Source organism: Python bivittatus, unplaced genomic scaffold (assembly GCF_059951505.1).
Source record: "Python bivittatus isolate LINGU-HERP-01145 unplaced genomic scaffold, Pbiv_v1 ctg000000_np1212, whole genome shotgun sequence".
NCBI classification, from domain to species: domain Eukaryota; kingdom Metazoa; phylum Chordata; class Lepidosauria; order Squamata; family Pythonidae; genus Python; species Python bivittatus.
Genome location: NW_028277028.1, coordinates 3,584,716 through 3,645,663, shown reverse-complemented (window position 1 = coordinate 3,645,663; position 60,948 = coordinate 3,584,716). Strand labels below are relative to the sequence as shown.

Sequence of the window (60,948 nt, the reverse complement as noted above, 5' to 3'; positions counted from 1 at the left end):
GCCTCAGTTTAAGAATTGGCTATTTTGAACTGAGCTGGCTTGTTCCTAAGTGTGGAAAGGAAACACATTTGGTTCTTAGCTTCTGCCTCAGGAATGTGTGAGGTGTTGCAGGTAGAAAACATTGCTACCGTGCAGAATATATTATTCTTACTCCTCACACATTCCTTCATCAAACACCCAAGAATGACAAAAGAGGTCATCAAACATGCTGAGATAAAGGCATCAACTGTCCTCTTCAGTTTTGCACTAATATTACTTTTATGCTGACCAGGGGAGTAGCTAGTATGATTTCCTGAGCAGAGGAGGGAAAAAATAACAAAATCCTTTGAACATTTTTTCTTCTGAAGTATGTATTTTAAAAAATCTGGTGGTATGGTGCTATTTAAAGATATGGAGAAACATTTTGCATAAATATATTCATTTTAAATTTTTAATATAAATTGATATTTATATATTTAAATATTTGTGCATGTCCCTTTTAGGAGCCCTCTGTTAATCTGTTGCAATTATAATCAGCTTTTCTTTTGTGGAATTTAAAGTAGTCACTTTAGCATAGTTTAGATAGGCTACGTTGTTTGTTAAGACTTGTATCCCAGCGTGGTGGCATATGGACTGCTCTGTCCAGTTTTTCCATACCGCAACAAACCCTAGGAGGTAGATTTGGCTAAACCAGGTTTTCTCAACTTTGGCAATTTTAAGATATGTGGACTTCAATTCCCAGAATTCCCAACATGAACATGTACCATCAAGTCGTTGTCGACTCTTAGCAACCAAATAGATTTTCTCCATGATGAGAAGCATTGGGTTAGGCTAACGTGACTAGGCTATAATGAGCTTCCGCGGCTGAAGACGGACTCGATCCTGCGGTTCTCCGCCCCCCCCCCCCTTCACGTCCTAGCCGAGCCCTTTGATCGCTATTCAGCTGCTATTTTCAGCCTTTCTCCGGCTCCAACGATGTTTTTCCAGGGTTACGTTTCATAGTCAAGCCGCTGCAAAGACTTCGCGAAGGCGCTCGGAAGGGCGCCAGTCGGCCAGCTTCCTCACGGATTCATAGACTGACTAAATCGTCAATCCACGACAGTGTTTCTCAAGCTTGGCAACTTTAAGCTGAGTGGAGTTCAGCTCCCAGAATTCCCCAGCCAGCCATGATGGGAGTTGAAGTCCACTCACCTTAAAGATGCTAAGGTTTGACTATGAAATGTAACACTGATCTAGGAGGAGCAGCTCAGCTTCAGTGATCCAGCTTCCTCCTCAATACCTTCTTCCCTTCCTCCAGGGGCGGACGGCGGCACACAGGGAGCACTGAGAGGGAAAAACTGGTGCATATTTTTAGAAAGCGAGGACAGAAGCAGGATCTTCGACTTTTTCAATGCCTAATGTCTAGCCCTGTTTGCAAGCAGGGCTTGGTCGCTGAGCAAGCACTCAACAAATGACAAGTCCAGGATTTGAGCGACAGAAATAGATCTTACTTTCCATGACATACGTTTGTTAGGCGCCCTGAAAATACCTTTTATTTCTCCGCAAGTTGCGGAAGCTAGCAGCGATCTCTCAAGATTTATTCCAAGCCTACGTATCAAGCAGGGGCTTTCTGTTCAAGTAGCTTTCTCAGGCGTTCGTTTTGTCTGAGATGTAGAGCTCTGTTGGACGCCGAAACTTGGCCCTACCCGCTAAGTTCCCAGTATGTACGCGAAACCTGTCGCTTCACAATGTTTAGCATTACAATGTCAGTTATTGAAAACTAAAACATAAAAAATTCTGTCATCTTTTGCTGGAAGGGGAAAGAACTCATCAACCTTAGCAACTCTACGATGTCTCTCTCATCTTTTAAAGTCATGGCAATTTCTGCCGCTAGGTGATCAAAATATTTCTCAAATGTATACTCGCAAATTGATCTTCTCTGTATGAATCCGATGAATATTGCGCCATAGATCTATATAAAAACTGCTTAATTTCCCGTTCTTCATCCGCCCCAATCCTTTTGTGACGTACGGAACGTCTGACCAATGAACTATCTCCACCATAATGCGCTTGCGTCGCGGGATACGTTGACGTTTTCAAACGAGAGGGTCGGGATAATAATTGAGGCTTCGGCGCGCTTTTGGTTGAGGCCTCGGGCTTGAAGAAGGTCGTTATGGATTCACTGGTAGGCGTAATGGGGAAGGGCCGCTTCGGTAACTCCCCCCCTCGAGGTTTTTGTGACACGATTTTATTTGCTTGGGGAATCGGGCTTAAGAGTTTCTAGCTGCCTCTTCCTCACCTCGCCTTTAGCTCTGAAATAAGGCGTATATCGTAATCAGAGCACGGAGCTCTTAAATGATTAAATGCTGGCTGTGGATAATGGAAGTTGTATTTTATTACGTCTAGAGGGCGCTGGACTGGGAAAGACTAGCTTAAAGCTGTAGGAATCTCTTAAGCTAGTTCTAGTCTTCCACTAATAATTTATCATTGCAGCTACTAGATTGGAAGGAAAAAAAAGCTTGTGGCAGCTCAAAGGCTTAACATCTATATTAATACTTAATCTTTCATGAATCACAGTCTGTCTCATCAATTGCAGATAAGAGCAGAGTTTTACACGACATCTTACACAATATGCAATATTTTACACAATACACAATATTGTTGGAGTGGGAGAAAAGAGAAGAGGGGAATGGTGAAAGACAGGTTACTTATAGGTAGTGACTATCAGCAGAGCAGATGTGACACAGGTATTTTTACATTAAACAATTGCTTAACATGTGTAATTTTATTCTCTGCTTAATACATGAGAAAGTGTGTAAAAGTTCCTAAATAGAAGAGAATATTTGTAGCTCAGGGTTGAACTGTGGAGTCCTTGGGGTTCTCTGAGCTTATTTACTGCTTGATCTTCCAACAAAATGGATATCCATGCAACTTCTTCAAAAAGTACCTGACCACTCAACCTACTACAACACAACCAACACATGCTATAAAAAGGATGACACTGCCATACATCGGAAACATCTCAGAAACTACCAACAGACTATTATAACCACATGGCATCTCTGTAGCACACAAACCAACTCAAGCTCTCCAAAACATCTTAAACAAACCAGAAGACCCAGTAGCCCAAGAAGAAAAAACAGGAGTCATCTATAACATACAGTGTAAGGACTGTAACAACCACTAAGTAGGACAGACAGGCAGAAGGCTTGCAGAGCACATCCATGAACACCAACTAGCAGTCAGAAGGCATGATGAAAACTCCTTAATCTCACAACACATGGACAGACATAACCATAGTTTCAACTGGGAAACTGTCAGCATTTTAGGCCAAGCTAAATCCAAAAATGCTAGGGAATTCCTGGAAGCTTGGTATTCAGACAAGGCAGCCATCAACAGGCACATAGAGATAAACAACATCTACACACTATTCAAAAGAGACAATAAACAGGAAAACAAAAGACCAGAACATCTCACCAGCAATCATCACCCAGCTAAGCAGAGATTAACACCAAGATTATCACCAGATATACAATCAAGCAGTAAACAATACCCTAATCAAGGAACTACCAGAGGGAAAAAATAAAATCCCCACCAACACTGGCAGGGCATGCCAGAGTATATAAACAGAGAGCAAACCCCATTCCATTCTAGCACTGAAGATGTTACCTAACCGGGCAATGAAACATTTGCAAGAAAATGACCAAGCTCAGAGAACCCCAAAGACTCCACAGGTTCCTAAATGCACGTAGAATAATTTCATCTCAGTTCTCAAGGATGAGTACTCTGTGATTAATAGCCAAGTATTTTACCATGTGTTTTTGTTAATTGCCATTTCTGATGTCAGCTTGTGGCCGTTATTTATTCTTCTGCATAGATATTGGTCAGCTTGTCTAATGTAGAAAGTAGTGGGATGTTGTTGACAGAAGATGATATATACCATACTGATGGGATTTATACCATATCGATGGGATGAGCAAGTGTATGGTTTTGTAGTCTTAAGATGGCATAGGACTGTTCACTGTTTTTGCCACAAAAGACTCATAGAGCACTCCTGATTTGAAAATTCATCATAACCAACCCACCATTCTTATTCTGAAAATATCTCATCTCAATTATATTCAGTAACATTTGTTGGTGATTAGATAATTATAACCCTAATTGGCAAGGAAGCTGATGCATTATTTTATAAATGATATTTGAAAATATAGGTTTTAAGAAGAGTAAGTGTCACGTTACCTGTAGAAAATGAATGCTCCTTCCTGAGTTCCCCAGCAATTGGTGTTAAAGTAATATGTGGTCATCCAGATTTGTAGCACTGATAAGTCTTAATCTTGTCCTTCAAGTATTTGTCAAATTCCCTTTTAAAGCCATTCAAATTACCCTTGAAAAGTGAGAGAAAGTTTCTCACAATGACTTTTCCCTTCTGATGCTGAATCCCTCGAATCAAAGTGGATGAAATCAAAATAATCCTATTGTGGTATAATGAAGTTTCAATTTATTTTTCTTTTCAAAAAGCAATATATTTTATGTTTTAACAGAATCATTTAAAAACCACGTATAGACCAAGATTCTTCAACAGAGAAGGGTAATTAATGTTTATTTCTTAAACTTTATATAGAAATAGATAAAACTGAGGTGTAGTAGTACAATGTATCTTATATTGCAGTATTTCATACTGGTAAAATTGAAAAGCTATGCAGATGCTTCTAAACTTCCAGAAGGTTTGATAAATTTGGGCTTGTTTTTCTTAAATGTAATTTCCATCACAGTAAATAGTAGACTATTTTTGAAATAAAGCCAATTCTTGTAAATATTTTGTATATGACATATAGGTATCAGTTGTTAAAAAAGTAAAAGTAAAATTATTCTTATTGTGCACATCACTTTGCTGTTTTAATCTTGTTCATTATGTCTATCTTTTATGTCTTGTCCTGTCAGAAATTCTTATTTTTGTTCAAACTTCTTTTATATATAGTTTCATTTAAAGTTGTTTCAGATGGTAAAATTAGTTTTGCTCCAAACTTGTGATTTACTAAGGATTCTTCAGTGCGTGCATAGAAAAGCTCTCTCATTGCAAGAATTTCCATGTATATTTTCACGCAAAGATCAGATCTGTTTTTTCCTTTTGTAGAAATGGAACTACTCCATTAGTATTAACAAATTAGTAACTCCCTGTAGATACAGGATACCTGTACGTATTACAATGTACCCAAGGTTACAATTTTTGTGTGTGTTTTGGTCTGATGTGGCTTATATTTCTATTTCTATTTCTAAATGTATATTTAGCAATTCTAATAATTATTATGCTTTTAGAATAGCACTTAGGTAATCCAATACCTTCTAATTAGTTTTATGAGGTGTGCTGGGAAAGATTGTTGAGATGGGATTGTTGATACATAGAACATAGATTCTGGAATTATGAAATAGCCATATTTAGCTTATATCATCAGACTGAGTATAATGAAATGAAAAGTTATACTGAGTAGACTATACAGTAGTAACAAAGGCAGTGCAATAGCCACAAATAGGTAAATGAGAGATTACATCTTACAGATGTTCTAATGCTCTAATATATTTTTGTATGAAAATCAGTAGCTATCTTTGCATTTAAATAATTTATCAGCACTTATTCAGCAATTATTACATATGCTGCAATGAGGTGCTTTTTACTAATAAAGAAAAAAATCATTTTGCAACCTGATCTGTGCAATGTTTTCTCAAAGAAGGTTTGTCTGGCATCATCCTTGGTTTTTCAGTGTTCAGCAGATTTAACCAGGTTAACCTTGATATCTCGCCAGCTGGGCTCTGCTCTAGGAAGGAGGCTCTGGCAAACCACTTCCAAAACACTTGCCTTGAAAACTGCAAGGACTCGTCCAAGCAGTCACTGCAGAGTCGGTAACGACTGAGCGCAGATTAAAAAAAAAATAAAAATCACCAGTATGTAAATAGCCAGTAGGACACAAATGAGACAGTTCATTAGAATTTGTAACAATAGGTTTTATCAAAAACTTCTGGTGTGGGTACAGCCCAAGTCTGAGAGCCAATTCTGTTTCTATAATATCTAGTAGCAAGCGCTATTAAGTGGAATGCTGTTTTGGACTGGATACATTGGTTTTAGGACTACTGTATGCCATTTGTATGAATCTGAACCACATGCCTATAAAGGTCAGTTATTTGCATTAATCACTGTGAAACTGGGAAAGTAAAGCTTGATTTGCTGCAATACTGTACTATAGTTTGACATAATTTTGCCAATAAGGCAGAGTTTGCAGATTAGGAGCACTTTTGAAATGGCTAATTTCTTATAACTTTTTCTTCTATGCTAGTAAAAACAAAGCTATTGATAAACAAGGAGAATTGTTGGAATGCATACAAGACTGTTTTGAAAGTAAGTTGAATGGATGAATATAAAGTATTTTAATAAAATGAAGAGAAATGTATTGCTGGTCTTGGTAACCTTATGTGAAGTATGGTCCTTATCACAACATTATAATCGATACTAGTTTAATTAGAATAATGGGCCAAATTTTTGTTTGCAGTAGCAAACACATGTTGTATTACATTTGAGTTTTAAATACCATATGTATATTTGCTATTAAACAACATTTTCTTTACATGTATGTTGCTACATTACAGAGGTGAGGGAAAAATTGTACAAGGTTTTCCAAGAACAAGGAGTTGTGAGGTGCTTTTAACAATTGTTTCATCTTTTACAATTCTATTTTTAATTGGTTAGAATTCACTTGGTCAAATACAGCTTTTCAAGGCAAAGAGAAAATTGCATTTCAAATGAAAGACATATTTTACAGTATTCCTGGTTAAATGCAATGTTTTCAATTAGTGAAAGCAATGTTCTGTAGTCAAGGCTGTGGGAGTAAAGGTGTTCAAAATCTTTTAAGCTTGGAATGGCTGTTTGCAGTTCAGATGGTTTGTAATGGGTTGTTCCAGCTTGGAACACTTCCAGTAAAGTCTGAATGGCCTGCTTAAAGTGCAGTTTTGAATTTTAAATGTTTTGGACACCCCCATTTATGATCCATAAGTGCTGCTTAGACCAGTGCACAATTTACATATGGTACTTGGCTGGAAAATGTGCAGTTCCAGGAGCCATGGAAAAGTTCAGTAGTTTTCCTGTGGGCTAGTTGATTAGCTGAACACAGGATATAGCTTGCTGGTTTCTTGCCATTAAGAATAAGAAACCAATGATCTAGTCTCCTCCAGGTAGCTAATCAAGGCAACATGACAGAGGAAAAATTGTGTTTTACAGAAGTGTGTGATGAAAATTGCTGCCAACTTGATCTCTGGGAAGTCTCTGAGCCTTCACAAAACTAGATTTCAAGAACTAGATTCTTCATCATCTAGAGAAAGTTGACTTAGATACTTGTTAAGATGAAAACCATTAAAATTGGCGGGAAGTTGCATTTGCAAAGCTTTGTAGAAAATTGGGCAGTAACCTCTTTTTTGTGTGTGTGGGTGTCTTTGAGTCTGTTTCTGACTCCTGGTGACTGCCTGGACTAGTCCGTGCAGTTTTCCTGGCAAGGTTTTTCAGAAGTGGTTTGCCACGCCCTCCTTCCCAGGGTTGAGAGAGAATGACTGGCCCTAAGTCACCCAGCTGGCTTCATGCCTAAGGCAAGACTAGAACTCATGGTTTCCTGGTTTCTAGCCTGATGCCTTAACTACTACACCAAACTGGCTCATACCTCATTTGACTCCTGGGAAATCTTACTTTATTAAAAATTCTCACTTCTGGGTCTTAAGAGAATATGGTTGGGGATAGTTTTAGTTGGAATAAATTTCACTGGGCTGTCTAAAAAAGCACAATATATAGCACTACAGTTCTTAACAGAGTATTTTTTTTTGTCTTTGTAGCTTGTGCCAAGGAATTTACAGAATGCTCCCCTTGCATATCATGTGGCTCATCCTCTAGTTTGGATCAAGTTCCATGCCATAGCAAAAAAGTAAGTTGTTTACCTAATAATAAAACATTTCATTTTATTTGTATAAGGAGCACAGTGGTTGTGCATACCTTGATAATTGAATTTATATTTTTATTTACATTTCCAAGCTTTTATTTCTTCTGTTGGACCTACTGCTTCTGTAAAATTATTCAGCAAGATTTCTGAATAATTTCTGCCATTTGTTAGCTTCTGTAACATATTTCAAGAATCCCTCCCCCCTACAAACACTTGCAGGATCCAGATACTTGCAGGATCTCTAGAGGGCATTGTGATTCATGATGGGGAAGAGGGATGTTTCTGCTCCTTGGATCAGTAAATAGGGCTAAAATATCACACTGATTTTCTCCAACAGAAGGAGCGATTATCATATCTAATATTTCTTTAAAATATTTTTTCCTTTCTTTTTTCTCCTCATTCTCCCCATTCATTATGAATCACATAGGCATGTGATTGAGGAAGAAAGGCAGGAAAACCTGCTGATTGTAGTCACCATTATCCTTTGATTTGCAGAGCCACAATGCAATCCAATGGTTTTGGACTCCTTTCTCTCCAAAGCAGCCAATGTTGCAAGGCCAGCTACATGGTATTTTGGTGACAAGCCCTTCAGCTATAAAGACTGTAGCAAACTACTCGTTCTTTCCACTGTTCAACAGTGGAGACAGAACAGGTGTTATAGAGGACGGGGTCATTTTGAAAATTCTCCAGGCTACATGGCACAGTAGGAATGCCAGAAGGTATATAGCAAAGCATAAAGATGTTAAGTGTCTCTACTGTCATCAGCTTAAAGATGATATTTCTGAACCTCAATGAAATGGATGCAGCTGAAGCAGCAGGGATTGGTTATGATACTAGCAGTTCAAAGGTATTTGCCAAGATACTGATACCTGTTGTAGCATAACTGAGGCAGGAGGGAATTTATATCTATACCCAGTAGCATATAAAAATTTGGAAAAACAACACTATGTTCTAATGAGGTAGCTGCTAATTTAGTCAAAGGGTTTGTAATCATGATGGAACAGGTCTTGTCTTAAGGAAATCTCTTGAATAGCCATTGGTCATCTGTAGTTCACTAAGCCTATAAGCTTCATAAATACTTTTGCAGAAGCATTATTTATCAGGTTAGTATTACTTTTATGATGTCTAATATACAGTGGTACCTCGGGATACGAACGCCTCTACTAACGAACATTTTGGGTTACGACCAGCTTCGGCAGGAAAAATTTACCTCGGGTTACGAACCAGATACGCGGCCATTTTTCCGCCCGTTACACGGTCCGCGGCCATTTTCCCGCCCGTGCCACATGGTCCGTGGCCATTTTCCGCCCTTCCACGTGGTCCGCGGCCATTTTTCCGCCCCTTCCACGTGGTCCGCGGCCATTTTTCCGCCCCTGCCGCGTGGTCCGTGGCTGTTTTTCCGCCCCTGACGCATGGTCCACGGACACCAGAACAGATTAACGGTGATTACATTGAACCTTATGGGGAAATTTGCTTCGGGTTGCGACCAAATTCGGGCGGAGGGCGGAATGGATTAACCGTATTTACATTGAACCCTATGGGGACATTTGCTTCGGGTTACGACCAACTCGGGCTACGCCCAGGGCCACGGAACGGATTAAGTTTGTATCCCGAGGTACCACTGTACTTGGAATTCCACTTCTTGAGACTCCTGTATGGTAAGAAATGCTTATAATCTCTATTTTCAAGGACTTTCTTCTGGATTCTCTGCAGCTCAGTTAGGGTTTACGTTGATCAACAGTTCTACTCTTGCCCATGGATATGGGGAGAATAGACAGGGTCACCTGGGCTGAGCTATGTAATACAGAATTTCCCAGTCATATTCCATCAGTCTTAAGGGTCCAATTATTTTCATAGGTCTACCATCATAACTCAAAACTTTATGTGGATATATTCCCTTGAGCAGATATCAGCAAGGGTGTAATCTCATGATAGATTGGCATAGATCTATGGTGTTGAATATATAAGAATGGCCCATATAAGACAGCCATCATAACCTTAGTATGGCTACAACGCTATACAGGTAGTCCTCATTTAGTGACTGCCTTGTTTAGTGACTGTTCATAGTTACAATGGTGATGAAAAAGTAACTTGATGACCAATCCTTGCATTTACAACCTTCGCAACTTTGTAAAGCAAAGGAAAGCTGAAGTAAAATCATAAGCACAGTCACGGTTTCACTTAGCTGACTGAGTTGTTGGTCTCAGTTGTGGTTGCTAAACAAAAATTACCTGTAACTGTTTTAGATATGAAAAAATCATAGTGTCTTTATTGCTCTGTTATTAACAACATGTTTTTTTCCATTTCTGCTCTGTTCCCTGATTATCAGAAGGAACAGACCAAGTTGGAGCTTGCAAAGGTCAACCCTGTGAACAATGTCTTTAATACCTTCAATTTCTTCCTATCACCAGCCAGAACAGAAAGATTTTCAGGTGGGTGACATTATTGTTGAATTGCTAGCCATTTGAATATAGGCTTTAAAATACATTTTTAAAATTAATGCTACTAGCATTTTTCAAGGAAAAGAAATGTCATTGTATTTATACATGATTTAAAATGTGCAAATAATGATGGTTTCAATCCCTGCTTTGTTCCTTTAACCATTAAAAAGGCAGGAGAATATTTTGAATTCGTTAAAAGATAAAATTGCTGTGTCTCTTGCTATTGGTTAACGTGTTACTGGAAAATAATTTTTTTAAACTAAGTATCCTACTTCCAACACTGGTCAACTAAACAGAATTCTGACACTGCAAAATCTGATTAAGAGAATCACTCATTTTAGTTAAGAGTAACCTATAATTAGCCTTTTATCAATCATTTTCTTCAAACCACAGGCAAAAGTTTATACCATTTCTCATATCAAGAAACTCATTGTCTAGGTATATGCAGCACATTATTCTAGGCTAAAATGCAGTTAGGTAGTTGTGGTTCAGCTTGTTGTATGCACCCTGCTATTGTCTTAACATGCTGTTTGAATCAGACCATCTTATTGAGCCATAATATGCTTTATTTGTTTAGTCATAGCAAGTTATGTGAATATAGCAATTGTGTTGTATTAAACCCAGGTTCAGGGTTAATTGTCTTGAATGAATCCAGCTACCATCTCTAAACAGGTAAGTGCAGAAGACCTTGTCTCTACTGGGTGGCAGATTGGAGTACCAGACCAGCTGAAGGATAGATGGTTGGATAGGAAGGTTAATTTTGACCAAAAATGAAAATATTACAGTGCACTTAAACATTTTAGAACATATTTAAATGTACTCTTGGGTTGTTGACATAGGGAAAATACCACCAATTTGTGTGGGGATGGATGATAATCAAAGCCTTGTCATTTTTAAATGTATCTCAAGAAAGCCATACCTTAACTTAGTAACCTAAGATACTAAGATCCTTAGTATACCAATATGTTTGTCAGTTATAATTTAAGGTAACAAGAGAGGATAGTTTTTCTTATCTCACAAAGAATGATAATGTTGCATATATTTTCCCTGTCTTATCAATAAAATAGGCAGCAACTTATCAGAAGAAATTCTAGATGAGGATATTGATGTGTTGTCCTTAGGATCACCTGCCCTTCTGGGAGAAGGAGAAGGAGAAGAAGGAAAGAAATCATGTGTAGAAAGGTAAATTACTTCAGATCACTATTAAATACTTCACCAAAGTATTCCTATTCCTCTTTAACTTCAAATTAGTGAAGACAAATTATCAACTGTTTAAAGAAAGTTTAATAGTTTTATTTCCATGTTTTGGTAATTAACCATGAGATGAGCCTGGAGCTTGCCTCTATCACACCAAGTGTCTTTAACAAAGCTGTAGGGTCATCTTCTCCAGTTCTGAAGTGGATGATAATTAGGAATGTAAATTTTCCAAAAGATTTGAGAAAATACTGTATGTTTGTTTTTTTCTTTAAGAATTGGAAATTGTTAAGAACACTTGGAGAATCCTGAATGAATTGTTTAATTCTCTTCCCATACAGGTTGTGTTTTGATGAAGAGGTATTTGATTTACACAACAGCAAAAATTTTAGCAAGTCTAAGGGCTTTTGTGCAGGGAAAGAAACAAAGAAACCAACCTCTTGTCAAATAAAGATGTCAAGATCTTTACCATCATTAGAAGCCATGACAAGTGCTTTGGCAGTACGGTGAGTTATGGGTGCCATTATTTAAAGAGCAGCTCTGTATAAAAGATTTCAGCATTTATAACTGAAAGCAAGTCAATCAGATTTTACTGTGGCATTTAAAATGTCTGAGTTGAGGAAAATGTGCACAATCGTTAAAATGGGTTGGACTTGCTTGTTGCAGTTCTAAGCCGATCACTTTATTTCATGAAAAGTACAGACAATGTAGTGTGCAGCTCCTACCTGGGGAGAAGTCTTAACTATAATTTCACTTCTAAGTAAGGTGCTTGGGGTTCTTGGTGCTTTGGGAGAAGGACATGATAGGGGTCATGAGGAGCCCAAACAAAACTTCCCATGTGGATCTGGAGAGGTACATATTCAGGATTCTATACAATCCAGGGACTCTTCCTCATATTAAGTTGTCTATTATGAGGACATCAGTAAAGCCACAACTTTATCTCAGAGATTTATTAGATATGAACCATCTGCTATTATAATATGCTAATTACCAAGTAAATGCAGCTTTGAATGTTTAGACTTATTCTGTCATTGTTGTATTTAACATTGCAACTGGTATCGACCTATGATCATAACTATAAAATATTCCCCTTGCCATTTCTGTTTATTTTTGTAAAATAAGTCTTATAAAGTACAAAGTCTAGATCTGTCAGATACACACACACATGAATCTTAATCTCAAGGCTTGAGCCATATCAGTGGGTTAAAGTCAAGATGTATGAAGTTTGTGTAGCACAATATAATAGGGAAATGATTACTACCGCTAGTTTTCATCAGAAAATATTTTTGTAAAGTATCTGAGTTTTTTCTGAAAATGAAGTTTCTCGGGACTGACCCTCTGTGTTATGTGAGAATTCACATGCCTGTCTTCCCTCTCTAGAAATGCAGCTAAAGGAGCTAAACCAGAAGAGGAATGTGAATTTTTGATAGAGGAATCTTTTGGGGCGTCTTCTGCATCTTGGATTTCAACATCTCGAAAGAAACAAAAACCACAGAAAAAGAGATTAATAGCTGTATCATTTGAAGAAAACAAGGAAGCCCAGCAGAATAATGAAAGGAGAAAAGATAAAAGGGAATTGGGGAAAGCAACTGTGCCAACTCCAGTGAAGCAAATCAAGGCAACAGTAAGTAATGTTGGTGAAATAGCTTTTGATGGATTGCAAAATGCTTCAAGAACTAATGAAGTAATGGCTGTGAAGAATGATCAGTCACAGTTGGCTATAAAGACTACCCAAGAAGCAAGGAAGCAAATGCATTCCAAAAATAGAGATAAAGATTTAGTAGAAATACATAACAGAGTTTACCAAGACCCCATAAGTAGAAAGCAGGCACAAGACCTTATACCTTTACTAGAACCAGAACAAAGATTATCAGTCCAGATACAACCTTTGGAAAGTAGAAAACAAAGCTCATCTCAGTATAAGCTGACTACACAGACAGAAGTGCATAATGAAAACCAGCAGGAGTGCAGAGTTTCAGTTCTATCCTCAAAGGACTGCACACAGTCTAAGAATACAGATATTTATTCTGAAAATTTAGGTTCTGTGCCAAAACCTGTTCCTGTAGCTCAGCAGTTGTGCCATAGTACGCCAATCAGAAAGCAGAAGTTATCATCCAAAAAACAATTGGGGACTCCAAAGAAAAAGAAAAAATCCACTGTTGGACCCAGGAGGAGGAAGAGCAGGCGATCGGTTTCAGAGAGAAGCCTTGAAGATGATCATGGTGAGGAACAGTTAGGTAAAAAGGATAAAAACCTTCATCCTTATGAGTTAAGAAAAACTGATTTAAGGAGGGCAACACCTCAAAAAGTAAAACAGACTTCTTTACTGAAATCCAAGGATAACATATACCAAGAGGATTCTTGTGAGCAGCAACATGTGGCAGAAAAACTTTTAAATGCTTCAGCAAGACAACGAAACAGCGATGGATTTTTACCTCAGTAAGTTCTGATGTATAGGTATATAAGCTTGTTTTAATACTACTTATTCTTGTTGCAATGCATGTTGTATATTGGGATATCGATCTGCTTCAAGCCATGAATACTCAACCCATGTGCTTTGGACCTCTTTTGAGGTGCAAATGCCTTGGACTGCTGTGGGGTTTTGATAATTGCCTGGATACACACATCATTACAGCACTTTCTGCTCTTATTGATTATTTAAATTATTTATATGCTTCTATTTATTACTAGGAATCCTTAGGCATTTTACAACAATTGTAGACCAGGCTACGATAGGTTAAAATAAGTCAAAGGAGAGATGGCTGGAGAAGGGTAACAAAAAAGGAAGATATAAAAGATATCTGAAATACATCAATATTGGGTTTGGTATACTGTAGAGGGTGCCATTTGGAAAAGCCCTATCTTCATGTTGCAGGCCTTGGAAGGGAGAAATGTTCTTTGGGGTAACCTGCTAGTTAAAGGCTTTGTAGATTAGCACCTTAAATCTGGCTTGGCAGCAGCCTGGCAAGCAGTGGAGATCTTTTAGCAAGATTTAGTATCTATGGGATAAAGTATGCCATGTTGTAATCTAACTCTGCATCTGCGCTAGCTAGCTGTATCTTTTGGACCAGTCATCAATACAGGACTTTGTAACATGAAAATATTACAGTGAAAATATTTGTGAAGGCAGCTGTCAGAGTTTTTGTGAAAAGTAAGCTTCCCCCCCTAACAGTTTTTGGGAATGTATATTTTCTTTGAGTGGCATATAAGATAATTGTACAAAAGGCTGAGAAAGCCTTTCTTCCAGAATGACTGTTAGGAAGAAAAATCTCTTCTCTTGCCAAAAAAACTTTTGTTCCAGGAAGGAGTTAGGGCTGTTTCCCATGATCATCTAAGAGGAGATATGTAACAGTTCATACAGTATTTCCAAAGAGATCCTCCATTCTGGGTCTGAGTCTAGTGACAGCACTAAAGGCAAAGTAACATTTATTTTATTTGCACATACTCCCTGCTTTTTTAGAAATAACTTTCTACATCTGCCACTGTTCTGTCATAGCTAGAAAGCTACGAACCTTACATTGTATTTCTTTTTATCTTTTTCACTTTTGTCGTATGTGTGTGTGCCCCCTTGCTAAAGTAGTCCACTTAATTATCCTTCATCTTTTGGTCTATTTTTTCTCCTTATATATACACACTCTTCTTGGAGAATTTATGGGTCGAACAAAATTCTCCATGGTTTTCCTTAAAAATCCAAATTAATCTTGATATAGCCTACAGAGTAAAAATTTTGTGGGCAAATGGAGTCCACAATGAATTTGTTTGTCTTAAAGTGTGACTAGCTGTTTGTTTTTGATATGTAGGGCTATCATAGATATCCTTCTAGAATGTCTTGCTGCCATATTTTACTGTTAAACATAGCTAAAAATGCAGCTGCTCTGCAGTTAAGTATTGGTTGGCTTTGGTTCATAGGTAGAATATCAGCCAGGAAATTGAAGAGCCAAGAAGGCAATACCACCCTCATTTCTTCTAACTACAAAATATATGACCAGTTGTGGATGATAGTGAGTTTAGGCTAAATCCATATGCTACAAATCTAAAGCTTCAGGTTGGGTAGTGACATCCAGTAGATTGATAATAATGTTAGTGGCTTTTGCTTGTAACTCTTTGCATTTACTAATCATAATAATCTTGCAAATTCAACTACTGCATTTCTTTTAGATCTTGGGCATCAGATGAAGATATGAATAACAGGTAATCTCCAGTACAATATATGTAGAACTTCATATTTTAAAAAAATCTTTTTGAAATGCAGTTTGGAACCTTCCTTCCTTCCTTCCTTCCTTCCTTCCTTCCTTCCTTCCTTCCTTCCTTCCTTCCTTCCTTCCTTCCTTCCTTCCTTCCTTCCTTTTCTCATTCCTTTTGACTTTTTTCATGTTTTTTACTAGATACGCTTGATGGTAAAAGTTATTTTATGCAGCATGAATTAAAAAAATTTCTCTGAGACACTATTATTTGTACAGTAAACATGTACAGATCTTCTACAGAAAGTATTTGTTTCTGAATATTACGCCCAATGTATCTCCTACAGTCTGATTCACAGTGGCACAGAACATCATATTCAACATCCTAAGGTGAAAAACCGGTGAATGTGCCACATAGTAATCCAGGTAAAGCCTTCCCCTGATGAAACTGCTTCCATCAGCAAAACTAGCAATGGAGATTCCCCCTTCCCCTCCTTGTGTAATCCATTTAGAACAGTGTTTCTCAATCTTGGCGATTTTAAGATGTATGGACTTCAATTCCCAGTATTCTCCAGCCATCATGCTAGCTGGGGAATTCTGGGAGTTGAAGTCCCACATCTTAAAGTTGCCAAGGTTGAGAAAAACTGGTTTAGAATGATAGGGAATACTCTGGAGTAGTGTTTGGAGAAGGGCATGAAGAGATGATAGAGAAAGGAATAGGTTCAATATTGCATTGTCCATAATCCTGCTGGTACCACCTTTGGGACTTTACTTCTGTGTTGTCCTTTTAGGAGAAAAACAGTTTGTGTACATAAGTATTTATCAGGTCCACAAATTTAGAATATTATACTTTGGAGATGTTATGTATCTCCCTGATTTACAGCTACATCAGGTGGTATACTTCACAAATGTAATGATTTAACCTGATCTAAACTTGGATTTTTTTTTTAGTGGCCCAGTTTGTAGTGATGAAATATTTACAAGAGAATGGAATCCACTTAATAAGGATGGTTCTGGTTCAGGTAACTTGTCAAAATTAATATTTATGTTCTGTTTCTTTTTCTGTGTAAGTTTGCATACCACTGTGGTTCGCTCATAATGCTGAGGTGTTGTGTTTTATTTGGGATGTGACCTACGCATTATGGCTAAATATTATATGTAGACCAGGCCAATATGGCTTATTCCATGGGTTCTCAAACCATTGGTTCTGACCCTCAGCAAGTTGTAAGCAAAGGTGGAGGATATTGCAATTTTTTTTAATTACTTCAGGTATGGTTGCTGAGCTTAGACTTTTGCACATTACCAAGCCTATGAATTAGTTTTCCATCTGCTCCCTTTTCTTAGGCATAAGGGTTTTACAGACTACCATTATACTGTATTTTTAAAACCATAATATATATTATAAAACCTTATTTTGAAATGAATTCTTTAATAGACATTTATTTTACAAAATATTGGAATTAATCTGCTAAAATGTGTCAGTATATCATAAATAATAAAGATTTTGTAACGTGTTTGGTTTAAACCGTATTTTTGTGGTTTGGAGTTTTTAATGCAGAATATAAAAATTAGCACCTACTGATCATGTACATATGCAGGCCATTGAGAGTTGAATCGAGTTTTTCTCAGAAATATTTGTGTCTCTGGCATGTCTGCAAGCATGGTATGTACTCAAAGCTGTAGTCTTTGGAGTGTCTGTAGAAGTATATGCATTGGTAGGAGCAGAGAGATCCACCCTCAGCCATGGAAGCTCACTGGGTGACTGGCTACTCGCTCTCTCTAAGCCCAATATATCTCTCAGGGTTATTGTTGTTGGAAAAACTTGGAGGAAGGAGTACACTGCCTTGAGCTCTTGAAGGAAATGCAGGATATAAATATAAGAAACATATAAAGTAAGATATTTTATCCATTTTAGTTGATAATGTTGTATGTTTGTATTATTGTTTTATTTAATTTATAGGTTAAAAGTTTATTGTTAACAGTAAGTGATATTGTCCAGTTCTTACCTAGAGAAGCTCTAGTTTATTCAACAACTGTGATTATATGAGAAAACTCTACTCCCTGTTATTGAGCAGAAGCACTGATAGCCACCTGAGGATACAGACTACATCATATGGATAAAGGCTATCCTGTGAACTCTCTTTTGGGGAAAGGATGTTCAGTTTTAAGATTTTTCTAACAATTGGGTTGATTCCAGTGATTTCTTTCAAGATAGGCTTTGGATGATATGTCTATATTACTTCTTTGAAGGAGGTATCAAGTATCAAGGCTTTAGTTAGCGGTGGCTTGTCTCCTTACATTGGGGAGATGGTTAAGGGCTGTATTGGTTTCAACTGTGTCTCACTTATGGGTTTGATGGACTTCCTCTGACTTTAAAAAGGACACTATTGTAATACTCAGCCTTTAGGCTGATAAGAAATTCAGGGCATTATTGGTTTTACTTTCGGACTATGGCCTAAGCTGCAGTTCTTCCCATCTAGTTTTCTTTGTGTGTGTGTGGGGGGGGGGGGTAAGTCTCTTCACTCAGCTATTACGTCAGAAATCTGGTAGCACCTTTTCCAGCTAACACATTTTATGCCTTTTAATAACAAGTGTTAGTTGGAAAAGATGCTACTAGACTCCTGATTTTTGGCTACCGTATATGAAAACAGCTGTCCTCCTACAAAATCTGTTACATCTGGGGACTGATGAGCAAGTTTATCCTCTTCAGAGAACACTGTTTTCCAAAGCTTCAATGGGAAGGGAAGAAACCAACTTCTCTCTTTCTCTCAGGAAGAGTGGAAATTCACATGCTAAATAAATGATTTCTTCTTATTTTTTAAATATTTTTATTTCACTAAGATTCATAAAACACTTTAGAAATTAATGAAACAGCAATATTCTGTGGTAAAGTTAAAAACAAATCAATAGTGTCTCATTAAGAACAGTACCATAGATTATTAATTATTAAACGGATGCCAAGAGGCATTCTCTTGCCACAAAAATATATTATTTCTCTTTTGCTTTTTCTGTGGTGAAAAACTTTTGAAGAAGATTATAGTTATGTGACAGATTCACAGATAGTTTAATGATGAATAGGGGTTTAAAGGTCAGAACTGGCACATCTATTTATACTAGATGCACAGACAGCATCTGATCTGAAGTTTTTATGGTCCTAGATAATATCTAATTTACATCAGTTGATATGCCAAACTACTGCATATTGTACTGTTGTGTAATCCAGTCTAGAAAAAGATTAGTGCCTGTGTATAAACCACTACTGTCACACTACTACCATTATCTGGAATCAATTCATGGTATTCCTTCTAAACTGCATTAGAAATGTTAATATTTGAATTAGATATTTATTGTAATAGTTATGGGTGTGCTAGCCTTCCAAAAATGAATAGAAACCAAAGTGTTTCAGAGAGTTTGTGGTGTGAGACTGGGACTGATTATTATTATGGTTTTACAATGGATGTTTTATTGGAAATGCATTTATTTCATACTTGTGAACTGCTGAGAATCTGGTTGATTACTGTAGGTTTATTTTGGTGCCTTCGAATCAGTCTTGACTCCTGGTTTGCCATTGCCTGCTTCCTAGGGCTGAGAGAGAGAGTGACAGGCCCAAGGTCACCCAGCTGGCTTTGTGCCTAAACTGGGCCTAGAACTCATGGTCTCCCGGTTTCTAGCCTGATGCCTTAACCTGTTCTGTTTCAAGGTTGCAGGCACCCACACGCAGACACAGTTACTAAGGAGTTGAAGTATTTACTACAGTTTATGCAGATAACAGCAGACAGGATTGTAATTCAAATACCCAGCAGAGTGTGCTTGTCTGAAAATGTAGTGTGGAGGAAAGAAACATTGAAAAGAAATAATTAAAGCTTGTAGTTAAAACAATATTGAATTATGAAGCATGTTGCATAGGAATGACTCACCAAAATGTTGCCCTGTCTTATATATATTTCTTTTGTTATTTTGGGACTTACCTGAGATGTACATTTTTGTATATTTCTTTTTTAATAGTATCGCCTACAAGCACATCCAATGTTCGTCGGTCCAAAAGAATACGTACTAAACCATTGGAATATTGGCAAGGAGAACGTGTTGATTATAAAACAAGAGCTTCAGGTGTGTAATTCAGGGGTTTTGAATGGAGGAACTGCCATTATTTGTGATGAAATAATTTGTTTAGAAATGCAGACTGATGAATCTGAAAGGTGGACACACACTTACTTTGAACCTACAGCTGACTGCAATTACTCATGCCTCGCCCTTTGTCTAGCGAGGAACCTCATTGAGGAGTGTTACTCTGCTTGCCGCTGCCTGTGTCTAGACCTGGGGCTTGGGGATTTTGCCTTGTTATTGGACTGCTCCAGCTGAACAGAAACTGCCTGTGGCTGATCAGCCTCAAATGAATCCTGGCTTAATGATTTCTGAGGCTGACAAACCTGAAGCTGACAATCCACAGGCTCAACAGGAGCAACATTGTCAAAGTCAGAGTCAGATTCTGAATCGTGGCTCATAACATAAGCACTACACCAAACTAGCTCTCACTGTAGATATAAATTTTGATAAATAAAAATGAAAAATGTATTTTGTTTTGAACTTGGAGAAAAAAGCATTCTGCGAGAAAATTCTGCTGGAACATCCTTGATTGATTGTGTTGCAATGGAATAAAACTTGAAATAGCTCAAGTTTTATGTGTTCTGTCAGAAAAAAACTTTAAAATATTTTGAATGTTCCAGCCATAGGAAACACTGGGAACTTGGTATGAATTGTTTACTTCCCTGAGAGTTGGGCGGCATACAAGTTTAAATTATGATGATGATGGTTGGTCATACTGTCAGCCAGGTGTATAGTCTGGATTTGGCATTTTTATCCACCTATCGAGTCCTTCCCAAGGACCTGTGATAGGTAGATGCTGTTTGATGGTGTTAAAGGTTTGATGGTGTTAAAGGTATTGTTGTCGTTGGTCGCACAATCAGCCAGATGTTTAGACTGGATTTGGCATTTTTATCCACCTATCGAGTCCTTCCCAAGGACCTGGGATAGGCAGATGTTGTTTGATGGTGTTAAAGGTATTGTTGCAGAATGTAAGCTGTTCCAAGTAAAGCTGCCTTTTGTAATGGACTGGTGGTGATTTTGATGGTCTTTTGTCAATGCTGATGGTCTTCAGGTGGTATTCCTGATGTTTTGGGATTGCACCCAAGATGGCTATAACTGTTGGTACTATCTTTGCTTTCTTTTGCCACAGTTGTTCTATTTCTATTTGCAGGTCTTTGTAATTTGTGATTTTCTCTAGTTCTCTCTCTTCTATTCTGCTGTCTCCAGGTATTGCAATGTCCACTATCCAGACTTTTTTGTCTTTCTTATCAACAGTTGTTATGTCTGGTGTGTTATGTGGCAGGTGCTTGTCTGTTTGAATTCTTAAGTCCCAGAGCACTTTAGGTTCTTCATTTTCTGTTACTTAGTTTGTTTTGTGGTCCCACCAGTTCTTGCTTACAGGCAAATGGTATTTCTTACAGATATTCCAATGCACCATTGTTACTACTTTGTCATGCTGTTGTTTGTAGTCAATCTGTGCAATCTTGCACCAGCTAACTACAGTGGGGCAAAAAAGTATTTAGTCAGCCACCAATTGTGCAAGTTCTCCCACTTAAAAAGATGAGAGAGGCCTGTAATTTTCATCATAGGTATACCTCAACTATGAGAGACAAAATGAGAAAAAAAATCCAGAAAATCACATTGTCTGATTTTTAAAGAATTTATTTGCAAATCATGGTGGAAAATAAGTATTTGGTCACCTACAAACAAGCAAGATGTCTGGCTCTCACAGACCTGTAACTACTTCTTTAAGAGGCTCCTCTGTCCTCCACTTGTTACCTGTAGTAATGGCACCTGTTTGATCTTGTTATCAGTATAAAAGACACCTGTCCACAACCTCAAACAGTCACACTCCAAACTCCACTATGGCCAAGACCAAAGAGCTGTTGAAGGACACCAGAAACAAAATTGTAGACCTGCACCAGGCTGGGAAGACTGAATCTGCAATAGGCAAGTAGCTTGGTGTGAATAAATCAACTGTGGGAGCAATAATTAGAAAATGGAAGACATACAAGACCACTAATAATCTCCCTCGATCTGGGGCTCCATGCAAGATCTCACCCCGTGGGGTCAAAATGATCACAAGAACGGTGAGCAAAAATCCCAGAACCACACGGGGGGACCTAGTGAATGACCTGCAGAGAGCTGGGACCAAAGTAACAAAGGCTACCATCAGTAACACACTACGCCGCCAGGACTCAAATCTTGCAGTGCCAGATGTGTCCCCCTGCTTAAGCCAGTACATGTCTGGGCCCGTCTGAAGTTTGCTAGAGAGCATTTGGATGATCCAGAAGAGGATTGGGAGAATGTCATATGGTCAGATGAAACCAAAGTAGAACATTTTGGTCTAAACTCAACTCGTCATGTTTGGAGGAGAGAGAATGCTGAGTTGCATCCAAAGAACACCATACCTACTGTGAAGCATGGGGGTGGAAACATCATGCTTTGGGGCTGTTTTTCTGCAAAGGGACCAGGACGACTGATCCGTGTAAAGGAAAGAATGAATGGGGCCATGTATCGTGAGATTTTGAGTGAGCACCTCCTTCCATCAGCAAGGGCATTGAAGATGAAACGTGGCTGGGTCTTTCAGCATGACAGTGATCCCAAACACACCGCCCGGGCAACGAAGGAGTGGCTTCGTAAGAAGCATTTCAAGGTCCTGGAGTGGCCTAGGCAGTCTCCAGATCTCAACCCCATGGAAAACCTTTGGAGGGAGTTGAAAGTCCGTGTTGCCCAGCGACAGCCCCAAAACATCACTGCTCTAGAGGAGATCTGCATGGTGGAATGGGCCAGAATACCAGCAACAGTGTGTGAAAACCTTGTGAAGACTTACAGAAAACGTTTGACCATTGCCAACAAAGTATTATATATATAACAAAGTATTGAGATGAACTTTTGATACTGACCAAATACTTATTTTCCACCATGATTTGCAAATAAATTCTTTAAAAATCAGACAATGTGATTTTCTGGATTTTTTCCCCCATTTTGTCTCTCATAGTTGAGGTATACCTATGATGAAAATTACAGGCCTCTCTCATCTTTTTAAGTGGGAGAACTTGCACAATGGGTGGCTGACTAAATACTTTTTTGCCCCACTGTAGGTGGTCCACTGTTTCTTCAGCTTCTTTGCGGAAGTGACATTTGCTGCCTGTTGCTGTCCTCTCAAGTCTGGCTTTGTATGCATTTGTTCTTAAAACTTTGTCTTGTGCAGCCAGAATTATCCCCTCTGTCTCTTTGTTCAACTTTCTTGTTCTTAGCCATTGCCAGGTCTTGTTGTTGTTTGCTTTGTCTGCTAGTTATTTTTTGTGCTGGTCATGTAATACTTTGCCTTGCCATGTCTCTTTTCTATTCTTCATTTGGTCTTTCAGTCTGATCTCTTCAGTATTCAGTAAGCCTTCATGTTGTACTAGCTTCAGTGCATCTTCTTCATTGTCCTTCAGATATTCTTCTAATGTCCTTTTTTCTTCTTCAACTGTCTGGTGTACTTGCAACATTCCATGCCTACCTGTGCTCCTGGTAAGTACAGTCTGTCAACATTGCTGCGTGGATGAAGGACATGATTCATTGTCATTATTTTTCTGGTCTTCCTACCAGGGTTTCTAATTCTGCTTGAGTCCAGTCCACTATTCCAGCTGTATATCTAATGACTGGAATTGCCCAAGTGTTAAATGCCTTGAGAGTATTTCCTCCACTGAGTTTGGACTTTAAGAACTTCTTCACTCTCCTGATGTATTCACTCCTAACCTTCTTCTTGACTTAAGTGTGCTTGATGTTGTCTGCTTGAAGGATTCTCAGGTATTTGTAATGATCTTGTTCATCCAGACTCTTGATGTTATTTCGATACGGGATCTTGATTCCTTCAGTTTTCACTATTTTTCCCCTGTTGATGGTAAGAGTGGCACATTTGTCCAGTCCAAACTCTATTGTAATATCTTGGCTGTATATTTGGACAGTATTGAGCAGCGATTCTATTTCAGATGGTGTTTTTCCATACAGCTTCAGATCATCCAGGTAAAGGAGGTGGTATAGCCTGGCAGATGTTTTTGATGTTTGATTGCCATGGCCTGTTTTGTTCCATATTATTGACAGAGGAATCAATGCAATGACAAACTGTAGTGGTGATAGTGAGTCTCCTTGAAAGATTCCTCTCCTGATATTAACCTTAAGACCAGCAACTGTGTCATCCATTGTGCCACTGATCTTAGCACAAAGCTTCTGATGTTTCTACTGACTCCTGTTATTTTTGGACCCTTGATTATCCAATCGTGTGGCAGGGAGCTGAACACTTTCTTGTAATCAATCCAAGCTACATTCAAGTTGGTCTTCCTTCTCTTGCAGTTTTCCAAAATCATCTTGTCAATTAGGAGCTGATCTTTTGTTCCTCTGCTGTATGGGCCATTTCCTTTCTGCTCAGATGGAAAGAGCTTGTTTTCAACTAGGTGTTGTTGGACTGCATTAGCTACTGCACCAGTTAGCAATTTGAAAGTTGTTGGCAAGCAGGTAATTGGCCTGTAGTTGCCTGATGCTGGCCCTTTCATTGGATCTTTCATTATCAGGTAGATTTTGCCAGATGTTAACCAATCTTCAATTTCACCTTCTGGCAGTTTGTTGTTAAACTGCTTGGCAATGAGTGGGTGCAGAGCAGTCAGATGTTTCAGCCAAAAACCATGCAGTGCATCTTCACCTGGTGCCGACCAATTCTTGATCTTCCTTGCCCTTTTGTCTACCGTTTCTGCTGTCATTACAAGTTCTTTCATTTCAGTTTCTTTTTTATTTTTATCCACTTCCTTTATCCAAGCTGCATTCTTGTTGTATTTCTTTGGTTTGTCCCATAGCTGCACTCAGAACTGCACTATTTCTTCTTTGTCAGGTGTTGACTGGTTCATTGCAGTCTCTCCATTGATGGATTGGTAGAAACATTTCTGATTTGACTGAAATTGGAGATTCTGCCTATAGTGTGCAATCTGAGCTTCGTATCTGTTGATCTTTTTGGCTAGGTCTGTTGTTTGCTGCTTTATTATTTCCAGTGTTTCTTTCGTCTTCCTTGTTTCTAGGTGATATTTCTTTGTCAGGTATTCTTTTGTCTTCTTGTTCTTCGGCTTCTTTTCTTTCATCTGTTCTAGTTTGCTTGCATCTGATCTTAGCATGCTGATCTTATTTTCCAACCTGATCTTCCATTTTGATGGTGTGCTATTTGACTTCTTTTCTTGTTTGTTGATCCAGGCTATTCAGTTACGACTGTAGTCATGCTGTACATCGGTTGGTTTGTTTCATGCAGTGAGCTGGTGCTTATATATGATATTACAGTATTAGCATGGTTTGATACTTGTGGTAGTTGTTTCTTTGTAACAAGCTTCAATGCAGGCAACCTTATTCTGTTGCCTTTGTGCTGTTCTAGATGCTCAGTCTCTGTTTCAGTTCCTCTTGTTTTTTAGTTAGAGGGCTTTGTTCTTTCTGAGGAGAAGGCAGAGGAGATGGTATCTGATTTGGGAATGAGAACGATTTAATAGTGATGCTGGCTTCCTCTGCTACTGACTTCCCCTGGATTGTCTCTACTGTCTGAGCTACTTCTGGAAAGGCTTCAGTTTCTTCGCCCTGGGTAGTCCTTTGCAGTTCTTCTAATTCTACTTCTTTGAATACTTTATTTCATATTATAAATTGACGTTCATCTACTAGCCTCTGTTCTGTTATTTCTGATTCTGGATGTTGTTCTTTCCAGAACTGTTGCATTCTTTTCAGATATCCTCTTCTTGTTGGACTTGATTTGTTTGTTTATTTATTTATTTATTTAGCAAATTTCTCACCGCCCATCTCACTGTGAGGTGACTCTCGGCGGTTTACAGTAAAAATAGAATAAATATTGAATAAAATAGATAAATATTAATTAATTAATTAAAATATGTTAAAAACACTTCCTTATAATGCTTCCAAGAGGCAGATATTAATTAGATGTTAATAAACTCAGGGAGCATTGCCATCCCTGGGATGGATTGTATCTTTCCTCGCCCCAGGCAAGTTGGCACAGCCAAATCAGTCCTGTAGCTCACTTGTCACCAGATGTCCAGGAACTAGAACACCTACTGCGGTCCTTGTCGACCCGAGTGATGACCGGTTCTGTTGGCCAAAAGATGGCGATATTTCCCGATGTGTGAGTCCAATAAACACACGGGTTGGAGTGAATAAGCTTTTTATTGAAGTATTTCAGCAAACAGGGCTCCTGCCTCTAAAGGAGCAAGAGCCCCTTGCCTTGAGTGGCAAAGTCTTTTATTAACCGCTATAAGTAACAAAATTACAAACTTTCCATCAATCACAACACCGCACAGTTGCAGTAACAACCTGTTGCATAACAGCCCTTCTTTACTTCCTTATCAAGGTCTCCACCCTAGGGCGTGGAATTACCTCACCAGGGGAGGGAAACTTACTAATATAATAAGCTAAAGGTCAGGAAAGTTCAGCTACTCTTATCTACACGCATGCGCCATTGAGGCAACCCCTTTCTATCTCACCTCAAACTGGTATCATCTGATTTTTGCACTTTTTTTTTTTTTTTTTTTGGCACAAATAGCTTCCTCGGACCTAACTTGAGGTAGTTTCAACACACTTCCAATTTATCTCACAATATTCACACACACACAATCCATCTTTTCCTGAGTCCTTGCCATCAATCCGGTATAGGTTTCTGTAAATTATGTCTACCATATTGTTTATAGGAGAGACACTCTTCATCTGGCCCCTCTGATGAGACCTGTCCTGTATGGTTGAACCTCTGGCATAGCTCTCACCCTCCTCGGAGCAAGTCCCACAACCACATCAAGGTAGTGCCTCACTGGGGGATTATTATTATTATTTTCCCCCTGTGGAGTTGCAAGACCACACTAACTTCTATGGACCAGCCAAATTACAGAAAGATTAGCAAAAATGATACACACATAAAATACACAGCAGCTTTAAACTGACATTCCAGGGAAATATCTGTTGTTCTCTTGTAGGGCTGTACAAAGAGCTACTTTACTCAAATTATTCAATTAACAGTTAGTTATCACCTTCATATGTTCCTATGGGCTTCTTTAAATGGTTCCAAACACTGTATTGGAAGGTGGCTCTTGGTACTGCTTACCTGCATGAGTAGCATTCATTAACCTCACTACAGCAAAGCACAACAAACACCATCAACAAACACAGTTTATTACTTTGCCAGTTCTGCCAACAATACAAACAATACAATTTAAATAAATGTACAAGCAGCTCATCAGCAAAACACAAGAGTCAATGCTCTTGTAAATGAGCAACCGAAACAATATAGATTTTTCATTTTCTTCAATGGACCCTGAACTCAGCAAGGCTCAAGAATATGTAGAGTGCATATACTGTACAGTGCAGTATTTCGAAACCCCAGCAACCTAGCCAGGGCAATCTTGTTTTCCCCATTCTCCACCATCTATCCCATTACGCTATTTTAATCTAAAACCCAAATGTAGTGTGCATTTGGACACTGAAATGGATGCAGGGATGTTGCTGCAGAAAACAGGCACTCTCTAGTTGCAGGTCCCTTCATAGCACTCTTGTTCCTTTTTCATTTTCTCATCAATAGCAGAGTCAGATCCAGAGTGGGACTTCAGAGTGCTCCCTTGCTTTTCCTGTCCCTCCCCTATTCCGCCAAGCCTCCAGATTGTTTTATCCACTCCTGATAATTGCAGCTGCTGTACTGCCCGAGTGAGATTAGAAAAAAAGTGGTAAGGTGCAAGACAATTATCCAAATTGCTCAGGGCAACTTGAAACAATGTTATGTTCCAAATGTTAGAATGGAACACCTGAAACAGACTAATTTGTACTCAAATTACATCCATAATAATAATGTATCTGACTCCCTCCCTCCCTCCCTCCCTCCCTCCCTCCCTCCCTTCCATCCATCCATCCATCCATCCATCCATCCATCCATCCATCCATCCATATTATTTTTAGATGAATCTTCAGATTTGGAGGAGAATCTAAATGGCCTAAAGCACAAACTAGGTAAGTATTATTATTATTATTATTATTATTATTATTATTACTATTACTATTACTATTACTATTACTATTACTATTATTTTACAAAACCAAAAATAAAACTGACTTGTTTAGTGGTTCCTCAGGAGAGGTTCCATACAAAACCAAGACATTTATAAGTTTAATTTTAGATTATTAGGTAATTTAAGTTATTAATGTTTCTTGTTAATAAACACTGGCAGCTTTAAAATGAAATTTCGGTGTACAGTACTTTGTACTGCTGAATATCATTTTCTTGTACACTGCTTGCATATATTATTTAAAACAATATTATAAAATTTTGGATCATATGATAATGAATTCATATGTTTTGTGTGTTTTCATGTATTTTCAATTTAAATTTATGGTCTATAGCATTAGACCTCTGAACTGTTACTGGAATCTTTCTCTCCATATGGAGAATATCTGTTTATATGACAACATTTAAAATATAAAAGATTTAACATTTAAATATAAAGCATTTGAAATATGTCTTTGAACATAGAAATAGTTGAGTGGGCAATTTTAGATCAGAATTTAGGTAGTATCACTGCCTGTTCTGAAACACAACTACGGAGAAGAGCTGCGCTCGCGCACACACACACACACACACACACACACACACAAACAAAAGGGAAACACAATGTAGAAACTAAAATAAATAGATATAAAATGCTGTTACTGTGTCCAAACCAGTCTGGTAATGAAACCGTGAAGCCATTAGAGGATTAGTGACACAACAGTAAAAACTGAGCTGGCAATATAGTTTAACTGCTGTCAGGAAAATATAGGCAGATACGGAAAAGAGACAACAAGAGGCACAGGTTCTTCTAAGTGGAAACTTCACTATATCTGATCCCTGTGGCAACTATAAGTCTTAATTTCATATTACACAAATAGCTTTTAAATCTGTGAAACTTTGTTGTATAGCAGCCTTCCCCAACCTGATGCTGTTGAAATAAAGGGTGAGGGTTATCAGTTGAAAATTCTTGAAGTCCTAACCCATCAACACACCTACTTGAACAAGGTTGTTATGTAGCGTGGGAGTGATGCGTGAATGAAAAATAGACTGAAGATCCCCTTTGGATGCATGGAACTACTTTATGATTTGTTGGATCTTTTTCTTGGTGAAGTTTTATTTTGTTTTGCTACTCTGAATAGAGGAGAAATAATAAATCTGCTTAGAAAAAAATTATAAAGTCCAGTTATATAGACATTCACTTGGTAAGAAACTTGATGCAGACTTTAAGTTTATAGGAGCAGAGTTTTAGACTTTGCTGCTATTCAGAGGCATTGTAGAAGGAGAACTGTATAAGTGGATGGTAGCCAAAATCAGGAGTGTGGTAGCATCTTTTCAGACTAACATTTTATTAAAAGGCATAAGCTTTCATGAGCTACGGCTTATTTCATTAGATGCATGAAATGATTAAATTGATGTAGGATTTAAATAAGGAATGAAGGGGAGGAGGGTAGTTATACAAATGCAGGATGCATGTGAGACAAATTACAAGTATTTTATTAATTAACAATTGTAATGTGTTAAAAAAGACAACTCTGCTTGTTGAGACCTTCTGAAATAGCCCTTTATGTATATGAGTTCTGCAATCTCTCCCTCAGTTGAGCTGGTAAAGTTGCTTTTTTCCAAAATGGCTGTTTTGAGACTTGTAATAGAGTGTCCTGGGGGGTTAAAATGCTCTGATATTACTTTGTCCTTGTTGTGACAAAGCAAGAGTAATTAACTGATATAAGTATCAATTAATTTGTTTGCACAGTATTTGTACTGTTGGTCCTATGTAGAATCCAGAAAGGTATTGCTGTCAGATGATGGCATATATCACAGGACTTCTGGGGGAGTAATAGCGGATTGAAGACAGCTCTATTTTTGCTTAGCCGACGACTGTGGTGGTTAAGAGGAGCTGGCGAAAAGTCTGGCTCTTCAGAACCATCTCTGGACAAAGATGATGACCAGATCACCCACAAGTACTTCTTACAGGGGCTCCCTGTGAAGAGATTGCAATTTAGCAATCTCCAGCGGGTTGAGCATTCTAGGAGTTGCAGGAAAGGAGCCTCTAAAAAGACACTAGATTTTCTTTCACTTCCTCTTTTAATTAACAATGGAAATTACTTATTAGCAATTTACTTGGAAATTACAAACCTTCTGAAAGGCAGGTTGCTGTACACCAGGAGGATTTCCTTCTATCCTGGGAAAAAGAATATTTAAGTAAATTTAAAGATTAAAAAGAAACATTTTAACTTTTGGGAAACAGTGAAAGGGAGTTAAGAATGTTGGCTGTGGACAGTTAAGGGGCCAGATGGATTTGAAAGAATAGATTTTTTATAGACTGTTTTAAACTTTATAAAAATCCAGCAGATGATTTTGGAATTAACTGTAAGAAAACCTATTGTAAGAAAGTTTTGACTCTGCAGATAAACAAAAAATAAGACTGGGCTTTGAAGATTAACTAGAGGGAACCAGAGAGCAATTAAAGGAAAAGATACTTCCTAACATAATGGAGGACCATTGTTTTACTATAGAAGAATTTAAATCTGTTTGGGAACAATGTGTTCAGGACTTTTTTTTAAAATTGGATCTAACAGAGATTATAGAAGAAGAAAAGATTCTACTGGATAAAACAGAAGCTGAGGATGATTTGAATAGGGATTTTAAAATGGACTGTAAAGAATTGCCAGACTATAAAAGAGATATGGAAGATGTGGAAAAAGATGTTGTGGATTTGAAAATGGACTTAAAAATATTTGACTACAAGAGTGACATGGAAGAAGAAATTGTAATGGATATACAAACTATGCTGGCTGATGTTTTAACAATTAAAAGGGATATCCTGATTATAAATCAAAAGAGTGACTTGAAGAGTTATCTTATTGTGGATCCACAGAAGGGAAGTACTAAATCTCTGAAGTTGCTACTGAAAACAGGGAGAAAATGATAAGAAATCATTATGTGGGACTTTATTTGAAGAAGCGACTAAAGATTAAACTTCTTAAGAAGAAGAAAAAGGAGTTCAAAGTGGAGTTATTTGACCAGGATTAAATTGTATATATTTTGATTTTGGGTTGTTATTACTGGAATCTTTATTTTGACCAGGATTGCAAGATGATGTAAAGATTTTTTTCATATGGGGATAAATCTTTTACCTCCTACTTGTTAGAGAAAGTTATGGGTTAGAATGTAAAAGGGACCTATTGGATCTACTTTAAAATCTATATGTTACCATTATTGATATTCTTTATATCTAAGGGGATAAATCTTTTGTGTGTTACTTATTAGAGAAAGTTTTAAGTCAAAATGCAAAATAGATTTGTCTAAGCTTAAAACATATAGGTTACTACTACTGGTACTCTTAATGCTTTTGCTAAGTAAGACTAATGAATCTTTCTATCATTTGGTTATTATTTAGTGATGAGAAATGGGAAGAAGATTTTTTTTTTTTAAGTTTTGTAATATTAGAGGAGGTGTTAAGTTACTGTAAATGCTTATACTTGTTTGAAGGGAGGGAGGAGTCACTTTTTATATGTCTTTTTTCTTTTTCTTTCTCTGGTTCTCTTTTTTGTTTGTAAGATATCTTTTCTAATTCTGTATTAGCTTTTAACTAATAATAAAATTATTATTAAAAAAGATGATGACATATGTCACATTAGAGAAAGAGCATGTGAAGATACCTCTAATTTTGTGTGTGAAGTTGTTGGGGCCTGTGCTGATGCTGTTAGTGTAAATGTGGGGGCAAAGTGGATGCTAAGATTTGTTGCATGATCCGGTTCTCATTAGCATAATTGTTCTTTTGTGGGGGTTGCTTGTGAGAACCTGCTTCCGGTTTGGGTGGTTGTTTGTATGCAAGTATGGGCCTGCCATTCAGTGCCTGAAAAAGGATAGTGTCATAATTCAGTATAGGCTGTAGCTTATTAATAATGTATTTAAATAGCTTGAACTGTGAGCTGTATCTGACAACCAGTGACTGTTGTCATGTTTTTGTTGATTTGGTTCTATTGATATGTGTATTGATCTCTTTGGGTGGGTAGTTCAGTTCACAATTGTTCTGTAGATAGGTTGAGGCTAAAGTTGATGGTTGGGTGGAAATTGTTTAGTTCATGATGGAATTTGTTGAGAGATTTTTTCTGTGGGTCCAGATGATGAAAATATAATCAATGAATCTCAAGGAGATTCAGGGGGTAAGAACTGAGAAAGTATTGCTCTAGATCAGCCATGAAGATTTTGACATACTGTAGAGCCATGTGTGTGCCCATGACTGGGCCACTGATTTGCAGGTATATGTTTTTGCCAAAGATAAAAGGTGAAGTAGTTATGGTTGAATCATGCAGTCTAGTGGCAAAGGTGTGCTGTCTTAATATTAGTGATGGTGTTCATGATGGCTGGAACTCCATGTTTGTAGGAGAAGTTATTGTATAATGCCTCAATATCCATGGTGGCTAAAATGGTATTGTTAGGGAGATTGTTGATGGATTTTAGTCTTCTTAGGAAGTCTTTTATGTAATGTATCTTATATAACTGGAAGTGCTGGTGGCATAATGTCTAAGTACAGACTCCATGAGATGTGATATTCTGATGCTTGAGACAATAGAATGGCCCAGGTTGCCTTCCTTGTGTATTTTGAGAAGTGGGTAGAAGGTGCCAAGCTAGGATTCCTGAGGTGTTTCATCACTCCTTGCATCTGATGAAGTAAGGTATAGCTCACAAAAACTTATGCCTTTTAATAAAATTTATTAGTCTGAAAATGTGGTACCTTTTCTGATTTTCCACTCTTTAATATTAAGACATGCTTGAAGACTCTTGAAGAATATTGGCTAAATTTCATATACATCAGACAAATATGAAAAATACTGGTTATATGACAAAGAATATGGTGTTGGCTCTTCAGTTTGGCAAAATTAGGTTTGTATTACATACTTTTTACCTACAAGGTTAATGGGATGTTTGAACCATTCAAACAGATTAACCTACTTTACAAGTCATGATGTTAAAATGAGGAATTTTATATATTAATTTGAAGGTAGTGTGGAGGAAAGAAACATTGAAAAGAAATAATTAAATCTTGCAGTTAAAACAATATTAAATTATGAAGCATTTTGCATAGGAATGACTTACCAAAATGTTGTCCTATCTTATATATATTTCTTTTGTTATTTTGGGACTTACTTGAGATGCACATTTTTGTATATTTCTTTTTTAATAGTGTGGCCTACAAACACACCCAATGTTCGTCGGACCAAAAGAATACGTATTAAACCATTGGAATATTGGCGAGGAGAACGTGTTGATTATAAAACAAGAGCTTCAGGTGTGTAATTCAGGGGTTTTGAATGGGGGAGCTGCCATTATTTGTGATGAAATAATTTGTTTAGAAATGCAAACTGATGAATCTAAAAGGCAGGCATATACTTTGAACCTACAAACACATACTGCACAGAAATTCAATTAAGATCTCCACATTTCTTCTTAATACATTCTTCTGAAATTCATATATCTCTTAATCCCTATTATACAAAAATCCAACATTGCCTGCAGATGGAAGCTACTTGGTAAACATATATGTATGTATACATATATACTAGTTAATCATAGATTCCATTGTTTCATATAGTAATGCAGTTCTTTCTTCCCTAACTAACTTTGTTAGTTTCCCGAGTCATCGTACCCCATATGGACCACCAGTCCATCATCTGACATCTGACAGATGTCTTTTCTGACATCTGAATGCTTTCTTTCCCCCTTCCTGCTTTTCCCACCTTTGCTAACCCCATGTTGGTTCTCCCTGCCTCCCATAGCAGATCACCCTCTAGGTCATCTTTTATCCTCCAGACCATTTTAGGACCATCCCATTGCAATACCCAACAGCTTTCCAAATAGCAATACTCCCCCCTCCCCCATTTCTCTGTTTCTTCTTTCAGTTGGGATTTGGTAGACTTATTGGAAACATCAGTGCCCCAGATTATAGTTGCCCCATGTGGTTCCCTTTTTGAAGAGTGCTTTGGGACCACATGGAGACCAAGGACAACTGAGAGAGAGGAGTAAAGAGATTCAGTGTCTGTAGCTGTGGCTACAATAATGAAAAAACGTGGGCAAAACAGAAGGCCTTGATTGGTAGCAAATGCCCAAAAGCAGTATCGTGTCTGTGGACATAGTATTACCAAACCCTATTGTAATATACATTAATTAATAGCATTCACATAGATCTGCTTATTTTGTTAGTACTTGTTCTGTTTTTAAGAGGTACTTGCCTCCTATAACCTTCCAAATAATTTCCTGTGGCTTTTAAAATGTGACTAGAAGGATTCTGATTTCGTTTTAATGTTTTTTTGAAAAAATTAGAACCCAGAATTGTCTGGCTAGCAATGAAATCCCATGAGACAGTTTGCTGAAAGCACAAAGATTTCTACTGCAGAGCAGCAATTAAGAAGTGGAATCATTTTCTTTTTTAAATAATATTAGGAATGTCACATATCACACGTTTATTACAGCCCTAAGGCCAGATACAATCAAAGTATACAATACAACCATCTTACATTTATATATATCTATAAAACAAAACAATATTATTTAATCTAATAATTAAAATAACAGTGCTAAAATATATCAAAGTAAGATACTATGTTGTGGAATTTTAACTCTAAATAATGATGGAGTGTATTGTACAGATGGTAGCACAAAACCGGGCAACTTGGGAGGATATTTCCAGGTCTTTGTCCGAAAGGAGTAGCATTAGATGGAAGTCATACTCCCTGCCAGGAAATCTCTTCAATATCTGTCTAGAATCCTTATATAGGGAGCAATATAATAGCATATGGCTTAATGTTTCTATTGAGCCATCTCCACATGGACATAATCGAAGGTGCATGGGAATGCCCTTAAAACATCCAAAAAGGACTGCTGAGGGCAATGCGTCCATTCTAGCTAGGGTGAAAGCTTTGTGAAAGATTACGAATGTTGTAACAGGAAGCATATACACTTATGGCATCACCTAAGTTACCGGTGACGTGGATAGCCTATAATTCCCCTTATGTTGCCTCTCCATGATGGAAGCCTTTTTTACTTTTAGGAAATAATGTCACAAACTGTTAGTTTCTACATTTGGGAGTGTAATCATGAAATTTTGAAATGCAAATTTCTGGATGGAAACAAAGTCAGCTCATTAGTTTATAGAACCCTGGTAGACTAATCTGCTGTAGGTAACCCTGTTATTCCAGTGATTCCATCCTGTCTTGATTAACGGAATTTAAAATTGATATGATATAGAATATAATTAATGTTTCTATTGTTTCAGGAGGCTTTGTAATTGGTGGAATAGTATCACCTGAACAAAGAGAACCCAGAAAACCTAAACCGAAAGTTACTAGGAAATCTGTTCCGGAGATGGGTATGGTCATCACAGCATTATGTGTGTGGAACAGATACACTTGCAAAAAAATCAAAACAAAATGGATGTTTGTAACAAAGATTATTAGAGTACCCTCACTGAATAGAAATTAATGTCCTTACACAGGTAGTCCTCGGTTAATGAGCACTCATTCAGCAACTGTTCGAAGTTATGAGTGGTCCTTGAAGTTCTGGCCATCCCAGCATCCCTGCAATCACGTGATCATGATCTGGGCACTTGGCAACTGGCTTGCACTTCTGATGGTTGCAGTGTCCCAAGTCACGTGATTGCCCTTGCACGCCCTCCCCCACCCTGCAGCAGCCACCCAAGCCTTGCCATGTTGCATCTGCTCCTTGTGTGCCCTCCTGCAGCAGCCACCACAAGCCCTGCCATGGTTGTGCTGGCTACCCATGCACCATCCTCCACTCAGCAGCCTCTTACCTGCCTGCCAGCCTGTTTGTGAGCTATATGGGACTTGCAACTTCCTGCCATCTCCCCACTGACTTTAGTTGTTGGAAGCTGGCAGGAAGTTGTGAGGAGGTCCTCGGTCAATGACACGTGAACTTCACTTAATGATGGCAATGGGAACTGCCGGGATTGCTGTTGCTAAGCGATGCTGTCACATGACATCACACTTTTCTGGGTATGTAAACAAACTTCCAAACAAAGTATTGGGCTGTGTCCCCCCATTTTATTTTGTAAGAAAGCTTATAGGGCCCAGAGGAATAAAATGACACTGGAGACTAATGCTTTGTTTTTCATCCCATTATAAATTATTATTTTAAAGGTAAAAAATTAAGTGAACAGGGGGCCTTGGAGGTATCAAGGAAGGCCATAGTGTAGAAATGAACTAAGTGATATGCTTCTTTCAAAATACATAATGTAAAAAAATATTTACCTTTTTAATGGGTGAAGTGAATAATCTCAGCACTCTTGCAGTGCGTCTCTTAAAATCAGAATTGCAGCAATGAGTTTCTGTTTAGAGAAGATACAGTGGATCTTTTCTGCAGTCATCCTGAGCTTCTGAACACCTCTGAAATTCAGACAAATCTCAAAGAAAAGACTATTTCCCCAGAGCATATTTGGTGTGAATTTCAGGCTAATCAAAATTTATGAGCTCTGTTGAATGTGAAATAGAAAAATAGCAGGGTAGATCTTCCAAATCTGCCTATTAATATTGGGAACAGCAGTTTTGGCAGTAAGTAAGGCAGAATAAGGGAGTATTTCTGTTTATCCACTGTGATTAATCGTAACATTGGCAATCCTGATTGGAGACTGAGGGGCTATATAGATGTGGGTCAGTGGTCAAATATTTTTCCATTCCAGCAATCATGTCAGAATGTTATGCTAGTTAGCTTTCATAGACATGGCACTACTGTTTTCTCTTTCTCAAGACTCATGTACATTTGTAATGTGAAACTTGGGGAGTGCTGACAGACAGCCTGATACAGTAATGATAATATAACATTCATATAGATATGAAGAAACCATATACCTTGAACTGGGCAATGAGTTTGAGAGACTGGGGACTAACAGTTCTGCATTTTGTAGCAATACTCTTTGTGTCAGAACAATTGAGAATGACATGATGTCAACAAAATTAGCTCTCAGCTCCAGTTAATTTTGCAAATGTTTTAAGATTGTTTTCCTGATAGATATCTAGTGTACAACTTCGTTTGTCTGTTATGTAAACAGAAGAGTTAGAAAAGAAGTGGGGACTCACCATGTTTGAAGAATCCTCTGTGACTTTTATTTAAATTTGAGCTAGTAAGATTTCTAGGCCTGTTTCTTAAATTTTGTTTCAAAGGAGTACAGGTAGTCCTTGCTTAGCGACCACTTGTTCAGTGACCATTTGAAGTTATGATGGCACTGAATGAGGGGGACTTATGACTGGTCCTTGAAGTTGTGGCCATCACAATGTCTCCATAGTCATGTGATCGCTATTTGGGCACTTGGCAACTGGTTTGCACTTAACAACAGTTGCAGTGTCCTGTAGTCCCACGATTGCCATATGCAGTCTTCCCTGCTGGCAAAGTCAATGGGGAGGCCAGCAGGGAAAGTCACAAGTCACTCCTGCTCCTGCCACTTTTTCTTCTGAGGAGCCCCCTGGCAGCAGGGTGAGTGCCGGCTCCAGTGCCCACCCCGACCTGGTTGCGTTCGCGCTGCGCTACAGTGCCTGCCCACCTGCACTCGTGCTGTGCCTGTTTGCTCCACGGCACCCACTCCCTTGCACTGCGGTGCCCATCCCCCCACTTGTGCTGCAGCGCCCATCCCCTTACCCACTTGCACAGTAGTGCCTGCTCACACTCGTACCATGCTACAGCACCCACCTGCCTACCTGCGCTCTGTAGCACTCACCTGCCTGCTGGCCTGCTTATGAGCTACCTAAGGAAAGGCTTGTCGTGCCTGGGGCTTGCTACTTACTGCCAGCTTCCCCATTGACTTTGCTTTTTGGAAGCCGGTAGGAAGTGGCAAGTGGGCATATGAGGTCCTTGCTTAACAACCCACAGTCCTCAATGGGGACTGCTGGGATTGCTGTCGCTAAGAGATGTGGTCATGTGACATTGCGCTCTATGACCACATCACTTAGTGATGGAAATTCCGGTCCCAATTACCGTTGTTAAGCAAGGACTACCTGTAACTACTGTCCGGCCTTAAGTCCAGTTCTCTCTGTTTTGTTTTGCAGAGAACATGCATGATAACTCAGTTTCCTTAAGAGATCCTTCTCAGCCGGCTGTTGTTTTTGATAAAGCATCTAATCAAGAAATTCTTCTAGGTGAGTGTTATGACATAGTTTTAAAGGCATTGATGACAAGTATAAGAAAATGTGCTTTATTCTGATATACAAGATCATTCACAAAGCATGCTGATCATTTTCCTTTATGGGTACTCATTATATCACTTTTTTTTTTTTGCCTGCCTTTACCAAGTGTCACCCTGGATTATCAGCACATATAATTGATCATTTGTAACACTAGTTGCGGGTCAGCAACGTATTTCTTGAAGAAATACCAATCTGGGTTCTGGAGATTACCAAACTTATCTCCCAGCTAAAAAAAGAGAAAGATCTAATTTTAGCATATATTACAGGCCAACATGGATTGATAAGCTTAAATTTCGGCTATAGCCAAATAGCACATTTTAAATAACACCTGTTTTTACAAGATGGCGGCGCCTTGTTTGGCTGCGGCTGTGTTGGCTTTCAATAGTTTAGTGTTTAGTGTAGAGCAGCAAAGTTATGCAGTTAGACTGCTATATGACTGGCAACATATACTGGAACTGCAGATGTACAACAGGCGTCCTGCTGTTTGGGGGAGATTATGTTGCCTTGGGTTGCTGCGTCGGCAAGGTTTGGAGACTTACAGGACTGCGGGGTCTCTCACTGGCATTGGCTGCTTTTCGAGGAGATGGAGGAGACAGTGGAGGAGGCGGAGGATGCATTGTGATAGAAAGCGAAGGAGCCAGGGAGGACTAACGGCAAGGCTGAAGGCTAACCCACATAGAGCGCCGCTTCCATCCATTTTGTTTACTAATGTTCGTTCACTGGAGAACAAAATGGATTATTTGAAGTTGGATTTTACAACAAGGTGTGAGGTGAGAGAGTGTTGTGTTATAGTGTTGACAGAGACGTGGTTAAAGTCATCTGTTCCTAAGAAGGCTGTTGGCATGGAGAAGTTAACGATGTTTCACTGGACAGGAGTCTTGCTCTTACTGGAAAAACTCGAGGTGGTGGAGTATGCATTTATATCAATAAGAGATGGTGTATCAACTCAAAGGTGGTTTCAACTTATTGTTCACCTGATGGGGAGTTGTTTACTATCAGATGCAGACCTTTTTATCTGCCCAGGGAATTCACTGCTATTATTACAGCTGTGTATATATCCCCCTCTGCAATATGAAGGAGATCTTGAAAGTTCTTTATCACATTATCAGTGACTTGCAAACTCTCCACCCGTAGGGTGTGTTTATCGTACTTGGAGATTTCAATCAGGTTAACTTGAAAACAGTCCTCCCTCATTTCCATCAATATGTGGATTTTGCAACCAGGAGTAGGAACACATTGGATTTAGCCTATTCTAACATTAAGAGTGCATTTAATTCCTCAGACCATCTCACTGTAATGCTAATTCCAGCATATGTAGGCGTTTGTTAACTAGAGAAAAACCAATTGTGAAGCAGGTGAGAGTTTGGCCCGAGGGAGCAATGGAAGTATTACGAGGCTGTTTTGAGTGTACAGACTTGGACATGTTTAGGGAAGCTGCAAGGAATAACCAACATTCGAATGTGGAGGAATACATTTCATCTGTAACTGCATATATCCAGAAGTGTATGGAGGATGTCAGTGTTACTAAGAACATCATCTTATGGGCGAATCAGAAAGCTTGGATAACTCATGAATATATGGGAAGTTGAAAGTGAGGAACGCTGCTTTTAAGTCTGGCGATATGGGGGCTTTTAGAACAGCTAGAGCTGATCTGAATAGGGCTATAAGAGCAGCAAAGCGGACTTATGGCCAGAAAGTTCAGAATTTTTTTCATGATTCTACAGATACCAGGTATATGTGGCAGGGTATTCAGGCTATTACAGACTACTCCGGCATCATGTGAGGAGAATATAGATTTTCTTAATGAACTTAATAGGTTTTTTTGTAGGTTTGAAGCATTTAACAATACTCCTGCGAGGAAGGCTGTATCTCATCCTGATGAGCAGGCACCTACCCTTGGTATAGCTGATGTTCAGAGGACCCTGAGAAAAATTAATATTCAGAAAGCAGTGGGCCCAGATAATATTCCAGGGCGGGTACTGAGGGACTGTGTTGAACAGCTGGCTAGGGTCCTCACAGACATATTCAATACTTCTTTGCACCAGGCTGTGGTCCCGGTAGGCTTTAAGACTGCGACTATTATACCTGTGCCTAAAAAATCTACAATCGCATCCCTCAGTGATTACTGCCCGATAGCACTCACTCCCATTGTGATGAAATGTTTTGAGAGGCTGATGAAGGATTACATTGTTTCCAGACTTCATCCTTTGTTTGATCCACTTAGTTTGCTTATCAGCGGGATCACTCTGTAGAGGTTGCAATCTCTTCTGTTCTTCATTTGAGTCTGGTACATCTTGAGGAGAAGAACAGTTATGTGCGATTGCTGTTTGTAGATTTCAGCTCAGCATTCAATACGATTTTTCTCCAGCATTTGGTAGACAAACTGGGTTCTCTGGGTTTCAGTACTCCCTTGTGTAATTGGCAACTTGACTTCCTTACTGAGAAGTCTGAGCCAGTGTGAGTTGGAAATAATATCTCTATCTCTATCTCTCTGAGCATCAGCTCCCCACAAGGCTATGTCCTGAGCTCACTGTTGTTCACCCGGTGACCCATGACTGTTGTGCCAGGTTCATCACCAATTCTGTTGTGAAATATGCGGATGATACAATGGTGGTGGGTCTTATCAGGGATGACAGTGAGTGGGCTTATAGGGAGGAGGTGAAGGGCTTGGTGGAGTGGTGTAATAAAAACAGCTTGGTCTTAAATGTGGAAAAAACTAAGGAAATTATTACAGATTTCAGGAAGAACCGGAGGAGTCACACTCCACTTTTTATTAATAATATAGCTGTGGAGTCAGTCAGCAGCATTAGATTCCTAGGGGTGCAGCTAACGAATAGTCTGACCTGGTCCCTTAACACCGCATTTTTGGTAAAATGAGCACAGCAACGTTTACATTTTTTTGCGCTGGATGAGGAAAGTACATCTCCCATCTTCCATTCTCCTTACTTTCTATAAAGGCACTATAGAGAGTGTACTTACTAATTGTATTTCCATCTAGTTTGGAGGCCGTAGTGCCTCATAAAGAAAGTCTGTGCAGAAGGTAGTAAGGGCAGCAGAGAAGATAATTGGGATCTCTCTGCCTCTCATCCAAGATCTAGCATATGCGCACTGTGTGTCTAGAGCTTGAAAGATCGTCATTGATGCCTCTCATCCTCATCATGGTCTGTTTTCTTTGTTACCCCCTGGGAAGAGGTTTTGCTATATCCGATGTAGAACAGCCAGATTGGGAAATAGTTTTGTTCCCCAGGCTATTAGATTCTTGAATGTTTAATAAGTTAATGTCAAATGTGTATAGAATGTATATTTTATAGTAATTATGGTATCTTGATTGTACTTTTAGTGTCTGATTGTAATTGTGAGCCAACTGCAACGGAATTTCATTTTATTATGCACTTGGTGTATAGTATATGGTGGAATGACAATAAAGTCTATTCTATTCTATTCTATTCTATTCTATTCTATTCTATTCTATTCTATTCTATTCTATTCTATTCTATTCTATTCTATTCTATTCTATTCTTCCCCAGAAAGTCAATGGGGAAGCTGGCAGGGAAAATTGCAAGCCACTGCTGCCTGCTGAGAGGACTCCCTCTCGTCTCTGGGGGCTGGCTGAAAAAGCTCTGCATCGAAATCCAAAGCTCTGTGCGCTAAATTCCCCATGCTGAAATCCTGCTTGGATTTTGGCATGAAGCTTTTTCAGCTAGCCCCTGAAGCTCCAAGTACATGGGGTGTTTAGTGTGTGGAGCTTTGGGGGTCTGCCTAAAAAAGCATTGTGCTGAAATCCAAACAGGATTTTCAGCTGCAGAGGATTTTCAGCCTCTCCACTCTGGGGTTGAAAATCCAAGTGGTGGCTGAAAATCCTGCTTGAATTTCAGCCTCTCCACTCTTGGGCTGAAAATCCTCCCTGGCTGAAAATCCTACTTGGATTTCAGCATGAAGCTTTTTCAGGTAGCTCCCAAAGCTCTGTGCGCTAAGTGCCCTGTGTGGGATGTTCAGCGCATGGAGCTTTGGGGGCTGGCTGAAAAAGGTAGGTGCCAAAATCCAAGTGGGATTTTCAGCCAGGGAGGATTTTCAGCCCCAGAGTGGAGAGGCTTCTGAAGCCTCTCCATTCTGGGGTTGAAAATCCATGCAGTTCTGAGGCCCTCATGCACCTGACCTGCACTGCACCCCCCATGCACCCCCCCAACCCCCCCCATGCACTCCCTCGCTCCTTCCCCCACCTGGCAGCACCTGGGACTTGCAGCTTCCTGCTAGCTTCCTCACTGACTTGATTGTGGGAAGCCGGAGGAAGTTGCCTCGCCTAATGACTGGGGCATTCATTTAGTGACAGCAACCGGGATTGTGGTCGCTAAATGATGCAGTCACATGATGTTTCGCCTAATAACTGCATCACTTAGCAATGGAAGTTCCGGTCCCAATTGTGGTCATTAGGCAAGGACTACCTGTGCTTAATAGCCCTGAGGCAAATTTTATATCACCTTCACTGACTTGAAAACTGCGTTTGACTCAGTATCCAGAAATATATTGAGTGCAGTCTTTTTCTTTGATCACAGTGAATGACTTCTTTCTCTGATCTTGAAGTTCTATGAAAATAATGCCATGCAATTTTGACTGGTACCCTGTTCTTACTGCCACTATGCCCATTCAGCAAGGGGTGAAACTGGGTCATATACCAACATCCATGGGTGAAAGTCTGTCAAGACCTGAATTACAGTCAACTGCAATAGCCAACAGAGCTGTCTTGATCTTCTGTGCAGATGATGTGCCAGTCTTTTTAAATCATTATAATATGTATAAGAAAATTTGGGCCCTTGTGCCCCATTGTAGAGGTAATGGCCTTGACATCAACTATTCTAAAATAAAATGATTTATGTTCTCCAGAAATGCTGTGTCATGCCACCACTCTTGGAAAATTGATGGCATTAGCAGAAAACAAATCATTTTATATCAAAATTTAAATGTCAAGTCATTTACATATCTCAAGGTTTTCTTTTTGGCATCAGCATCTGAAAAGATCAGACAAGAATGGGAGCCTTGAAAGCTCAAAGCTATGAAAACATCAGTTTGCATTTGTGAGATGAAACCTCAATAATCATGTCCCAGGAGCAATTAATATACAAAGCAAAAGTGATGAGTCACCTAACCTGTGGAAGAGGCCCCTTATGAGACAGTTCAGTTGAAATTCCTAAGGGCTTTATTTGGTGTGCCCTGATCTGTACCCAGTCCTCTTTCTAAGGCTGGAAGCTGACCTGATCTCCGTAGAATTCTGAACTCAGCTCAGTCACTTGAATTATTGACTTACATTAATTTAGTTTAAGAGTTCTTTGGCTTTCCTGATCCATTGTGGCAGCTACATATCCAGACCATTTAAGAGAATAACTGCAGTGTCCTTACGCTATCTGAATGCACTTGGTTTTGACAAACCCATCAGAAGTGAAACAAACTTCAACACATACGTCTAGAAAGACCTTTGCTCTGACTCAAATGTATATAGCTGAGCTTGCCACTAAACTTTTTTCTGGTAGCCTCCTATTCTTCAGATATCCTTCAGCCATCATTTAGCAGAAATTTATCTTGGCCAAATATTATGAGCTATCATCTCTGCTCCTAGAAGGTTGATTTAATGGCACTGTTCTACAAACATGTCTCTGCCATGCCCACTGAGGGAAGTCAAAACAATCTCCCATATCCTCTTGTATTGGCCTCTTTACTCACTATGGCACAAATATCTCCTCTTCCCTCACCTGCCAATCTACTGTCAAAATTTAGAAGATGATGACCTTACACTCCACCCTTCAGCAGACAAGTCAATGACATTTTCCATGAGCTTTGCAAAATTTTGTGCAGTCATTATTGCAGTACACTCAAGAATTGTATAATCACTGTAGAGCATAACTTCCCACACAACATTCCAAGGCAGAATCTTAACTTCTTTTATGTATACGATATTCTTAACTTTACATATCATATACCCTGCAGTTTTGATAATTGCCTAGGATACAGTATGTGCATATGGCTCCTATGTGATTATTTTGTGAAAATGTAAACAAGTTCTTGCCTATGAGTAAACCCCGGAGAATGCAGTATATGTTATCTAATATTTCCTTCTCCTGTGAGTATTACGTGTTATTTTCTGATTTTATAACAGAATGCGTGAACAATGGTAGTTCACACGTGTTTTTCATCGGTAATGAAGCAGTGTCCATTTATAAATACCTGAGTACACCTTCCTTTTCTGCTGGAAAAATGATATTAAAGCCATTAAAAGAAAAGGGATATCAGTATTCCCACACAGACACATTGGTAAGTATTTATTTTATTTATTTTCTTTGCAGGATGGAATAATTTGTATTTGCAAGATTAATATTTAATATTACAGTGCTTTCTAACCAGTTATCATTCTTCCTCATAGAGCAGGGATTAACTATTTTTCTTCCAATCTTATATTACTGACCCTTATTTAAGTATTTCACACATTTTTAAGTATGTTAAGAATATATAGGGCAACAATTTTGGAAGTTGTGTTATGCCATTTAAATGTGTTATATGAAATTTGCCTCTTTTGAACTTTGACAGACAAGGCTGCTGAATTCCTTTCTACATATTTACTGCTTTGGCCTCATTTCTTTCCACTACTGTGGGCTAATAATTTTGATCCTTGATGCAGACACAGCAGAATTATGTATTCTTAGTTTGACTTTTGCCTCTCCGCATGGGTTGTAACATCCTTCCTTCTTTCATTCAGGAAGGTTGCTCTGAACAATTAATCACAGAGAAAAAAATAGGTGTGTGTTTGTTGTGTATTGATATAACTTACTGTTTGAGCTGAAAATAACCTTCTTTATGACATAGACTCCCTGAGTTCAACTGTTCTTTTTGCTTAATTCTAAATTGTGTTCATTTATAAAATATTCTCAGACTATGAGATTATAAGTAAAGATAGGTACACAAATATTTTAATAGATAATAGTTGCCACTGGAAATTATGCTCTGTTCATATTAACAGCCAAAAATTGAAAAGCTTTTGCAAAAATGTAATCTTCACATTTAGCAGCATGTAATATAAAATATAACTTATGAAAGCTAATCTATATTGCATCTTTAAGATCAACAAATCATGAGCCTCAGAAGGTTCCTTTCTATTGAAAATTCTTTGTCTGCTCCTCTGTGCTCCTGCTCTCTCTTTCTCTCTCTATATTTGCAGCTCCTTTGGACAGAGGAGACATCTTAGAACATGTTGATAATTCTTTTTTGTCCCATTTCATTTACAAGTCAAAAAAATCTGCAAAGTTAATGAATAACTCAAATTGGGGACAAGAATATGAGCGAAGTATTCCCACTAACATTTGCACTGCATGGTGTATTAACTTTGTAGCTTTTCATCTTTATAAGTGTCTAGTGCTGTATTAATAATTCATTACCTATAGATTTACCTCCTTGGAACAGTAGCAGCTTATTTTTTTCCTTTAAAATAAAACTCTTTTCTATCATAATGTAATGTTTGGAGTCTCCATTGTATTGATTCTGTGGAATGCAGTAGAGGTAGAGAGGTCCATCATAGGAAATTTACTCAAGATACTTATTCTTTTTTCCTGCATCCTCATCCTCAGGGGAAGAGCAAATTTTCACATTGTCAAAATATTAGAAACTGGAGTTTATAGGAATAACCTTTTGATCTATTAAAAATTGTTGAAATCCCCTTCTGACTTGTGAAATGGAGCTTGACATCTGTCAGCGCACTAATTTTTAAGCAAAGAGGACCTGCTGCTTTTTGCAAGATGTCCTTAATCCAGGAGTTACTGTACTGTTTTTCTTCTGGCAAGAATGTAGTATTGAGATTGTGGGGACCCAAATACAGGTAGTCCTTGCTTAGTGACCACAATTGAGACTGGCAACTCCATTGCTAAGCACTGCAGCCGATAAGCGTAAAATCATGTGAATACAATTGGCTTATTACTTCTCTTTTGATTGTTAAGTGAATCACTGCAATCATTAAGTGAGACATCACGTGACCATGACTTGCAATTTTACTTCCATGTTCTCCACTAACTCTGCTTGTTGGAAGCTGGTTGTGAAGCATGTGAATGGCAATCACATGATTGCAAGATGCTGCAATGGTCATAAATACACACCAATTGCAAAGCACCCAAAGGGCAATAATGTGATTGTGGGATGCTGTGACAGCTGTAAATGCGAGGACTGGTTGCAAAGCTGTTTTTTTTTTTTTACACTGTTGTAACTTCAAATGGTCGCTAAATGAGGCAATCAGTAAGCGAGGGCTACCTGAATATGAAGTATTGTCATATTCTTCATCACTGATGCAGCTAACAGGAAATGGTTAATTCCACTTCTATTCAGAAGCAGAGCTTAGACTTTGAGATCTAGTGGAGGGAATCCCTCCTTTCTCAGTTCTGCTTCCTAGAGAAGAAGGGCTTCATGTCAAAAATCAACTCTTAAGCTTCATGGAGGACAGGAGGTATGGTTACCAAATTTCTGCCCAAATCCCAACCAACTTGGGAATGCATTTGTGCACAGGACCTTAAGAATTTGCCTCAAATGGACAATGGGAGAGAGGAAGGCCATTAGCTTATTTGTGTCTTATAAAACAGGATGCACGGGAAGTAAGCATCTTGGTTCTCTGTAAATAGATGGGTCAGACGGGAAATAGGAGTCTGATATCTGCCATCATCAAATTCTAACTTGCTTAGGGTGCATAGTCACGAATTTGTTCATTGAAATTGAGACCAATTAACGTATCCCAAAATGAACTACTGTACTACTCTTCCTATCAGGAATGGTGGAAAACATGGGGCCCTGGTGTGCTGTTGAGAAAGATATAATGCATTAAATGTTGCTTTACAGGAGAATTCACAGATTCATAAAATACTTATTTTCTTTCTAAATACATCAAGTCCGGTATCCTTCATACTCTGGTGATAGGCTGCTCTTGTTATTTTTAAGGAATAAGCTACTGCTTGATCCCTCCTGAAAATGAGTGGAAAACATTAGGACTATGATGTATTGGAGTGAGTATAGCACAAAATTTACTTGGCACTCCTAGTTTCCAAGGCATCTGGAATAAAGTACAAAATGCTTGAATATAATGTTTCAGTAGTCAACAAAATGATGCATGTCACCAGAGCAGACATTCATTACCGTCCCTTAGTATTATTAGGTGTAAGATTCTGTGATATTATTCCTAGATCTGACAAATCAAACTTGGGTTTGGAGTACAACCAGTGTGGCAGATCTTCTCTTTTTTATGTAGACAGACTTAAGATTTAAAGAAAATTATTTGCTATCATTATGTTGCCAGAGAATAAACCTGTTCATGCTATTAAAACTATGCTTATGAATTTCATTTTTCAAGGTTTTTCACATTAGTTGTGGTAAACTTCTTTTAACGCTGTATGATCAAAACTATTGTCTGACTGCTGGAAACTATTTTTTTATTCCACCAGGTAAGTGAACTGATATTTTTCATATTAGAGATGGCTAAAGTAAAAAGAAAGTGTGAGCATTTAATAAAGAAAATAATTTTATTTTTTTAGTGGTACTAGAAGCATGCATTATACATGTTTGTGTGATTAAGAGCCATGGCCCATGAGAAACTACAAGTAGCTAACTGTTTCTCCCTATTCCTTCTGGGTCTTCAGTGAAGGACAAAGATGGGTACTTTCTGCCTAAAGGGTGTGTCTGTCTTCTCTGTCTTTTCACACAAGACATAGGAACAGGCATGGATTAGAATCTACCTGGTGCTACATCATTTCTTGAAAATGTACAAAGAATTTCGCCTGGAATGTTCTGAATTGGTTGTGTTCTGTCAGAACAACACTCTAAACAGTTTAGATCAGTGTTGTCCAAACTTGGCCACTTTAAGATGAGTGGACTTCAACTCCCAGAATTCCCCAGCCAGCATCCACTCATCTTAAAGTGGCCAAGTTTGCACAACACTGGTTTAGATGTTCTGAGGAAAGATTTGAGTGTTCTAGTCACAGGAAGCAATGGGAATGAAGAACTAGGCTGCTTGTTTCCTTACTTTGGCTCCTAGGCCATAAGAGGAGATACTGAGGCAGTCCATTATATCTGCTGTAAGTCAATTTGCTTACAAGAAAATCTGCCAAAGAATATTTTTAGGACTATGCAGTGCTTTGGATTCACATGGAATGTGAACGTAACTCCTGTCTGGAGCTCTTTAAATCAGTGCATCTTTTGTGGGATCATGTATCAGTTGTTTCTTATAGCAACCTCTTAAGGCCAGAATATTCAAAACTTTCTGAGTTTCCATCTAACAGAACATCTAAATTGTTTAGAGTATTGTTCTTTTAGAACACAACCAACTCAGAACATTGCAAGTGAGATTAAATTGTTCCAAACTTGAAACAGAAAATGTTTTCTATCTTGTATAAACTTCTAATCTTATTGTACTTCAAGACCAGGACTTGGAGCAGGGTTTTTGTGTATAGCTTATAGCTGGGAAAAGGCACAGCTGTTTAAAAGAGTTGCAGAGAGGTGCTATGTGTACACTCGAAACTTTCTTTGGAAGCATCTTTTTGGAACCAAATCCAAACCATTGCACAACCCTATTAACTTCGAAAATCTTTTAAAAACATCCATTATAAAAGTATGAAAGTCACTGTTTTCTCCTTTGCTCTGGGGACACATAATTGAAAGGAATATAAGAAGAGATTAGGATGAATGTCCTTTTTAAAGGAATGCTAGTCTACCACATTCCTGCTGCTTGAAAGTTTTACAGCCAGACAAAAGATGAATTCTTCTCAGTTCACTGACACGAATGGTGTTTCTTTCAAAAATGTTTTAAACTTCTCTTCTGTATTTTAAGCCTTTTACTTAAGCCTTTCAGCCACCTGGAAGGGGTCCACCCCCACTCTTACCGTGTAGGTTCAGCTGGAAGTTTCAGCTTTCCTTCCAAACTTTCTTTTTTGCAGCCTAGTCAAGAAAGGCTCCACAAAATAGGAAGAGGAATATAGTTCAAAATAATATGAATAGCTGAGAATATTAACATTAATTCTTACTGAAGCCTTTTCTGTAAAAACAATGTAGAATCCAGTGAGGCCAGAGAAGATGTAATCCAAGGTCTATTGAAGATTTTGGTATTGACGTTAACCCCCCTTCTCCATAATCTAAGCAAAATAGGAATCTCTAATTCTTTATTCCATTCAGTAATTTGCGTATCAAACAGCAAGGACACCAGGAGGTATAAGTGTGAATACTTGATGATAGCTAGTTCATTAAAAAAAAAAAGGATTATTTCTGGGTAGTAAATTAAATTGAGTTTAGAAGGGTTTTGTCATTTAGTAGTGAAAGACTTAGGAGGAATGTCCAATTGTGATCTGAATAAATAATGGTACAGTTTATTTCTGAATTTACGAAACATGGATTGTTTGTTCTATAATGGAAACTATTTAATTGTAGGGAATATATACAATATACGTAATCTCTGGAATAAAGAATGTGTCATCCTCTTCACACAGCTAAAAGGAAAAGGTAGGAAAAATATTTTGTTAGATCTGGTTTTAGTTGAAGTAGACTCACTGAATCAAAGGATGTAAATTCATGACTAGCTTGAGTCCCATTGATTTCTTCATGACTATGTCTGGATACTCTGCTTATGAGTATTCTGCTATCTTTTCAGACCCACAACTTCTTTTTAATCCTAACTTGCAATGTGGGGCTTGTTACTAATCTTAATTATCTCCATCCTATCCTTCTCCTCTTGTGTTAGTAGTTTCCCCTCAAGTAATTGAGAAAATCTTCCAATTCCTCAAACCCCCAATTTATGCAGTTTAAATTTCTAGCACAGAAAATGGATTCTCAGTATTTTTCTTTTGTTCCTCCAAACACTTTTTGATTAATGTTCTGAAAAAGAACATTAATCTGTGGACCTATTTCTAAGACACAAGATTTAATAAGATTACAGTACAAAGTAGTCCACAAATTCTTGATTTTGTTTCATTTTATTTATTGGATTTGTATCCTTTTAAATCACATTTTCTAATATATTTATAAAATAGACTACCATGTTTGCTTCATCCCCCCTACAGTTTTGTCTTTGGGCAGCAGGCTTTCATAGCCCATGAGCAATCTAATTGTTCTGTTTTAATTCAATGAGAAATGAAAAAAAATGCCTTCAGAATATTGGGGAGAAATATTTATTGTGCAAAATGTTGTGAAAATTACAGTAAAAAAGGAGAGTAAAGGTGAATCAGCAGCTTTGTAGTAAATTTAGCCTATTATTGTTTGTATATTGCTAGAAATATTTCAAAGATTCACCATAAGATGGAGCCACAAGCCAAATAACTCAAAACTACTTTAATGACAAGATTAATATAACAAAACAAAAGCTCTTATATGTATGTTAATACAATCTATAAAGCTCATCTTGTTTGCACAGATCTTGAAAGAAAGTATTTTTTTAGTGCAGGCATAAAGGTAGAATAGCTGGATGGGGATAAAAGTTTAAGTCTCCCTCAAGTCAAGTTTGCCTCCATGTGGGTTTTTTGGCAACAGTATGGAAGTGATTTGCCATTACCATCTTTGGGGCGGGTCTGGGTGTGTTTGGTTGGACTTCTCAGGCTAGTCTACAGTCCTGGGATTTCCTACTGTTCTCCTATCCAGGAACTAATGAGGTCAGGCCAAGCTTAGCTTTTTTGAAGATCAGCTAGGTGCTGCTACCTGCTGTGATGCATGATGGTAAGTTAATGTATGACAGAGATTATTGGGTGATAATCCTGAGTTATCAAACTCCTTCACATATACTTCTGTGCCTTTCCAGGACTTCCACAACTAGGAAGTATGTTTATGGAGCAATTAATTATCCAGTAAGAAATCCTTGTGACTTTTTGAGCTTCCAAAGACTGTTTGTCACTATATCTTGGATAGCTTAGAAACCACTAAGATTTATTTAAAGATTTATCTCTCTGTATTGTAAATGCAAAAAAAGTGGAGAGAACAACTAACAGAAGTGACAAATTTAGAAAAGAAGCACGGTTTTAATCACCTTTTGATCTATGTAAGCTTCCTGCATGGGAGGAGAATAGCTCTACAGTATAAATGAGCTTTGCAGTCAGCTTCATGCAAACTAGGGAAAAGATTAAATGCTTGGATAAATATAAAAGATTTTTCTCTTTTGCACATCTGAAAATCTCAAGAATCTGCCAAATGTTAATCAGAAGGGAAATTCCATAAATGTGGACATCCCTGGAATTCCAAATTAATTTGAGAGATGATCTTAACTTTTCCTACTAGCAGTTTCACTGCGCCTTTACTTGGAATATATGGGCATGGTTTGCATAAGAGAAAACAAGCAAGGGAAGAGCCTATTGAAGATTTTTGTCATCATTCTATTTTCTTTTGCTTGAAATATATAATTTGCCTAGTAAAACCTTGCTGAAAAATGGCTTATAAATTGTAATTAGAACATACAGGATTAAAAAACAGATTTTAAAAAAATTCAGGATAGTGAAAAGGCAATATATTACTTGAAGGAGCCCTTCCTCTGATTTAAATTAATTGATGAGTGAGAAAATGTCTTGCTGTTTAGTGCATATCCATAAAATATTTGCATTCAAATTAGAAACATTTTAGATGAGACTGATGTATACTCAGATGATAGCATTTTGAGTGCATGTTTACTTTTAATTGTTACAGATAATTTGATATAAATTAACATTAGAGCAACAGCTATAAATTCTGTTTTTACTGCCTAATGATTATGTGGGAGAACTAGCGTAATTAGAAAACGTTGTGAGAGATTTGCATTTTAATATAAACAACCACATATCTTATTTCAGGCCAGAAAAGTAATCTCTAATGTAAGCTTGTATCCATATATCTTGGATCAACTTGAAGATCATCACCTGCTTAAAAACTGAAGAATTCTTGGAATCCCTTTTTTCCTCAGGTTCTCTCTAGTTCTGCTGTTTACAGTTACAAAATAAATGTTTTTCATGGCTGTGTTGTGCATTCTGATAGTTTACATTTCAGTCTGTTCTGATGTTTTGTAGTAAAAGTGTTTAAAAATTTACCCAGAATTAAAATAAAACCATGTTTTCTAAAAACTCATCCCATGGATGTCTTTTATGTGAGTTTCTCTTGAAATGTAGGAGGTCGTATTTCCAGGAATATGGCGTGAAAGTTGTCAGAATGTCTCATGTTAACTGCCTTTGTTTTAACTGAGTTTCAGAATCCTACATTTGAGAGGTGTTAAGCCTTAAATACAATTTATTGCTGGGATTGGCTGGCACTGCATTCCACACATGCTATAGCTTGTTCTGGAGGTTGTGCAGTGGCTATCCATAGGTAGGAGAAGGGAAGAGATAACATCTGTACAGAGATTCTAGTGTTGGATCTTGAATGTTGCATTCAATTGCTCAGTGGAATGTCAGCTGAAATGTTTATTGTTTTTCTTTTCCTACTTTTTATTAGTTTTTTTAATATAAACTGTTTATGTTAATAAAATGTTAATCACCCTTATGTGGTTTGATTTTTCAAAGACTGCAGTTTTTCTGTATTATAAAATTTAAGAAAAAATATGTTTTTATAGTATTCTGCAGAACAGGTCCTGGATAAGTCAAAATCATATTTAAATACAGTACTATAAATACATAAATTCTTGTGAGGTATAAGTATTTTCCTGTTTTATCTGCCTTGGCAGACATAGTTTCACTATTTCATTACATTCTGACTAAGAATCCTAATGGAGATATGGAAATGCTTAATTGCTCAGATTTGAGAAACTGATCTGGGACTTTGGAAACAGTTTAGTCTGATATAAGTACTATTAAGATAGTTTGATCTGGAACAAGATTTGAAAAACCAGCCTGTCCTTTAGGCTGGCATGGGGAACACAGTTATATCTTTTGCTTGTTTTTCAGCAGAATGGGATGAACTTTACTGAGACACCTAGAGTTTTAAGGAGAGATATTGGGTGCAAAAATCCATAGAATGTGGCTGATTTTGGAGGTGTGGCAGAGGTGTTTTTTAATTATAAAATAGTATCCCAATGTAGCTAATACAGCATTAATCAACTTCAGGGTAATTCCCTTTCTTGACTGCAGACACGGGTTGGAGTGCATTCAAAAGAAGAAGTCTCTATTCTTCTAGAATGCATTCTGAGTGATAATGTTTGGTAACTATTATAGGAATGAATCAGTAACTGATTTCCAAAATGATAGTACAGAATTCTCTTGCTCATGCAAGACCCTCCATTGACTAAAATTGTGGGGGGCAGAACAGGTGGGGTAGGAGAATATTGAGCTGAGTATCGAATATGATAGAAGTCAAAGTTTGCATGCTGTTAATTCAGATGATTTTGGTAACAGATTGAAATAATTGCAAAGTATTAAATCAAATTTTAACAATAATACATTTCAGACCAGAACTTAAAAACAGGTCCTAGAGTTACTTGAGGTAGCACAGTCTTCAGTAAACTTCCTACTTAAAGCTTTCAGTTTCAGTATGGATTCACTGAGCCACTCTTGGATCTGCTTTTCAGTGTTATTTCTGTTCTATAGCTGCCTTCAAATTTTTCCTCATCCCAACTTTAAGAACTACTTTTTACAAATATCTAATGTATTTATAATGTATCTTTGCTACATTACTTTGTATTTGTTATGCACCAGTTGACCCAATTTAAAGTAAATTTCCTAACAACAACCAAACCCTAAACATTTTCAAACTTGTTATTCATTAAATAATAAAATTGTATAATGTTTCTAAACTTTCCTCAGTTTTAAATATTACAGTTTTAGAGCAAATGTTTAAGAACTTTTATAGCTCTCTTTTGTAGAGAGCTACAAAACTTTTGTAGCTAATATTCTTATTAGCTCCAGAATATTTCCTGTTCACAAGAGATGTATGAAAACCAGAGCTATAGTAAGCAGATCTTCAGAGAGGCCAACGATGTTGAGTTGGACTAGAAAGGGAAAGAAACAATGAGAATTAACAAAAAATTTGAAATGCCAAATTCAAGTGGTCAAGAATATCACTTAATTATTGGTACTATTAAATATTACTAAAAATATAGGCAGACCCAATAATAGGTGATCTATTGCCCAAGGAGCAGAATTAAACCTCTTGCTACAGTGATCCATACTTTGCTTTAAATAAGACAAGCATTATTGCTGCAGCTGTTTGGTTATCCTAAGCTACTTTTCTTTTTCTATCTTTTGAGAAATCTCTGAAATTTCCATTCCTTCTCTCTTTACCAGCTCTTAGAAAAATTGAAAAGAAAAGGGTGCTTTGGTTCTTCCTGCTCAAAGTCCAGAAATATAGAACTTTAATCCATCTTAAACCAAATAAGTCAATATAGAAAGGGATTTACAGTATATAGCAAGAACAAGTGAAGACAATAATTACACAGAATTTCAGATAAAAATTCACTCTAAGTTAATTAGCTGTTTGCTACCAGCTTGCACAAGATCTCAAATTTCATCATGTTTTCAGAATTCATTGGAGAGAATCATCTGGGTTTCTGCTTAGGATATGGTTATGCATATCTTAACTTTTTTCCTTTCTTTTCCTTTCCTAAGCACTGTTCTCAGTTTTATAGAATGCAGAGGATAAGCGAAAGCAGACTTTGAGGGAATACTTACTCTTGTTTTGCCCAATCTCTGATGTCATGGACTGCCCAAAATAATCCAATTTGCAAAACCAATCTAACAGCTGAATCCATCTTCCTAATCACTTTTGGTTGAAAAATAAAGATGTGCCTGTTTTTCAGCAATTACATCAACGCACAAAAAGAATTATATGGAAGAGGCTTCTTTTAGAAAGTGAAATGAATTTTATTTTGGTTTCTCAGTATGGCATCAACCTACCAGATGCTTTAGAGGCAACCTTTGTATCACGCTCGAAACTGAGAGATTGTCACAAAAGTTGAGATATATTCTGTGTTGGTCATTTGGTTATACATTTATAATAACTGTTTAGATGTTTTTGTGTTATATGTCATATTCTTAGCAAAAGCTAAGCTTAGCTTAGCTATGTTCAACAAGTAGCAATCCATTATGGTAAATCTAACTTGAAAAAGGACAGGGACATGATTCTTGCATTTAAAATTCCTCAGTATTGGTCTGGCATCCATAGAACAAATCATTTTTCCAATATATTCCAGAAAATGCTACCAGAATATTGAGAAATTAATTAAAGGAGCATATTATAATCCAACTCTGATGAATCTGGTTTTATTTTTCCTTTCCTAACAGGCTGAAAGAATATTGTATTCTCAAATAAAGGAATAGTAGTTATTCAACACACATTGACAAAATACTGAAAATAGAATAAGTGGCCAATTTTTAAAAGGGTAGCTACCTGAATTGTGGGATTCAGCAGTTATAACTGAAGATAAAGTAATACCAGCAGTCTTTACCCAATTTTTAAAAAATGTATTGTTAGGAATGCTGAGTTGCTTATATCACTTATCAGATAAAAGAAGGTCTGTGGCTAGATGTTGATTCTTCGGTTAAATAAGAGCTTGAAAATAGTTCGGAGGTTTGTCTGGAACATTCTCAACAGGAAAAGCCATCAAAACCCAGAAAGGATGCTCCACTCTTCCCTCCTGCATACGGTCTATATATGCAAGGGGTCAAAAACGCAGTCTTTGGAGCAGTGAAGATGATGCTGGAGCGAGATTCAGAATAAACATCCTCAAAGACCAAGAATGAGCTAAAAGCTGCTAGACACAGCTAGTAAATCTGAAGTGGAGCATGGCATTTGCTACTTCTAGTAATGTGGACTTTTTTTCTGAGCTGAATTGACACATCTGAAAATTGGGGGATACATAAACCTGTGCTCTCCCCGCAATCCCCAGAGCCATTCTTCTAAAGTATAATGTGAGATGGCAGAAGGGGAAAGTATGAAGTCATATTAATGACCTTTAATTAATTCTATTTAATACAGTAATTACATTTGAATTAAATACAATTTAGATTTTGTCCTAGTCCCACCTGTTTCTTTTTTTTAGCCTGTCTAATTTGGGGGATATAACTCTGGTATGTTTCAGAAAAGCCAAGTGCGCCCCCTTCCAAAAGTAGCTGACTTTGTTGTTAATAAACCCCAATATTAAAAATGCCATGAAGGCTAGTGATTACTAACTTTGGAAAATGTCATTTTTTAAAATTAAAAGCAGATAATATGCTTTTTGCATATCCTTGCAAAGATGCAAGGATAAACTGGGCATTCAGTGAGATGAGATGCTGAGTTCATTTCACTGCTTTTGAACAGCCATTTAAAATGATTGTGGACACATTGTATGCCCAAAATTCTGACACATTTCTGATGAAAAGGTCACTAAGTGAAATCCCCTTTGAGTTGAACTTAACTTCTGGTGATCTCACGGACATATCCATGCAGTTTTCTTGGCCATAAAGTGGAACAGGTTAGCCCTTCCTTCTTCCATGATGTTCTTTGTTTTTAATGTCCCAGGATATGCTACCCCCTTGGATTTTTCAGATACCTGCCCCCCGCCCAAATACTAACCAAGGCCAAGCCCATTGCACTTCCCAGATCAGCCAAGGTTAAGAAGATATTGTCATTGGTGCTGCTGAGAAATAGGACAATGATAGAATTAGAACATAACCTGAGGTTTGGTTGGCATGGCTTTTTATGGTATAATAAAGTTTACATAGATTTTTAAAATTATGTGAGAAGTGATATATTGAGAATATGGAATAAATGTAAACCTAGGTTGTGCAGAAAATACCTCTACTGGTCTCAGTACAACAAGCATTTTATAGAAAAGAAACAGCAGGCAAAGAGAAATGGTTAACATCAAGATTTCTTAGTATAGGAATATGGAGAACAAGATGAAGTCAAGAGAACAGTTGACTGCTGAGGAATATAGTTGTCAATGGTTTTCATATGCACAATTGAGAGAAAGAATATATTAATATAGAAAAAAACGAATTGAATAATATAAGACTGCATTATGTGCAAATGATGAACATGTGATTGCAAAAATGTATAAATTTTTGTTGAGATTTGAAACGAAAAAAGAATAGGGTAAAGATTGCATGATTAAATGGGCTAAAAACTTTTGTTATAATATACAGATGGATCAATGGGAAGGTATGTGGTTAAAAGGACTGAAATTTACATTGTGTTATAATTTAAGGGAGAATTTGTATAAAAAGATTGGTATATGACAGCAGAGAAACTAAGATGTATAAAGATACATCTGGAATGGTCAATGCTGGAAATGTGAAAAACATGAAAGGACATGGTGGACTTGTGAAAAAGCAAAAAACAAATAAAATTGGTTACAAGTACATATGATGATGCATAGAATTTTAAAAATTAATATTAAGATGAAGCCAGAACTTTTTTTTACTGGGACTTATGGACAACCAATTAGAAAAGACTTAGAAGATATATGGTAGCAGCAGCAAGACCACTATATGCACAATGACAGAGAAACCCTGAAATACCCACAGAGGAGGAATGGATTGTAAAGATGGCAGAATTAGCAGAAATGGCAAAACTGACCCCTCTGGTCAGGGATAAAACAATAAGTACCTTTATGAAAGACTGGCAACCTTTTATGGACTTTTTGCTGAAAATGGAAAAAAGTGAAATGGTGATTTCTGGATTTGTTGATTGAAAAAAGGGTTGAATATGGGATAGAAGGAAGTTCTGTAATGTAATCTTAAAGAGGGAGGAGGAATAAAAAGTTTGTAACTGCTGCAAAGGAGATCAGAAGTAACTTCTTTCTAACTTTTCTTTATATATTTCTATGTTGATCTTTTATCTACGTAAAAATGTTCAATAAAATTATTTGTTTTGCCACTTTGGCATTCATCCTGGTGCCCAAAAATGCATCAACATGAACATTGCATGTATCCCTTTGGGAAGGATACTCCACAAGTGGGGTCCCTATTACTGCAAACTCCCTTCTATTGCTGGTGAGTGTATGGAGCCATAAGAAGGCATTTATTAAAGGTTTTCACTGGCTTTTAAATAAAGATCCATGAACCCTTTGGATTTGTGTGGGTTTGTTCCTCTTTTGTTCCTGTCTGGTTTTTGTCATCCTTGCCATTTTTTATTCCTTTATGAGCCCTCTAGGGTTGGTGAGAGTCAGGCAGCACACAAATTTAATAACTAAATAATTTAATAACAATAATCACTAGACTTATGGTTAGAGGGCCCTTTGCTGCTATATCTAGTCCCACAAAAGGTTGATTTAATTCCATCTGATTGAAATTGGTTTTGGATTCCAAAAGTTAGTCCCTTTGTGAGAGGGCTTTAAGGTGTCACCAGACGTTTGGTTTTGTATCACAGCAACAAAATATAACCTTGGGAACTCCACCTCCAGGCTACCGCTAGATGGCAGTACTGTGTCAGAGAAGGAGGTTTCCACTTGCCAGCAAAATGTGCGGTGTCACCTTTCAGGCTTGTTACACATTTCAAACCAATATTCAATGTCCATTTTGACAGTGGAATTTCCACTTTTCTTATAAAAGTGGTGTTCCTGCTCCAGCGAAGCTGAATTAAGTTCTCTGTGCTGCCTTTTAGGGGCTCTTTAAATGTTATAATTAAAAGGGAAATCTTTGTGGCCATTAAGATTTTCATCTGTTGGAATCAGCTGAAGTTCAGTGAACTCAGTCTTCTCATTTTCAAAAATTTCAGCAATATATTGAAGGCAACACTCTAGAACGCAGAGAGACCAGACTTCTTATCTGGACACAGAAGTGTCCTATAATCTGCATACTGTAGCTGGATGGGTTCTTATCTCATTTTAGACATAATTGAAAATAATTGACAAATTTCAACATGTTTATTGATTCTGACTTTATCTTGGTTTTGCTCTCTTAAATCTCCCTACCTGTTTTTGCCTACCAAGACCTGGAATTTTCAAGTAGGTTCTGTTTTTTATTCTCTTCTTATTTATAAATTCTGTAAGTAGGGAGCCATGGAAATGACCTTGGAGAAGGCTTCCAGAACCTTCTCCAGAACAGGTGCAGAAGAAGTATGCATTAAGCTGGGAATGGGGGGGCAGGGTGGGGGGACAGGAAAGAATTGGGAAGAGATTCAGATAGGTTCCCCCTGACTCCTGGGGGTATAAGAGGAAAGGGAGGAGAAACACAATCAGACTTGCAAGATTCTGTTACTAATAGACTAATAGACTAATAGTCTCAATAAAGTATAGTTGTAGTCATCCTGTGGAGTCAGTTTCCTGGTCTGTTTACACCATAGGGCTGACAGTAATGTTATAGTTGCTCTGTTTGGGGAATGCATTATTGAACTGACAGACAGGTCATGCAAACTTTCATGAAACCTCAAGCCTACACTTTTGTGGAATAGTATTACTGATTTTGTTCTATATCTTCTGCTCATTGGTTTTTGGACATTACCCCATCTTTTCAAATGAAAATAACTTTAAAATAAACTCAGAGGAGCATTAAATACCTGTCCATTTATCACTACTGGAGGTTACTCCTTGCAGGAGATGCTTTGGGGATGTGGGACATTCCATTTTTGCCCAGGCTATGGTCAAGCTCTAAGATCTTTAGTGTCCACATGAGAAGAGACCTGAAATGAGAATATAGGTAGTAATTCATTGCTAATTTACCTAATCCTAGTGAAAGAAGGATCCATAGGGAAACAGAGACTACAAGATTTGAATCTCTGCAAAGGTATTTATATATGATAAGAGTTGGGTAACTGGGGGATTAGTTTTTTATTAGGTAGTTGGCAGTGAAGGATGAGGGGGCCTGCTGGAGGTATGCTCCAAAGCTTGGATCTCAACTGCCTATTTCCTAGTTCTTGATGTTGTATTCCTGGAAGTCTTGGCCTCAGGCTGTTGTCTGAAACAAGACCTTACCCCTCCATGATCTGATTGGAGAGAAGCAGTTCCGGCATAAATAACTGAGACTGGCTAAGGATGGGGGGCTACCCATACATGAGATTTATCTACCTGGATTTCAGATGTCTCATCAGCTACAACTACAAGAAGGGGGACAAGTTTACAGTGATCTTGTGTGAGCCCTTGACTGCTTCCAGATTCCTGCTCTATAGGTGATTGGATGTGAGAGCATATACTTGAGGTTGAGCTGTAAGGACAATCTAACCAGCATCTGCTGCCTCATGGCTTCCCTACCTGAATTTCTACATCTTTTCCTGGGGCTGATAGTAGATTCCTTCTAGCTATTAGTGTTGGGTGGAGAGGAGAATTGGTGTGGATTCACCTCTATAGCAACCAGAGTCTTATCTCTGTTGATCTCCAGCATGATGCATATGGCTCGAAGGATGCTATGTATTCAGGTTAGTGCAGGTTAGTACAGGAGAAGGTAAGTACTGGAAGTGTTGGCCTCCATGATCTGATTGGAGAGAAACAGTTCCAGCATAAATAAGACTGGCTAAGGATGGGGGTCTACCCGTACAGAGTTTACAGAAAGTAAACTCAGAATGACAAATGAAAGATAATTGTTTAATCTCACTCAGCAATCTTCATCTATTCATATCCTCCATCCATACAGTGTTTCTACTCCCACAGTACTTGTGTGAACATAATTTGCCACCAGAGGGATGGGCTGCCACTCCTGCCCATGGACCATTATGCTGCAAAGCCAGGGTGGGCAAGCTGCCACTGATATGTAGGAACTGCGATAGATTTCCTGGCATGAAGTGTGTCCTTGTTCCCCCAACCCAACCCCATCAACCTTGCTTATTATATTCAGTCTATGCTAGAATCCTGATGTCTGGAGCTTATGGATATCTCTGGCTCAGTCGTTCTTATGGAGACTGTTGCTCCTACTCCCTTTCCAAGTCTCACTCAGGCATCACATGCATGAGTCACACCAGCAAGACATGACTTATAATAGTTACTTTCATTTACTTAGTGATTTTTCA

At 38.0% G+C, this 60,948-nt stretch overlaps 1 protein-coding gene across 2 annotated transcripts; it reads left to right on the top strand.

Annotated features, from left to right (window-relative positions):
- Nucleotides 1-1,968: 1,968 nt before the first annotated feature.
- Nucleotides 1,969-53,713, top strand: CENPC (centromere protein C). 2 transcript variants are annotated; one of them, XM_007423249.3, is made up of 19 exons: nucleotides 1,969-2,143; nucleotides 4,500-4,546; nucleotides 6,288-6,349; nucleotides 7,828-7,916; nucleotides 10,261-10,363; nucleotides 11,440-11,554; nucleotides 11,908-12,072; nucleotides 12,947-14,005; nucleotides 15,725-15,757; nucleotides 16,699-16,769; nucleotides 19,753-19,857; nucleotides 27,799-27,849; nucleotides 33,075-33,179; nucleotides 35,163-35,255; nucleotides 37,942-38,031; nucleotides 44,228-44,382; nucleotides 47,450-47,540; nucleotides 49,516-49,587; nucleotides 51,894-53,713. In XM_007423249.3, the coding sequence occupies exons 1-19, from the start codon at nucleotides 2,132-2,134 to the stop codon at nucleotides 51,911-51,913; spliced, it is 2,538 nt and encodes an 845-aa protein (XP_007423311.1). In that variant the 5' UTR covers nucleotides 1,969-2,131; the 3' UTR covers nucleotides 51,914-53,713. The 2 variants fall into 2 exon arrangements, 1 of the variants encoding a protein (XP_007423311.1); XR_015794962.1 differs by lacking the exons at nucleotides 47,450-47,540; nucleotides 49,516-49,587; nucleotides 51,894-53,713 and having other exon boundaries at nucleotides 35,382-38,031; nucleotides 44,228-44,286.
- The last annotated feature ends 7,235 nt before the right edge of the window (nucleotides 53,714-60,948 follow it).

Bases quoted from the DNA above. Each gene is read 5' to 3' on its own strand.
- CENPC (XM_007423249.3), top strand. The intron at 7,917-10,260 runs GTAAGTTGTTTA...CCTGATTATCAG, and splicing joins TTCCATGCCATAGCAAAAAA to AAGGAACAGACCAAGTTGGA. The intron at 14,006-15,724 runs GTAAGTTCTGAT...CATTTCTTTTAG, and splicing joins AGCGATGGATTTTTACCTCA to ATCTTGGGCATCAGATGAAG.